The sequence below is a fragment of the Hyla sarda genome, chromosome 3 (assembly GCF_029499605.1).
Source record: "Hyla sarda isolate aHylSar1 chromosome 3, aHylSar1.hap1, whole genome shotgun sequence".
In the NCBI taxonomy this organism is placed as follows: Eukaryota; Metazoa; Chordata; class Amphibia; order Anura; family Hylidae; genus Hyla; species Hyla sarda.
This window is the reverse complement of record NC_079191.1, coordinates 415,283,389-415,347,959: the sequence shown is the minus strand read 5'-3', so window position 1 is coordinate 415,347,959 and position 64,571 is coordinate 415,283,389. Positions and strand designations below refer to the sequence as shown.

The 64,571-nt window shown below is 44.3% G+C and overlaps 2 protein-coding genes across 4 annotated transcripts in view; both read right to left on the bottom strand.

Moving 5' to 3' along the window:
• FLVCR1 (FLVCR heme transporter 1) overlaps nt 1–1,168 on the bottom strand; it is a 70,634-nt gene extending 69,466 nt beyond the window's left edge. Inside the window, exon 1 of the mRNA XM_056568268.1 lies at nt 172–1,168. Within this exon, the coding sequence (XP_056424243.1) occupies nt 172–792 (621 nt within the window). The 5' untranslated portion in view covers nt 793–1,168. The remainder of the gene's footprint in view (nt 1–171) is intronic.
• A 32,641-nt stretch (nt 1,169–33,809) lies between these two features.
• LOC130363013 (putative deoxyribonuclease tatdn3-A) lies at nt 33,810–59,281 on the bottom strand. Of its 3 annotated transcripts, XM_056568278.1 has the most exons (10): nt 59,142–59,278; nt 55,467–55,499; nt 49,689–49,762; nt 47,053–47,134; nt 42,920–42,982; nt 41,642–41,751; nt 40,765–40,820; nt 40,313–40,425; nt 34,691–34,771; nt 33,810–34,269 (listed from the first exon to the last, which is right to left on the bottom strand). In XM_056568278.1, the coding sequence occupies exons 1-10, from the start codon at nt 59,196–59,198 to the stop codon at nt 34,120–34,122; spliced, it is 819 nt and encodes a 272-aa protein (XP_056424253.1). In that variant the 5' UTR covers nt 59,199–59,278; the 3' UTR covers nt 33,810–34,119. The 3 variants fall into 3 exon arrangements, with proteins under 3 accessions (XP_056424253.1, XP_056424255.1, XP_056424254.1); XM_056568280.1 differs by lacking the exon at nt 42,920–42,982 and having other exon boundaries at nt 59,142–59,281; XM_056568279.1 differs by lacking the exon at nt 55,467–55,499 and having other exon boundaries at nt 59,142–59,265.
• Between the last annotated feature and the right edge of the window lie 5,290 nt (nt 59,282–64,571).

The window sequence follows — 64,571 nt, the reverse complement described above, 5'->3', positions numbered from 1 at the left end:
GTATTGGTGCCCTCATCCCCCTATATATACACATAGTATTGGTGCCCTCATCCCCCTATATATACACAGTATTGGTGCCCTCACCCCAATATATATAAATAGTATTGGTGCCCTCACCCCCCTATATATAAATAGTATTGGTTCCCTCCCCTACACACACGTGGTCAGTACCTGGTTGCCCAGCACGGCCGTGGCACAGGCAGTGGACACCTCCTTGGGTCCGAACCAGACGGATGCCACCCGGGAGGGCAGCCCGAGGATGAAGATCTGCGCCACGGAACACACGAGCTGTGCGAACACGGTGACCGGGAAGAGGTCGGAGCGGGCGCTGGCGCACTTCACCCAGGCTCCCAGGCAGTTGAGGCCGGAGCCCAGCAGGGCGGTGAGCCGCAGCCCCTTGGTGTCCAGCAGCCAGGTGGCCGGGAAGATGAGCGGGATGTAGACCAGCATGTAGACCATGGACAGCCAGTCTATGTCCTGGTAGGACACCCGGTAGAAGCCGGTGAAGATGCTGGCGAGGATGCTGTACTGGATCCACTGGAAGGCGTTCACCAGAGAGTACAGCGAGAAGACGGACAGAACCGCGAACCGCCGCGCAAACAGCCGGGTCTCCGGCACCGGAGCCACCGCCAGCCCGGGCAGGAAGGCTTGTCTCTCATCCTGCTCCGCGCCGGGGCTCACAAACACCGTCACCACCTCCCCGTTACTGCTCGGGCTGGCCAGGCCGTCCCCGCCGACCTCCTTCCCCAGGGTGAGTCCATTGTGGTGATGGCCGAGCTCCGTGGACACCATAGTACCGGGAATAATGCAGGACTAGCGGATACACTGCGCATCCCTCAGCCCGGCCGGCGTGCAGTGAGCGGGGGACACAGTGACAGCTCCTTGTCATTCCTAGTCTAATGAGCCGGCACCGAGCGACCAATCAGGAAGCATGGTGTCATCCGCTCAGCCAATCAGACGCTGTCTATATTATGGCCACGCCCCACCCACAGATAGGAGTGTGACTGCTGATAAAGGAATAATAAATAAAGGGGCGGGGATAAGGGGGGGGACATGTGGCACAGCAACCACCAATCACATCACTGTTTTCATTTTTAAAACTACTAAACAGAAATGTGATTGTTGCAACATACTCATTACATAATTTATGCAAAAGATGGAAATATTTAGAAAACAGGAGACTGCTGTCATGTTCATATATATATATATATAGGCCAGGTCCATATAATAGTTTGGTATCAACTAAAGTGCTGGCTGATTTATTCTTTGTCTGTATTGCACATACGGGGGAGTGGCTACCTCCATGTTGGCCTTGCACCCCACCCACCTCTATCAGGTGTATATAAGGTGTCTTGGATGTTCCAGATCCTGCCATGCTTACTGAACTGTTCACACAGAGGCATATTCACAGTGTAGGGTCCGTCCCAATGAGGACACCTTATCGCGGTGGGACGGTCCAAGCTATTTGACCGCCGGCGGAGACAAATTTGCGAGCTAAGTGCCTCACTATTTCATAGTTTCACATTTGCATCTATTACACCATAGCTGTATAGCTCTCCATGTTTTATCTGCATGTTCATGTTTCACCTATATCCTTGTGCTGGCAGTGTGCTGCTGCATTCTTCTGTTGCTATATATATATATATATATAAACAAACAACAAAAAACGTGGTTTCAAATGGCTGGAAGTGCTCAACCCCAAATGCGGTTGTGCATTTATACTGGGGGAGCAGATCCTGCCCTTGTAGTCCATTGCTAGGGGCGATCCCCAGCATAAAAATGCATACAATGGAGGATGCCTGCAGCGGACTACAAGTGCCACAATAGAATCCTACACCAGATAAACGGTGTGGATGTGTAACAATTAGATCTACCAGGCAGCATTAAGGAAGCACCTGTGAGGCCAGGCACCCATAATAGCCAACTCAGGTGGGGCTTGCAGCTTGCCTCCCCCTCCCATTGCATGTGTGCGTAGTAACACTGGAGGGTATCTGGAAGGAAGTTGTGAGCCAGCCGAATGCTGCCGTAATTGCCCACTGGCCCCTGTTCTGTTTATCAAGCACAGGTAGGACTAGCGTTAGGTCTCGCACCAAAATGAGAAACCTTGGCGTTGGTGTGCGGGCTCTGGTGTGTCCTTCATATAAGGATACACTGGCGAATGTCTCAATTTTAACATCAGTGTTGAGGGATAGCCAATGTCACTGTATACATCTACCACAGTAGTGCATCCATATTCTTGTATTGTATTATTCTAATTGTTACATATCCACACCGTTTATCTGGTGTAGGATTCTATTGTGGCACTTGTAGTCCCCTGCAGGCATCCTCCATTGTATGCATTTTTATGCTGGGGATCGCCCCTAGCAACGGACTACAAGGGCAGGATCTGCTCCCCCAGTATAAATGCACAACCGCATTTGGGGTTGAGCACTTCCAGCCATTTGAAACCACGTTTTTTGTTGTTTGTTTAAATTTTAAATTTGGAGGTGTGTAAACTCCAACATTAATGCGCCTTGAATATCTACCAGGCAGCATTAAGGAAGCACCTGTGAGGCCAGGCACCCATAATAGCCAACTCAGGTGGGGCTTGCAGCTTGCCTCCCTCCTCCCATTGCATGTGTGCGTAGTAACACTGGAGGGTATCTGGAAGGAAGTTGTGAGCCAGCCGAATGCTGCCGTAATTGCCCACTGGCCCCTGTTCTGTTTATCAAGCACAGGTAGGACTAGCGTTAGGTCTCGCACCAAAATGAGAAACCTTGGCGTTGGTGTGCGGGCTCTGGTGTGTCCTTCATATAAGGATACACTGGCGAATGTCTCAATTTTAACATCAGTGTTGAGGGATAGCCAATGTATTGTTTACATCTACCACAGTAGTGCATCCATATTCTTGTATTGTGTATATATATATATATATATATATATATATATCTCAGGAGACTGCTGTTATGTTCTATTCACATAGATATATATACAGTCAAGGCCATAAATGTTGGCACCACTGACATTTTTCTAGAAAATGAATTATTTCTCACAGAAAAGGATTGCAGTAACACATGTTTTGCTATTCACATGTTTATTCCCTTTGTGTGTATTGGACCTAATCCAAAAAAGGGAGGGAAAAAGGCGAATTGGACATAATGTCACCAAACTCCAAAAATGGTCTGGACAAAATTATTGGCACCCTTAACTTAATATTTGGTTGCACACCCTTTGGAAAAAATAACTGAAATCAGTCGCTTCCTATAACCATCAATAAGCTTCTTACACCTCTCAGCCGGAATGTTGGACCACTCTTCCTTTGCAAACTGCTCCTGGTCTCTCTTATTGGAAGGCGCCTTTTCCCAACAGCAATTTTAAGATCTCTCCACAGGTGATCAATGGGATTTAGATCTGGACTCATTGCTGCCACTTCAGAACTCTCCAGCGCTTTGTTGTCATCCATTTCTGGGGGCTTTTTGACATATGTTTGGGGTCATTGTCCTACTGGAAGACCCAAGATCTCTGATGCAAACCCAGCTTTCTGACACTGGGCTGTACAGTGCGACCCAAAATCCATTGGTAATCCTCAGATTTCATGATGCCTTGTACACATTCAAGGCACCCAGTGCCAGAGGCAGCAAAACAATCCCAAAACATCATTGACCTTCACCATATTTCACTGTATTTTCGGTAAACAGTAGAATGATGTACTTTACCAAAAAACTCTATCTTGGTCTCATCTGTCCACAAAACATTTCCCCAGAAGCATTTTGGCTTACTCAAGTTTATTTTGGCAAAATATAGTCTTGCTTTTTTATGTCTGTTTGTCAGCAGTGGGGTCCTCCTGGGTCTCCTGGCTTAGCGTTTAATTTCATTTAAATGTCGACGGATAGTTCGCACTGACACTAATGCTCCCTGAGCCTGCAGGACAGCTTGAATATCTTTGGAACTTGTTTGGGGCTGCTTATCCACCATCCGGACTATCCTGCATTGACACCTTTCATCAATTTTTCTCTTCCGCCCACGCCCAGGGAGATTAGCTACAGTGCCATGGGTTGCAAACTTCTTGATGTTCCGCACTATGGACAAAGACAAATCTAGATCTCTGGAGATGGGCTTATAACCTTGAGATTGTTGATATTTTTCCACAATTTTGGTTCTCAAGTCCTCAGACAGTTCTCTTCTCCTCTTTCCTTTTTATCGGCTTTCAGGTGTGATTTTTATATTGCCCACACCTGTTACTTTCCCCAGGTGAGTTTAAAGGAGCATCACATGCTTGAAACAATCTTATTTTTCCACAATTTTGAAAGAATGCCAATAATTTTGTCCGGCCCATTTTTGGAGTTTGGTGACATTATGTCCAATTTGCTTTTTTTCCTCCCTTTTTTGGTTTAGTTCCAATACACACAAAGGGAATAAACATGTGTATAGCAAAATGTGTTACTGCAATCCTTTTCTGTGAGAAATACTTCATTTTCTAGAAAAATTTCAGGGGTGCCAACATTTACGACCATGGCTGTATAAAACAAGAGGCTGCTGTTATGTTCTATTCACATTTTTATGGGATTATGCAGTATTAGAAAAGCAGCGCTGATTCCATACCTCACAACTTTTGCTGAGAACAAAGAGGGACAAGCCACGCCCATAACCTTGCCCATATTCACACGGCCTAACCACATCTGCACCTGCCGAATGGTGACTGACAGGGCACATCTTCTCTGATCGGACGCGTTCACTTTCCTTTTTCTTCTCCAGCTCAGACCGCCATGATTAGATCTTCTGGCTACAACTCATCTCTGGAGAACATGGCTAAAAAAAAAAAAAACATTTTGGGCTCCCCACTTTTCCAAGAACAATAATGGGGCAGATTTCCCCATAGTAGGCAGCAGTTTCCTCAAAGTAGGCAACAATTCCCTTATAGTAGGCAATAGTTCCCCCATAGTAGGCAGCAGTTGTCCCTTACATGTGTCCCTTACAACAGTTCCCCCTACTAGGCAGCATTAGTTTCCCCCATAGTAGGCAGCAGCACTTCCCCCATAGTAGGCAGCAGTAGTTTGCCCCATAGAAGGCAGCAGTAGTTTGCCTCATAGAAGGCAGCAGCAGTCCCCCCCTCCCTCCTTCCTCTGCCACATACTTACCTCCAGCGGCTCTTCTTTCCTGTCGGCTCCTGCGGCTCCCTCAGCTCGGTTTCTCCTGTTCTCTTCCTATCTGTTCTGGCGTCTGATGACGTCATTCATGTGTCAGAGCTGCCAGAGCACAGAGGAAGAGCTCGGCCTCTTATGTTTGCCACAAGCAAAAGAGTGATAGAGCCGATGGCTCTTCACCCTGTATAATTTCCCACCGAGCCCCACATTTAACTGTAAGCGTCTCTTAGGAGGCATTAACAGTTAAATGCGGGACATGTGGGGGCCGTACAGGGACAGCGGGACATATCCCCAAAAGCAGGAATGTCCCGCCGGATGATTTGGGTGGTATGCTGATTCCTTCAGCGCCACACATGTCCTCACGTTGCATTTGGTATTGCATATAAGTTCCATTGATGTGTATGGAGCCAATTTGTAATACCACACACAACCTGAGGACAGGGTTGGTGCTGTTTTTGGAAGGAATCAGCTCTGTTTTTCTAATACTGAATAACCCCTTTAACAATGTATGCGGAATGTGATTGTTTCCTAAAGTTATATTAATTACATCGTATGTTTTTATACAAAATCTAAAAATTCCAGTCGTGTTTCTATTATTGTTCCAGGAAACAGTGCCACACCTGCCCATAGTTTGTATCTGGTATTACAGCTGATCCCCACTGAAGTAAATGGGACCGAGTTGTGCTAACACTCATAACCTGTGGTGTGATGCTGTTTTATTAATCCAGTATAACCCCTTTAACAGCTTCGGTTTTGCTGTATACACTTTTTTCTCCTCGTCTTCCAAGATCCAGAGCTTTTTTCATATGTTTTTTTTCGTCAGAGCCATACGGGCGTTTGTTTGTTGTAATTGTATTTTTTGGGACCCGTCTTTTTACAATAAAATGCAATACAAAACAAAAAAATATTAATATTTATTGGGGACATTTGCACGAGTATTTGTGAAAATGTCCAGTATAGATACTTATACCAGTATCAGTATCGGGACATTCTTAATTATGATTATTGGCCCAGATTTATCAAACTGTGTGAGAGAAAAAGTGGAGGGATTTTCCCACAGCGACCAATCACAGCTCAGCTAACGATCTGAGGTAAAGTGAAACCTGAACTGTGATTGGTTGCTGTGGGGAAATCCCTCCACTTTTTCTCTCACACTGTTTGATAAATCTGGGCCATTGTTATTATTGTTATATAAATAAAACTAAACTTAAAAAAATTTATTAATTAAAAATCAACATAATTGGTATTGCCATAAATGCTATAGCAATTATGTTTTATTTTTTTTAAGTTTTTTTTTTAGCTTTATTTATCTTGAGAATGAAAAAAAGGTAGGTGAATAAAATTTTCATTGGATGATGAATGACCCTTGGGAGCCCGGTAGACTTGCTGTAACTTGTAGTATTTTACACCCACTTGGCTTTACTCGTTGCAGGCCTGGGACTTTAGACTTAAAGGGGTATTCCAGGCAAAACCTTTTTTTATATATATCAACTGGCTCCGGAAAGTTAAACAGATTTGTAAATTACTTCTATAAAAAAAATCTTAATCCTTCCAATACTTATTAGCTTCTGAAGTTTTCTGTCTAACTGCTCAATGATGATGTCACGTCCCGGGAGCTGTGCATGATGGGAGAATATCCCCATAGGAACTGCACAGCTCCCGGGACGTTAGTCATCAGAGAGCAGTTAGACAGAAAACAACAACTCAACTTCAGAAGCTAATAACTATTGGAAGGATTAAGATTTTTTAATAGAAGTAATTTACAAATCTAAAGAATAAAGAAAAAGTGTAAGTGCAGCTCACAATTAATAAATAACACTAACCGAGGTCAACAGGGCATGCAACTATACCACAGTTGCAAGAACTAGAAATTATGTATAGAAAAAATGTTGCCCGGACCTCCCAAGGTAGTGTAATCAATTGTATATAGAATATGGATTACTGGGTCGTACTCCAATGATAATTCAAAATAATTTGTATTTAAAATATATTCTAATGCAGTGCATTACTCCTCACAGGGCCCATATGAGAAGAACACATATCATAAATATACAAATGCAGACAATCTTAAAAAAATGAATACATTTTTAAATATTTTAAAATATATATATATATATCACTGGCATATGTGATGGCTATATATAGACATAATATAACTCGATCCTATATGTATCCTCACAGTATTGGGATAATGCGATATAATACTTGAGTGTCCTTTTATATATAACAGTTTTGTAAAATGCTGTGTTACCGGTCCTGTGGCGGGATAGATGATTTGGCTCGGACGGCTCTCGCTGAGGCAGTTAAGGTTGTTCCTGTGCCTGAATATGGGAACTGCAGTCGGCGGTCTCAGATGGTGCTGTGGCTTTGGCTTACAGAGTCCAGATGGAACGCGGTGGTGGTCGTCATAGGCTGGTGGCGCTGGCAGGCACCGATGGTGTAGTTGCCGGGAGACCGTTAGCGCTGGCAAGCGCTTGTGATGTCAATTTCCTCACCGCTGGACTTGGAAGAAGCCGGAGAACGCACGCTGAGTAGATGGAACTCGCCTCGTGTAGGTGGCGTGTGACGTCAGCTGAGCCCGGAGCTAGAGAGGTAAAATCAGGACCGGACAAAAGTCTGAATCGACTAGTACGTAGAGAGTCCACGGTAAGTGATCAACTTACTCCGTGGGTGATGGACACAGTTCATATAGGGCATATGCGCCAGTGAGAAAGACAAGACGCGTTTCAGGGTTCTCAAATGCGACCCTTTCCTCAGTAGTCAAGGATGACACATATGCACACACTGGCACATATGCCCTGTATGAACTGTGTCCATCACCCACGGAGTAAGTTGATCACTTACCGTGGACTCTCTACGTACTAGTCGATTCAGACTTTTGTCCGGTCCTGATTTTACCTCTCTAGCTCCGGGCTCAGCTGACGTCACACGCCACCTACACGAGGCGAGTTCCATCTACTCAGCGTGCGTTCTCCGGCTTCTTCCAAGTCCAGCGGTGAGGAAATTGACATCACAAGCGCTTGCCAACGCTAACGGTCTCCCGGCAACTACACCATCGGCGCCTGCCAGCGCCACCAGCCTATGACGACCACCACCGCGTTCCATCTGGACTCTGTAAGCCAAAGCCACAGCACCATCTGAGACCGCCGACTGCAGTTCCCATATTCAGGCACAGGAACAACCTTAACTGCCTCAGCGAGAGCCGTCCGAGCCAAATCATCTATTCCACCACAGGACCGGTAACACAGCATTTTACAAAACTGTTATATATAAAAGGACACTCAAGTATTATATCGCATCATCCCAATACTGTGAGGATACATATAGGATCGAGTTATATTATGTCTATATAGAGCCATCACATATGCCAGTGATATATATATTTTAAAATATTTAAAAATGTATTCATTTTTTTAAGATTGTCTGCATTTGTATATTTCTTATATGTGTTCTTCTCATATGGGCCCTGTGAGGAGTAATGCACTGCATTAGAATATATTTTAAATAAAAATTATTTTGAATTATCATTGGAGTACGACCCAGTAATCCATATTCTATATACAATTGATTACACTACCTTGGAAGGTCCGGGCAACATTTTTTCTATACATAATTAACAAATCTGTTTAACTTTCCGGAGCCAGTTGATATATAAAAAAAAGTTTTGGCCTGGAATACCTCTTTAATGCTGAGGCCTCCCATGCTGACTAAGGTTCTGACAGTGTCCAACTAATGCTACACCTCCAGGGTTTGAACTATCACTGTGTGGCCCGTGGACTCACTGGGTATTATGCTTACAGTTAGGAATTTCCGACTCCTCCTGGGCAGGCAACACTTGCAGAATGGCGCAGTCGCTTGCTTGAAGATTTTCTTTAGGGTTCATTTGAATCACCTCACACTCTGGCTGTCTCTTCTCCACACTGCAGCTCACACTGAGCTCTGCACTAGTCTGGATAACTCCTCCCCTCCTACTCTATATATGGCCTGGCTAGGCGGCCCTCCCATTGGGCAATCAGGGTCACATGGGTACTCTGCATCATACCTCAAAACAGATTTCCTGTACATTTCTTAAAGATACAGTGCAAAACATAATACATTAAAGGAGTAGTCTACTGCAGACTATTCCCACTTCGTTGTACCTGGGCTGTAAAAAAATAGAAAACAAACTTTCACTCACCTTCCTCCATTCCCCCGGAGCGCCGGTACAGCTGATTGGTCCTCTGGTCTTCATCCTTCTTCCTGTGCACGGATCGTTACACGGTGTTCAGCCTATCACCGGCCGAGGTAGGACATTGCTGCAGCCAGTGATAGGCTGAGCGCCGTGTGATGATCCGTGCACAGGAAGAAGGATGAAGACCGGACCGGTGGACAAATCAGCTGTAGCGGCGCTCCGGGGGAACGGAGGAAGGTGAGTGAAAGTTTGTTTTCTATTTTTTTACAGCCTGGGAACAACGAAGTGGGAATAGACTTCAGTAGACTACAGGCAAAGACCATAATGAATATTAAAGCATCCCCTGACTAGCAGGGCCTAGCGCAGGCACCTGAAGCAATGTTTACCTGACGGGACGCACTCCGGAACTGGGACACCACATATCTACAGGAGGAACCTACATTGGAAAACTACCTGGACTCACTTATGGGAGATACTGTATATGTGGTAGCCCAGTACAGGAGTTGCACCCGTGTACCATTGCTACCCTGTCAGATGAACTCTATTTCAGTGACCCCTGGGCCCTCCTTTCATCTATTTTCCCTAAATACTTCATAAGCACCTATGTTATCAAATGTCAGGTGTATATATTGTTATACGACTTTAAATACTGTTGTTATGTGTTGTAACCAAGGAAGGTACCAGTGACCATGTGACCTAGAGAGGGACCTATGGAACCCCTCCAGAGTCTCCCCCATATAAACCCTAGGAGGAGCTAGTTCAGTCTCTTCTTGCATGCTGAGGAACAGTCAAGACCTGAGAGAGTGGCTAATCCCAAGGAGGCCTAAAGCCTACCACGCAGCCAATCATCCACAAGTCCACTAACCCACAGTTGAACGTCAAAACCTGGTAAGCTACATATGGGGTGAAGCCTTTTAAGTCAGTCTAGCCAAGTCAGTCAAGATCAGTCTGTATACAGTCAGCATGGGCCTGCAGCAAATTGTCCAAATACACTATGTCCCAGCGAGCCCTAAAGTCTCTGAAGTCACTGGCCACCACCTTGGGCCTAACTGAGCTGTCAAGACTATTACATCTGTCTGCCTCAGTAAAGCTGCTGTTGTTCCATAACTTGGCGTCGGAGCCATTATTTGCCCCCGTGCCTAGCCCAGGATCCAGTGGCCATACCTTCGGGTGGTGCAGAGGTTAAACCACGCCCTGGCGTCACGAACACAAGGGGTTAATGCAACCTGTCCCAAGGGTAATAACATTTGCCCTCATCACACCCTCACCACATATATATAATGTGAGGGGTGGACTCACTTATGGGAGATACTGTATATATAATATGAGGGGTGGACTCACTTATGGGAGATACTGTATATATAATGTGAGGGGTGGACTCACTTATGGGAGATACTGTATATATAATGTGAGGGGTGGACTCACTTATGGGAGATACTGTATATATAATGTGAGGGGTGGAGTCACTTATGGGAGATACTGTATATATAATGTGAGGGGTGGAGTCACTTATGGGAGATACTGTATATATAATGTGAGGGGTGGAGTCACTTATGGGATATACTGTATATATAATGTGAGGGGTGGAGTCACTTATGGGATATACTGTATATATAATGTGAGGGGTGGACTCATTTATGGGAGATACTGTATATAATGTGAGGGGTGGACTCACTTATGGGAGATACTGTATATATAATGTGAGGGATGGACTCACTTATGGGAGATACTGTATATATAATGTGAGGGGTGGACTCACTTATGGGAGACACTGTATATAATGTGAGGGGTGGACTCATTTATGGGAGATGCTGTATATAATGTGAGGGGTGGACTCACTTATGGGAGATACTATATATATAATGTGAGGGGTGGACTCATTTATGGGATATACTGTATCTACAGGGCTGAAATACCTACTGGGGACACCTATAAAGTGGGGAAACTGCATACTGGTGATGGCACCTATCTAATAGGGAGAACTACATACTGGAAAGACCTGACTACTTGGTCGCTGGAGTAATTTACCAACCCCCTTAACTTACTTACATACCCATTTAACTGTGTAAGAAACCAATGGCGACAATATTACTGTTTGTGGCACTATTGATGGGGAAAATGGAAGAAATGTGCTGGAAAAGTGTGGTGTCTAGCTGAAGATATTTGTCGGGCAGGTTTTGCAGATTCTGCTGAGTTCCTCGAAGAAATCATCCTGGCGGTCTGGGCCTGATGGATGTACAAAAGGAAAAGTGACCATCTCCGATCAGACAAGACATCAGCTGTGAGTCACTGGATGTAACTGTGATCACTTGTACAGTCTTTGGAATCTGTGTAGAGCCGGTATCTATCACTGTATGGGGGGGATATTGGTCTTTGTATTGACTTTTTAATTAGTAACAGTATGGTGATAAGACATTGTCATGGTGTTGCGGAATTATTATTATTTATTTATTTATTTTTTAAACTCACATGGAGAAAATCCTGTGTACACCCCCGCACAACCGAGAATTTTATCTGCTCTATAGGAGTAAAAGAACAAGGTTTTCTCCTTACACAATCTTTGGCATCATTTTGCTTGTCCTTACAAGCGGTTAAATTCATTCATTAATATCTTTCCAAATAAATATGAGATGACTAAACAAGCAAAATCTGGATGGTTTCCATGCAACCAAATTTAAGAAGACCTTTAAAAGTTGGTATATGCTAAAATATTGACAATTGGGGTTAGAGAAGGTCCAGAGCCTGAGGCTGCACTACTGAGATATTCTGATTTTTCCTTACTTCTGTCAGATGTTTTGTCAGTGTTGTTAGAAATACAACGAAACACAAGAACATGGAGACCCAATCTCTATATCAGAGAGAACATATCAGGGTGCAAAGCAGTCTATCCTATAAAAACTATTTTTACAATAGTTTGGAATTAATAGTGCTGGCCAACTTATTCTTTGGTTGTATTACACATACAGGGGAGTGGCTACCTCCATGTTGGCTCTTGCACCCCACCCACCTCTATTAGGTGTATATAAGGTGCCTTGGATGTTTCATACCTTGCATGTCTGCTGTACTGTTCACACAGAGGCATATTCACAGTGTAGGGTCCGTCCCAGAATGAGGTCACCTTACCGTGGTGGGACGGTCCACGCTATTTGGCGCCAAATTTGCAAGCTAAGTACCTCATAATTTCATAGTTTCATATCTTCATTGATTGCACTACAGCTGTATAGCTTTTCATGTTCTATCTATATACTCATGTTTTATCTATATACTCATGTTTCATCTATATCTTTGTGCTAGCAGTGTGCTGCTGTATTCTGCTGTTCCTATATATATATATATATATATATATATATATATATATATATATATATATATATACACAGTGGTCCCTCAACATACGATGGCAATCCGTTCCAAATGGACCATCGTTTGTTGAAACCATCGCATATGTTGAGGGATCCGTGCAATGTAAAGTATAGGACAGTGGTCCACTGGTATTGGAGGTTATACTCACGTGTCCCCGCTGCTCCGGACCGTCATCGCTCGTCACCGCTGCCCTGGATGTCGCCTTCCATCGCTGTCGCCGTGGTTTCCCCGCCCCTCCGGCAAGGCCTCTGCTTCCACGGCATCCTCACTCTCCGTCGCCACCATCACGTCGCTACGCACGCCGCTCCTATTGGATGATGGGACGGCGTGCGCAGCGACGTGATGATGACAATGGAGAGTGCCGATGATGCAGGGGATCCCGAAGAGGACGTGCCGTAGCCCCGAGGACAGGTAAGTGATCGTCAACGGACCACACGGGGCACCGTAAACGGCTATCCGGTGGCAGCTGAAGCAGTCTGCGCTGCCGGATAGCAGTTTATGCGATGGCCCCGAGATACAAAAGCATCGTATGTTGATGCTGCCTTAAACATGCGATGGCCTCTGAGAGGTCATCGTATGTTGTAATGATCGTATGTCGGGGCCATCGTAGGTCGGGGGGGGGGCACTGTATATTTATTGAAATTTATATTTTCCTAAATTGCATTGTATATCCTTGCTGCGCTGAACTGCTCCCTCCTCCTCCACCTGTTTGCTCCTTTTCCCTCCCTCCATTGAGCATCGAAGATGGCGTCCTGGATTGGAATGTGGTAGAGATAAGAAATACGTAGAAGGAGTTTTAACCAATTAGCAGTTGTTAACACCCAATTTCAGGTAACCTCCTGCACACAGAATTGCATTACCATATAAATCCCCCCATAGTCTCTTCCTGGTGTAATAAAAGAAAGTATAATCTCAGCTAACAGGTGTCTGGGTGGTCTTTCATAGCGTGTGCACTGCTTCTGATAGAACTAATCAGGTAGGGGGCTCTTCACTGGGTACAACCAGCATCTTTTTCTGGTGGCACCCCAGATGGGACTAGCGGGTTGTGTGTTAAGGAACAGCTGCAAGAAAAAGTCGCTGAGGTAGATTAATGGTGGACGAAGACAGAAGCCTGATCAACTCCAAGTACGGTGAGAAAATTAAGTTACCTTGCCTGTACATCTGCCTCCCACGTTGGTCTGTGACTTAGACGGCTGTTCTGCAGCGACCAAAAGACAGGTAATATAGTCCTTGTCCGGAGTCCGTTTATATCGAATCTGTCATAATGATTTTCTGCTGCCCTGTTCTTGTTATGTGTATGTTGTTACAGCGGGGCAAAAAAGTATTTAGTCAGCCACCAATTGTGCTAGTTCTCCCACTTAAAAAGATGAGAGGCTGTAATTGTCATCATAGGTATACCTCAACTATGAGAGACAGAATGAGAAAAATATCCATAAAATCACATTGTCTGATTTTTAAAGAATTTATTTGCAAATGATGGTGGAAAATAAGTATTTGGTCAATAACAAAAGTTCAGCTCAATACTTTGTTATATACTCTTTGTTGGCAATGACAGAGGTCAAACGTTTTCTGTAAGTCTTCACAAGGTTTTCACACACTGTTGCTGGTGTTTTGGCCCATTCCTCCATGCAAATCTTCTCTAGAGCATTGATGTTTTGGGGCTGTCGCTGTCAGAACCTATAGGGTTAAAAGGTTCTGACAGGTTCCATATAAGTCTTCTCCCATTCTTTGCATGCTAAAGTAACAATTGTCTCTATAAGATAAAAAAAAGGCAGAGCTTCCCATGGGACAGTATATCTAATAACGCAGGAGATGCACAGACAGGTTTTGAGTGTAAGTGCTCACCTGGGTTAGTTGTGAAGAATTCACAACTACTTGAAGCGTATAGGTGGATAGTGGTGCTGTTATTCCGGTGTCAGCGTGGATCGGACTCCAGCCGATGGATATGGTAGAAGGGAAAACAGGAAAAAGCCGGGTATAAAGCGCAAACCACTCCAGACGTCTCTTCAAAGGTAATATAACTTTATTACAGCCACATACAACGCGTTTCGAGGCACATGCCTTTTCTTCAGGTAACAGGCTACCTTGTTACCTGAAGAAGAGGCATGTGCCTCGAAACGCGTTGTATGTGGCTGTAATAAAGTTATATTACCTTTGAAGAGACGTCTGGAGTGGTTTGCGCTTTATACCCGGCTTTTTCCTGTTTTTCCTTCTACCTTTGCATGCTAAAGAGCTCAGTTTGTACTTGTGGTGTCCCGGTACCGGATTGCATCCGTAACCTTGTGGTGAGGTGCCCAAAGTCAGAGTCCCTAGGTACCAGTGGGATCCTCATCTATAGTTAGCCCCTAGTCACCCCTTTAATAGTTAAAATTATTCAAATTCTAAGTGTATATATGTATATAAAGTGTACTTACTTTGTTGTAGTGTCGCAGGACCTGCGGGTCACGTGATGCGTTCCAAAACTCTATGGTTTATGGTTCAAGGACCTTTGGATCAAGTCAGGTGATCGCCCACCATGCATTGTAATGGTGAGTGACAGCTAACATGGACCAATCCAAAATGGCCCTGCCCCTGCACATATAAGGGAGCGACGGCCATTAATCGCGCTCTTTTCGCTCTTGTTCCTGCGCTGTCAAGCAAGCAGCATCTGCGCAGCTGTCATCAGCAGTGACTAGGCCCAAGCCTTGCGGCAACAGCCATCTTACAAAACTGTGAGTTACCTCAATCCCTCTTAAGTCTGCAAGATCACCGGACCTAAACAGACCCCTAAATGCGTATGGACCTCTACATCAATCCTAATTCTACTAGTCCTTTGGATAAGTTAATGGTCCACGGCATCTGTCAATCACTGCCGTACTACATAGAGACTGTATTGCTAAGACTGTTGCTGTTAATTGGATGTACCGCAAGTACCTCAGTAAAGTTTATACAAGTTCAAGTTCATCTCTATTGTGGACCTTCATTCATTTAAACACGTACCTATCGTTTCTGGGAAGGGTGGCGATAGGCCGAAGATTTACCTCAGCGTATTAACCCTCACCCTGGCGTCACGAGTGACGGATTAAATTAACCCCTCATATACCGAAGCAACACCCCAGCTACACTACACCCCCAAGGCCCTACCACAAAGCCTTTTTGGCATCGCACGAACAGGATTCAGGTGTGTGCCTACTACTGTTGCCACTAGTGAAAGTGTACTCCCCCCCAAGTAACGAACTTTATTCATGTGCTGTGAACCGTGTTGTTGTGTATGGGAGCGGTGTTTGTGGTGCACCATACAAGGGGGCCACGAGAAAAGTAAGGGGGAGGCGAAAATTTATCTGCAACTAAGATGTGTAAACTGCGCAATGAGTTCATGCTGCGATCCTCTGGTCCGGTCAGCACAGGCGGAGCTGAACTGCTGCCGGAAAAGGGCCCGAAGAAGGCCAGCATTGCGCCACGCCCCGCCCCTGGGCGTGGTTGCCAAGTCACTGTATCACAGCCGAAAGGGAACTTGGAGATACAGGAGTCGTCTCTGGAGGGACCGGAAGTCGGGGCTGCACCGATGACGTCCTTCCTGCCGGCTGCCATTTTGGGGAAGCCCACTATAAAAGACACCACGCACAGCGACCTCTTCAGTCTGCACAGGGAGCCGGAGAGTACAGACATGGCGGAGAGCAACATTCCAAGTGGTGAAGATGGCAAAATGGCGCCGGAACAGCGGCCCCGATCAAGCTTGCCAAGTGCACGACCGTGCTCACCAAAATTGCCGCAATGGGTGATTGCAGATGAGCCGGAGCTGATCGAATACATGCACAAGGTACTTCAGCCAATACCTGGGAAGCCACTCCCACAAATCCCAACTGCACAAAGGGAAAGGGCCCGTCAAGAAGCCGAGCTGGCCGAATTGATGGAAAAGTTAAAGGCCCGACACAGAGAATTGTATGCCCCTAAACATGTGCATTTGCCTCATGAAGTGCGGCATCAAGAAAATACCAAAGAAATGGAGGCATTGTACATACGCAGATGGGATCACCCCCGAGAAGGGGAGGAGCCATTGGAAAGAAGAAGAGCAACTGTGGCCAAGTACGACAAGGTCAGAGGTTATGGGACACTTCTTGACTGCCACACTAGGTAGACCATCCTCGTAAACCGGCGAGCAGTACAAAAGCCATATCTACACAAGAAGTTCTACTCTCTGGAGGTGGGTGAAATTGTGGAGTACACCCCCGTCCAGAGCCTTCGAGGGGAATGGGCTGCTGCGGTCACAAGACACACTGCCCCAACACAGCTTCCTTTCAAGTATTTCCCGTCAACTGATTGGGAGTCCGTCTCCTTCAACTTGAGGCTGAAATGGTCCGCTCCTAAAGCCTCCATCAACGTACCCAAGGAGGAGGAGCCTCAACAGCAAAGATCATCTTCTGTGTCCCGCCAAGAGCCAGTCCTGCACAGGATCAGGAAAGTAGGCCAAAGTTGCGGCCACCAAAATCAGTACCTAGACCCTCTCGGAGCAGTGAGAGTTTGTCTGTCCCCAAGGTACCAACGTATGTACCTAGGCCCTCTCGGAGCCATGAGAGTTCGCCTGTTCCTGAGGTACCGACGAAAGGGTCATGTGTCCATCCTAGTTTGGAGATGGTGCTCAAGCCCTGTTGTTTCTCTTGCTAACCACTTTTGTTTTACAGCAACCAAGTTCAAGAGACTCCTAGCCAGTAGGAGATTCATAAGGACTGTACCCGGCTGATTTGTGGTATGGCCGTGTTTCCTTTCCCTTCCCATGAACTCTTAGTGTAGGTGGACTGCTGATCCTTACATGCCAATTTGTATATTTTCTATGGACTCTTAGTGTAGGTGGACTGCTGATCCTTACACGTCTGTTTTATGTATACACCAGCAGCTTCATAAGAACTCTTATGCTAAATGTTGCACTTGTGATCCCTGGTGGGACTCTGGGGGGAGTGAGTGAACTGGATGATTGGGTGCAGTCATTCCTCTGACGGCATGCGGTGGGCGCATTGCTCAGGAAGAGCGCCGGGAATTGCACGTCACAGTGACGTTGTGGGAAATTGGCGCAGGATGCCGGGAACATTGACGTGGTGACTCCGGTACAACAGTAAGCAGACACAGTATTGAGAAGTGTCTGAGTGACCAGGATAAACCAGAAGGTTGTGAGAAAGCTGAACAGGAGAGAGTCTGAGGACTAGGGTTCGGTTCCAACTAGGAAAGATGGGTGCACAGCCGTTCAAACCTCAGAAGGCACCCTAGCATGCGACCTGGTGACGGAAAGGGAGGGGGGTGAATGTAGAGAGCAGAGTAAGTTAATGAAGGTATGCGGGTTACCGTATACTGTGGGAGGGAGATGACAGGCTGAGGGATGGCGGAAAGCCTTACGGGACAAAAATGGAGTCCTTGAAGATAATAATTTGCTGAAAGCAGCAGAGGCTTGGTATAGTGTTGCCAGAGCCATACACAAAGAGAAGTGGATAGAACAAGAAGTGTAGGTAGGGAATCAAATTGTATATGTGTATCATGAGAATTGTCATGATATGCCCCCATTAACCCCCGGGCTGCCACCGCCCTATAATGGTGGATCGCCGTACTGGGTGTGTCCTGTCTGTGGCATCCAGAATCCCCAGTGGCGTGATACCTGTTATAATTGTAACACTCATCATAAACCCCACCAATCTGAGTCCACCGAGTACTCCCTACTCCACCCCGTCCTCCCTGCCACGCCTGTATCAAACCCCTCACCTTCTTCCCCGAGATGTCAGTTCTCGTACAGCCTCTTTCCGGTGGCGGCTACTCCTGAGCCTCCACCTTTAGCCCTTTCCAGTCCCGCCGCTTCCGGTGGCAGCCATATTGGTACACCTGGAACTAGTCCTGGGCCTACACCTTTGGCCCTTCCTGGTCCTGCCTCTTCCGGCTCATCCCATGTTGGCCATCTTGGTACACCTACTGCACCCAACCCGAAAGGCCCTGAAGCCCCCACTCCTCTGTACCCGGTTCTTGGGACCGATTGCACATTTTATGTACGACCCACCGGAGGTGCCCCCTCCATGCCTGCCCCTCTTATGCTTGTCCAAGTCGGTAATGCCACTTTCACCACGGCTCTGCCGGTGGGAGGGGTCCAGGTCCTGCCCTCCAACACTTCAGGCTTAACAGCAGCTGCCCAAGCCCCTAGCAGTCATGCTAACACTGGGGCCCCTAGTGAACACTCCTACCAAGAACCACCTGCCACAGTGGAGGGAAGTAGCCAGGGTACGGAAGACCTAATGGTCACCTGGAACACAACACCTCCAGCCCAGACCACCGAAGCCCCAACTCACCTGGGCCCTCCCCCTCTTGTCCCAATACCACCGGCCATTCCAAATACTTGGTCCCCATCCAACCCCTTTAATTCCACAATTAAACCTGGACAACCACCACAGCCACTAGTGCACCACCCAGGCCAACTAGACCCCAACAGAGGAAGGGACCCAAAACTTTTCCGGACCCCAGCCTTTTGCATCCCCTGCCTACGGACACAACTTTTTTGGGCCTCCACCTGATGCCCCCATCGATCTAACCTTCAGCCCCACTCAGGCCTCCACCCTGATGGCCAGCCTGCCGGATTGCCAGAAGCAACCGATGCAGTTCTACTGCCGGATGGTGCAAATCCAGAAGATGTTTTCAGCCACATGGAGAGACCTGAAGGGACTCACAGAATTGAAGGCCATAGATACATATTGGCCCATAATGGAGAAACATCTACAGTGACCATTCATGGGAATCTGGTGTGGAATTCTGCGAACAACCTCAAGCATGGGCCCAGGACCAGCTAGCCAATCAGGCCACCACCATTCAGGACATAACACAAGACAAAGTAGAATCTGTGGAGAAGTATCACCTGCGCTTGATCAAAGCCTTCCAGGATCTTGGATTCTTAATCTTGATCAAGTCACACATGCAGATGCTATCCTTAGCATTTCTAATGGGACTAAGGGAACCCATGAAGAAGGGGCTAATACAGACATTGCCTATGGAAACCCTCCTCCTAGTGGCGAAGGGAATTAAATCCCAGCCTCAAGGGACCCCAAAGAACACTCCTCCCCCCATGATGACTGTGCCTCCAACCTATTGACAAATAGGCGACACCTGGACCTGCTTCAATTGTGACCAGCTGGGCCACTTCAAAAGAGAATGCAGAGCACCCAGGTGAGTTGGCCCACAGTGGAACCAACAACGGCCCTGGATGAATCAACCAATGGGGCAACAATATTCCAATCAGCAATGGAGACAGCCTGATAAACCTCCTCCCATTGACCCCTACTATGGCAGAGACTCAATGATGGCAGCACCTCCAAGGCCTATCCAGGAACACCTAGACCTCCTACGCTAGGAAATTGGCAAGCCTGTGTCACCTTTGCCCTCCCTGCTGCGGCTGGGTAGCTCTGTGTGTCCGCTCATAGCGGTGGATTTCCCACTCCCCATTAGTGATGAGTGGCAGGTGCCATATTCGAATTCGCGATATTTGGAGAATATATTGAGGATTATTCATCCTATGTTCGCAAAATTTGCATATTCGCTATGTTCAATCAGAACGCTCATATTGTAATTAGCTACAAGGACAGTGAGTGCAAGCTACTATTCCTATCTACATTATATATATCTATACATATAGTTACTCGTATCCTTTATTTTAAGTTTTCCAAATGTCTGTGAAAATTGTGCAAAGTTGAAAACCAAAGAGAATAGTACAAAATGAAATGTATATATTATTATAAATTAATTAATAAATTAATAAATGAACACAAAAATAGAATTTGTTTTTACTCAGAAACGTGTGTATTGGATTACTGAGGTGTCTGCCCTGACAAAGTGTGGACATGCTAAAAAATGGTGAGAATCCAGTTCTAGGTTTCCATGGAGAGGCTTATGTTTCATTTCCATGGTGACAAGACTCATTGTCCGCGGCCTGGGTAACACTAGACAGATCATCTACAGATCATCTCGGAGACAAGATCACCAGCACAAATGGCTGACAAAGCAGAAAATCTGCAGGAAATCTATGAGAAGAGAGAGAGCTGGTGTATGGTGGAGAGGCACCCCACCCAGTACTGGTGCAGGCGGGAAATGAGGCACTTCTCCCAACACTTGAAAAGTGTCCTCAATGAGAGACCGCAACCAACCATGGAGTCTAGAAGCACATGGACCCAAATAACGCCAAAACATAGGGAGAAAAGGCACTTCCCCGATGCAGGTAAGTCGTAGTGTCAGGGGTGTATATATCAAAGTGTCAGACCATGCAGCTGCTATAAGGGCATTGGAGAAAGTGGGCCCCATCTTGGTTGCCCCCCCCAAAATGCTCTTACCTGGGAGAATGGTTTAGGTGTTGCACCTCTGGTCCTCACATGCTGTATCTTCCTTCCTGTGACAGGTAGAAAAATGTCCATCAGTCCTCTCTCTCATCTATCTATCTCATATCTATCTATCTCTCTCATCTCTCTATCTCATTATCTATCTATCTATCTCATATCTATCTATCTATCTCATATCTATCTATCTCATATCTATCTATCTATCTATCTATCTATCTCATATCTATCTATCTATCTCATATCTATTTATCTATTTATCTATCTATCTATCTCATATCTATCTATCTATCTCATATCTATCAATCTATCTCATATCTATCTATCTCTTATCTATCTATCTATCTATCTATCTATCTATCTATCTCATATCTATCTATCTAGCTCATATCTATCTCATATCTATCTATCTCATATCTATCTATCTATCTTTCTATCTCATATCTAGCTCATATCTATCTATCTAGCTCATATCTATTTAGCTCATATCTATCTCATATCTATCTATCTATTTATCTATCTATCTCATATCTATCTATCTAATACCTATCTATCTCATATCTATCTATTTCATATCTATCTATCTATTTATCTATCTCATATCTATCTATCTATCTCATATCTATCTATCTCATATCTATCTATCTATCTCATATCTATCTATCTATCTATCTCATATCTATCAATCTATCTAATATCTATCCATCTCTTATCTATCTATCTATCATATCTATCTATCTCATATCTATCTAGCTCATATCTATCTATCTATCTTTCTATCTCATATCTATCTCATATCTATCTATCTAGCTCATATCTATCTCATATCTATCTATTTATCTATCTCATATCTATCTATTTCATATCTATCTCATATCTATCTATCTATTTATCTATCTCATATCTATCTATCTCATATCTATCTATCTCATATCTATCTATCTATCTCATATCTATCTATCTATCTATCTCATATCTATCTATCTCATATCTATCTCATATCTATCTATCTATCTATCTATCTATCTATCTATCTATCTATCTATCTATCTATCTATCTCATATCTATCTATCTCATATCTATCTATCTATCTCATATCTATCTATCTATCTCATATCTATCTATCTATCTCATATCTATCTATCTATCTCATATCTATCTATCTCATATCTATCTCTCTATCTCATAATTCATATCTATCTATCTCATATCTATCTATCTAGTTCAGAAGAGGAGCAGCACATTCAGGGTAAAGCAAGATGCACGGTGCAGGCTCATCCAAGGATCAGCGTCAGTCTGTGTGGCTTTTATTCACCAAAATGTTTACAGACCAACAATGGTCATGTGATAGCGCCGAAACATCACTGTAAACATTTTGAAGGATAAAAGCCACGCACTTGAATACTATCCGTGACTGCTGCGGCATTTTCTGCTGTGGATATCTATCTATACCAGTGTTTCCCAACCAGGGTGCCTCCAGCTGTTGCAAAACTACAACTCTCAGCATGCCCGGACAGCCGAAGGCTGTCCGGGCATGTTGGGAGTTGTAGTTTTGCAACAGCTGGAGGCACCCTAGTTGGGAAACACTGATCTATACATTAATGGAGCGCCAGACATACCCCAGTACACCGCTCGTGTATCTCTGGCTCTCACCTAGACAATACACGAAAAGACGAGGCCCCATTCTGGAGATTGTGGGGGGTCCCAGAAGTCATACATCCGCGATCACACACTTATTGCCTATTCAGTGGATAGGTAAGTACTGAAGTACCCATTTCAAATCCTCCCCCACCTGGAAATTTTTCTGCTGTCACCCATAAACAAAACAGTACTGCACTATACTGTAGGGGGCGCTACTAGACAGCAAATCAGTGCATGATCTTCAATAATACAGGGAATTTACCAATAAAATGCCCTCTCTGATTGGTCGGATATTTCAGCCATTCACACGATCTATGGATCTGGACTCTTCCTGACGATGATTGTTAAGTATGGTTGGAAAAGAAAAGACCATTGTATGTTGTAAATAATGGAACCTGAAGCCATTAAAGGGGTACTCCACTGGGAAAAAAAACAAAAAACATTTTAATCAACAGGTGCCAGAAAGTTAAACATATTTGTAAATCACTTCAATTAAAAAAATCTTAATCCTTCCAGTACTTCTCAGCTGCTGTATACTACAGAGGAAGTTCTTTTCTTTTTGAATTTCTTTTCAGTCTGACCACAGCGCTCTCTGCTGACCCCTCTGTCCATTTCCGGAACTGTCCAGAGCAGGAGAAAATCCCCCATAGCAAACCTATCCTGCTCCGGACAGTTCCTGAAATGGACAGAGGTGTCAGCAGAGAGCACTTGTGGTCAGGCAGAAAGGAAATTCAAAAATAAAAGTATACAATGGCTGATAAGTACTGGAAGGATTAAGATTTTTTTTAATAGAAGTGATTTACATCTCTGTTTAACTTTCTGGCACCAGTTGATTTAAAAAAAATGATAATAATAATAATGTTTTCCAGTGGAGTACCCCTTTAATAGTTGAGTGAGCACTGTATATGTATGTGAATTAGAGATGAGAGAACTTACAGTAAATTCGATTCGTCACGAACTTCTCGGCTCGGCAGTTGATGACTTATCCTGCATAAATTAGTTCAGCTTTCCGGTGCTCCGGTGGGCTGGAAAAGGTGGATACAGTCCTAGGAAAGAGTCTCCTAGGACTGTATCCACCTTTTCCAGCCCATGGGAGCACCGGAAAGCTGAACTAATTTATGCAGGAAAAGTCATCAACTGCCGAGCCGAGAAGTACGTGACGAATCGAATTTACTGTAAGTTCGCTCATCTCTAATGTGAATACTTATGCAAGGCACTGTACATTACATACGATGCACAATAATTGATATATATGTATTTTTCAGGGACTGGACATTTGGTGTAAGACATATAAGCTTCTTACCGAACTATAAGCAATGACTACGGCCAACAGCGACTTCCAGAATGTATAGAATTACGTACAGATATTATTACTTGATCTTCCACCTTCTGCGCATCAGTGACTCCCAAAATAAATGTCATCTAATACCTACGTTTGCTTTTCGTCATTCCTTCACATGACATATTATGATCTGTACAATCTTTATTCAGTTCAGATTTTCCATAGCTTCATCTGTGCGGCTGCAGCAGGGGGATGTTGAAGCGATTATACAGGGAAAAGCTTTTTTTTTAAATTTATTTATTTATTTATTTTTTTAAATATATCAATTGGCTTCAGAAAGTTTAACAGATTTGTAAATTACTTCTATTAAAAAAATCTTAATCCTTTCAGTACTTATGAGCTGCTGAAGTTGAGTCGTTCTTTTCAGTCTTAAGCGCTCTCTGATGACACCTGTCTCCGGAACTGTCCAGAGTAGAAGCAAATCCCCATAGCAAACCTCTTCTACTCTGTGCAGTTCCCGAGACAAGCAGAGATGTCAGCAGAGAGCACTGTTGCCAGACAGAAAACAACAACTCAACTTCAGCAGCTGATAATTATTGGAAGGATTAAGATTTTTTTAATAGAAGTAATTTACAAATCTGTTTAACTTTCTGGCACCAGTTGATTTAAAAAAAATAAGTTTTCCACCGGAGTACCGCTTTAAAGGGAATGTGTCATCTGGAAATTAACTATTGTTCAAATCAAGAGGACTAGCACTCCTCTGTGCTCACTCCTGTCCTATCAGACTGCAGCAGTGAGGAGGGGGTTACAGAGCAGCCTGCAGTGATTGGATGATGAGACCCAGCACTCAGGGAGGAAGATGAGTCATGCAGAGTGAGGACACGCCTCCTCCAAAGCACAGGGTGACAAAGCAAGTGAGCAACAGATAGAAGGTATTTGTAAGAGAAATATAGGAGCTACATGATCACAATTAGGTTCTGAGTGATATATATAACTCTTTATTATGTAGGATATGACAGGCACTCCTTAACTCCCACTCTTTAACCCAGACTGCAACTGTTAACCATATTTTTAAAGAAGTTTTGGTGATTTCTTCAATTTGTTATTTTACTATAACATGATACTGAAATCTTGCAGTTGCTATTCTTTTCAATTGACTTTTATTGAAAGTTTAACATATTTACTCAGTACAAACATTTCAAGAACAAATTGCCAAGGATAACAGCAATTCTTTAGGAAACAACAAAGGATATACATAGTTAAGTATACTGATTACTAGGCCCAAAACTAAGCGGAGACTTCCTGTTCTGTACGGATTACTTTCCAACAGTCTCCTCCTTATCATTACTGACAGGAGTACAGTGACACCAGTGTATAGATAATTGAGGTACACACAACAGCTGTTGCTCACAGATCAGCCTCTCCTTCCTTTAAAGGTCACAAAGCATGCCTAGACACCTTTATTTATGTCAATGAAACAGCTCCTGTCTGTTGTTGCCAATGTCCATGGGGCTTGCTGTAAAGTATATCTCTAAATGCTGTGAAAAACAGAGAATGCAAGATGGCTGTGCCCATAATGATGTCTAAGAAATTAAAATCGGTAACAAAAACAAAAAAATCTTGGTGATAGATTCCCTGTAGTGAATCTGCCATCAATTTCATGCTGCCTGAACCATAAGTCACTGGAGCTGTGGCAAGTAGCTTCTCCCTGTCCCACTAGCCTTGATCCAGAGGCGGCTCTTCCATTAGGCCATATAGGCAGCCGCCTAATGCCTCACGCTGGTGGGGGCCTTGCTCTGGCCCCCACCACCGTAAGGACACCACAATGTCCCCTATGTCGAGCAGGGCCAGACTGGCCATCGGGCATTTGCCTGGTGGGCCGGGCCGTCCGCATGGCCGCCCATCTGCCCGGAGCCTCTACAATAGCAGTCCCGACAGAGAACAAAAGCAGCCCCAAAACCCAGTTACCATCCCCTGCCCCGCGCAAGGCCCTCTTTTCAGATTATGCTGAAGGGGGACTCACTCCTTCTGGCCGGCCTCCGAACCCTGAGTGATGCACTTAAATAAGCCCTGGGCATGGACTGAGGGGTCTGGGGTGATAGGGGACTGAGGGGTCCAGGGGTGGGGTGATAGGGGACTGAGGGGTCCAGGGGTGGGGTGATAGGGGACTGAGGGGTCCGGGGGTGGGGTGATAGGGGACTGAGGGGTCTGGGGGTGGGGTGATAGTGGACTGAGGGGTTCGGGGGTGGGGTGATAGGGGACTGAGGGGTCCAGGGGTGGGGTGATAGGGGACTGAGGGGTCTGGGGTGGGGTGATAGGGGACTGAGGGGTCCAGGGGTGGGGTGATAGGGGACTGAGGGGTCTGGGGTGGGGTGATAGGGGACTGAGGGGTCCAGGGGTGGGGTGATAGGGGACTGAGGTGTCCGGGGATGGGGTGATAGGGGACTGAGGGGTCCGGGGGTGGGGTGATAGGGGAATGAGGGGTCTGGGGGGGTTATAGGGGACTGAGGGGTCTGGGGGGTGATAGGGAACTGAGGGGTCTGGGGTGGGGTGATAGGGGACTGAGGGGTCTGGGGTGGGGTGATAGGGGACTGAGGGGTCCAGGGGTGGGGTGATAGGGGACTGAGGGGTCTGGGGTGGGGTGATAGGGGACTGAGGGGTCCAGGGGTGGGGTGATAGGGGACTGAGGTGTCCGGGGATGGGGTGATAGGGGACTGAGGGGTCCGGGGGTGGGGTGATAGGGGAATGAGGGGTCTGGGGGGGTTATAGGGGACTGAGGGGTCTGGGGGGTGATAGGGAACTGAGGGGTCTGGGGGGGTAGGGGACTGAGGGGTCTGGGGGGGTAGGGGACTGAGGGGTCAGGAAGTGTAGGTGACTGAGATGTTTGGGAGGGCACACAAGTTGCAGGGGTGTGGAAAAAAAATTGTCCAGGGACTTAAACGGGAGCCCAATCCACTTGTCCTGGAACACAAAATAAGGGAAGGTTTCGTTTTTTTCCTCCTCCCCTTCTAATATCCATAATGCTGTCCGTTTTCCACCTATATTTTGCACCACCAACTGTACTTTGTAATCATGTTATTCATTTTACCACCAAATATACAGCAAAATTTAAAAATTAATACATGTAGGGAAGAAGTTGAAAAAAAAAAATGTGCAACTTTTGGAAGCTTCCATTTCTACGCAGTGGACTTTTCGGTACAAATGACACCTTATCTTTATTCTGTAGGTCCATACGATTACGATTCCCAACTTATATAGGTTTTATTTTATTTTACTACTTATAAAACCTACTTATATAAAAATGATAACTTTTTTGTACAATAATTAGTACGCCGAAAATTGTCCTCTTCTGACCCTCATAACTTATTTCTGTATACAGGGATGTATGAGGCTCATTTTTTTGCACAATGGACTTTAGTTTTCATTGATATAATTTTTGTTTTGTTTTGATTTTTGATGGCATTTTATTAAGTTTTTTTCTGGTATATGAAGCGACCAAAAATACGCAATTCTTGACTGCCAGCTGAATGTCCGCAGTGTGGAGGAGCCCTTTTTATTATTAGTATTATTTTTAGGGAGGAATGATGTCTGGCAGCATTATAATGATTATTGTCACACAGAGGATGAGGATCTACTGACAAAGTGAGGAGCCAATGATGTCCAAGCGTCAGACAAGTCAGGTGCTTCGGCGTCCAGCGCAGACTCTTCGGTTAATTCCTGCCTGTGCCTTCATGCAGTTTACATTAAAGGGGTGTTCCAGGAAAAAAAAATTTTTTTATACATCAACTGGCTCCAGAAAGTTAAACAGATTTGTAAATTACTTCTATTAAAAAATCTTAATCCTTTCAGTACTTATGACCTTCTGAAGTTAAGGTTGTTCTTTTCTGTCTAAGTCCTCTCTGATGACACCTGTTTCGGGAACCACCCAGTTTAGAAGAGGTTTGCTATGGGGATTTGCTACTAAACTGAGACAGGTGTCATCAGAGAGCACTTAGACAGAAAAGAACAACCTTAACTTCAGAAGCTCATAAGTACTGAAAAGGATTAAGAATTTTTAATAGAAGTAATTTACAAATCTGTTTAACTTTCTGGAGCCAGTTGATATATATATATATATATATTTATATATATAAAAAAAGTTTTTCCCTGAAATACCCCTTAAAGGGCCCAACCAGCTGAAAGGTAAATATCTTGCCCACTGCCCTGCTGCATATATATGTAGCAGGGCATTGGGCAAGATATTTACCTTTCAGCTGAAAAACGTATCCCCTATACCTAGTATCCCCTATACTTTGCATATTCGCATATAGTAAAAAAAAACAAAAAAAAAAAAAAATGAATATTCGTCATTACAAATATATATCACTATATTCTAAATATTCGCAAAATCGCGAAGTGCCGATATTCTCGGTAAAAATTTGCATTCCAAATATTCACGCTCAACACTATTGTTTGGGAATAGGGAGAAATCTGTCAATCAAGCTAGTAAGGTAGGAAGAAGCCACCAGGTATGATGACTCAAGGTTTAGGCAGAATTAAAGGGGTAGTCCAGGAAAAAAAATTCTTTTTTTTTTTTTTTTATATCAACTGGCTCCAGAAAGTTAACCAGATTTGTAAATTACTTCGATTAAAAAATCTTAATCCTTCCAATAATTATCAGCTGCTAAAGTTGAGTTGTTCTTTTCTGGCTGGCAACAGTGCTCTCTGCTGACATCTCTGCTTGTCTCGGGAATTGCAGTAGAAGAGGTTTGCTATGGGGATTTGCTTCTACTCTGGACAGTTCCCGAGACAGGTGTCATCAGAGAGCACTTAGACAGAAAAGGACAACTCAACTTCAGCAGCTGATAATTATTGGAAGGATTAAGATTTTTTAATAGAAGTAATTTACAAATCTGGTTAACTTTCTGGAGCCAGTTGATATATATATATATATATATATATATATATATATATATATATATATATAAAAAAAAAGTTTTTTTCCTGGATAACCCCTTTAAAGTGATGACAGGTTTCCTTTAAGAAACAGTGATGGGATCTGGTATCCAAGAAAGATGTCTGTGGATAGAGAGAGAATGTTCTATGGTGAGATTCATCCTACTGTAATCTCTGCTGCTGGTGGTAGTGTATTTCTAGTGCATTGTTTCCCAACCAGGGTGCCTCCAGCTGTTGCAAAACTGCAACTCCCAGCATGCCCGGACAGCCAAAGGCTGTCCGGGCATGCCGGGAGTTGTAGTTTTGCAACAGCTGGAGGCACCCTGGTTGGGAAACGCCATTCTAGTGAGTAAAGTAGACACAAGCATCATTATTTTAATAAAACACAAGTAAACTTATATTCATACAACCCATTGCAAAAGTATTCAACCCCCTAAAAAGTCAGAGATCAGAACCTGGTTCAGACTGTGTAAAAGCGACAGCTATACTAGATTGCCGCGCCATATATTTACAATATGCAGTAATAATATGTATAGTAAAAATAAATATATGTTTTATGTAGATATATATATCCTATAGTAACATAATTTTACATCTTTGGCTCTCTATGTTGTTCCGCAGTCCCATGACTCGACTTCAGGAGGAATTTCCCCTTTAACCCCTTAAAGACGCAGGGTTTTTCCGTTTTTGCACTTTTGTTTTTTCCTCCTTACTTTACAAAAATCATAACTCTTTCAATTTTCCACCTAAAAATCCATATGATGGCTTATTTTTTGCGACACCAATTCTACTTTGTAATGACGTCAGTCATTTTACCCAAAAATTTACGCGAAATGGGAAAAAAAATGAATTGTGCAACAAAACTGTGCAACAAAAACGCCATTTTGTAAATTTTGGGGGCTTCTGTTAAATTTTTTGGTACATGACACCTTTTTATTCTGTAGGTCCATACGATTAAAATGATCCCCTACTTATATAAGTTTGATTTTGTCGCACTTCTTGGAAAAATCTTAACTACATGCAGGAAAATGTATATGTTTAAAATTGTCTTCTGACCCCTATGACTTTTTAAATTTTTTGCGTACGGGGCGGTATGAGGGCTCATTTTTTTGCGCCGTGATCTGAAGTTTTTATCGGTACCCTTTTTGTATTGATTGGACTTTTTGATCGCTTTTTATGAATCTTTTTCATTATATAAAAAGAGACCAAAAATACGCTATTTTGAACCTTGGAATTTTTTCGCGTGTACGCCATTGACCGTGCGGTTTAATTATCGATATATTTTTATAATTCTGACATTTCCGCACGCCACGATACCACATATGTATATGTTATAGAAAGGTAGCGGACTCAGGGAGTACAGGTACGCCCTGGGTCCTTAAAGGGGTATTCCAGGAAAAAACTTTTTTATATATATCAACTGGCTCCAGAAAGTTAAACAGATTTGTAAATGACTTCTATTAAAAAATATTAATCCTTTCAGTACTTATGAGCTTCTGAAGTTAAGGTTGTTCTTTTCTGTCTAAGTAATCTCTGATGACACGTGTCTCGGGAACCGCCCAGTTTAGAAGCAAATTCCCATAGCAAACCTCTTCTAAACTGGGCGGTTCCCGAGACACGTGTCATCAGAGATTACTTAGACAGAAAAGAACAACCTAAACTTCAGAAGCTCATAAGTACTGAAAGGATTAAGATTTTTTAATAGAAGTAATTTACAAATCTGTTTAACTTACTGGAGCCAGTTGAGATATATATATATATATATATATATATATATATATATATATATATATAAATAAGTTTTTTCCTGGTTAATCCCTTTAAGTGGTTAAAGATCACAACAGCAGGAAGCGGTGGAAAGTTTGCAAGTTGTATTCAGACTAAAATAACATCTCCATAAAAAAGGTTCAGCCATCGCTTCGCTCACTACAGATGTATTTCCATCTGTTTTACTTGGTAAGAATTTGTGCGGCTCCCGCTGTTCATGGTTCGTCCGGAGAGAATGTAATGGTCGTATTAAGAATGAAACGCTGCGGATATTCTCTCCAGGTAAAGGTCATCACAACAAGGACGACAGATGGGAACAATGAGAAGTTTGTTATTACAGGAGACAAAGATACAATCGTTACAAATAAGAGGAAACCAGTACTAGGCCTCATACTAACTTTTTATGAAGGTTTTCCTTCTGGCTTTATAATTATGGAATGTTCCATACAGTCATGGCCGTAAACGCTGGCACCCCTGAAGTTTTTAAAGAAAATGAAGTATTTCTCACAGAAAAGGATTGCAGTAACACAGGTTTTGCTATATACATGTTTATTCCCTTTGTGTGTATTGGAACTAAACCAAAAAAAGGAGGAAAAAAAGCAAATTGGACATAATGTCACCAAACTCCAAAAATGGGCTGGAGAAAATTGTTGGCACTCTTAACTTAATATTTGGTTGCACACCCTTTGGAAAAAATAACTGAAATCAGTCGCTTCCTATAACCATCAATAAGCTTCTTACACCTCTCAGCCGGAATGTTGGACCACTCTTCCTTTACAAAACTTCTCCAGTCTCTCTTATTGGAAGGCGCCTTTTCCCAACAGCAATTTTAAGATGTCTCCACAGGTGTTCAATGGGATTTAGATCTGGACTCATTGCTGCCACTTCAGAATTCTCCAGCACTTTGTTGCCATCCATTTCTGGGGACTTTTTGATGTATGTTTGGGGTCATTATCCTGCTGGAAGACCCAAGATCTCGGACGCAAACCCAGCTTTCTGACACTGGGCTGTACAGTGCCACCGAAAATCCATTGGTAATCCTCAGATTTCATGATGCCTTGTACACATTCAAGGCCCCCAGTGCCAGAGGCAGCAAAACAACCACAAAACATCATTGACCTCCACCATATTTCACTGTAGGTACTGTGTTCTTTTCTTTGTAGGCCTCAGTAGAATGATGTGCTTTACCAAAAAGCTCTATCTTGGTCTCATCTGTCCACAAGACATTTTCCCAGAAGGATTTTGGTTACTCAAGTTCATTTTGGCAAAATGTAGTCTTGCATTTTATGTCTCTGTGTCAGCAGTGGGGTCCTCCTGGGTCTCCTCCATAGCATTTCATTTCATTTAAATGTAGACGGATAGTTCGTGCTGACATTGATGCTCCCTGAGCCTGCAGGACAGCTTGAAAATCTTTGGAACTTGTTTGGGGCTGCTTATCCACCATCCGGACTATCCTGCGTTGACACCTTTCATCAATTTTTCTCTTCCGTCCACGCCCAGGGAGATTAGCTACAGTGCTATGGGTTGCAAACTTCTTGATAATGTTGCGCACTGTGGACAAAGGCAAATCTAGATCTCTGGAGATGGACTTGTAACCTTGAGATTGTTGAAATTTTCCCCAATTTTGGTTCTCAAGTCCTCAGACAGTTCTCTTCTCCTCTTTCTGTTGTCCATGCTTAGTGTGGCACACACAGACACACAATGCAAAGACTAAGTGAACTTCTCTCCTTTTTATCTGCTTTGAGGTGTGATTTTTATGTTGCCCACACCTGTTACTTGCCCCAGGTGAGTATAAAGGAGCATCACATGCTTGAAACAATCTTATTTTTCCAAAATTTTGAAAGGATGCCAATAATTTTGTCCAGCCCATTTTTGGAGTTTGGTGACATTATGTCCAATTAGCTTTTTTTTCCTCCTTTTTTGGTTTAGTTCCAATACACAAAGGGAATACACATGTGTTACTGCAATAACTTCATTTTCTTGAAAAATTTCAGGGGTGCCAACATTTACGGCCATGACTGTATAATACTATGTCCCCTAGAAGCAATTCTTTCAGTGAAGAATAAGTCTCAAGGAACCATATGGGGTCGTAAAGGGGTACGTTAATCCTTCCTGTACTTATCAGCTGCTATATACTATAGGGGAAGTTCTTTTCTTTTTGAATTTTTTTTCTGTCTGACCACAGTGCTCTCTGCTGACACTTCTGTCCATGTCAGGAACTGTCCAGTGCGGGGTAGGTTTGCTATGGAGATTTGCTCCCACTCTGGACAGTTCCTGACATGGACAGAGGTGTCAGCAGAGAGCACTGTGGTCAGACAGAAAAGTAATTCAAAAAGAAAAGAACTTCCTGTGGCGCATACAGCAGCTGATAAGTACTGGAAGGATTAAGATTTTTTAATAGAAGTAATTTACAAATCTGTTTAACTTTCTGGCACCAGTTGATTTAAAAAAAAAAGTTTTCCAGTTGAGTACCCCTTTAAGTACCAGAGTTTTTTTTAATGGGCTGCAATATCAGCCACAACCACTACAAAATGTATAGCACTCAGGGACATGCATAGACATTTTGGGGGGCAGGGGCACTTCTTGTAATTATTTATATAAATGCCCACATAATGATGCCAGACTGCCTAGGGCACTTATAGGAAGAACATGAAAAGGGCAGGGGCTTAAAGGGGTACTCCGCCCCTGGCATCTTATCCCCTATCCAAAGGATAGGGGATAAGATGTCAGATCGCCGGGGTCTCGCTGCTGGGGACCCCGGGGATCGCTGCTGCAGCACCCCGCTATCATTACTGCGCAGAGCGAGATCGCTCTGCACGTAATGACGGGCAATACAGGGGCCGGAGCATCGTTACGTCATGGCTCCGCCCCTCGTGACGTCATGGCCCGCCCCCGTCAATACAAGTCTATGGGAAGGGGGCGTGGTGGTCGTCACACCCCCTGCCATAGACTTGCATTAAGGGGAGGAGCCGTGATGTCATGAGGGGCGGAGCCATGACGTCACGCTGCTCCGGCCCCTGTATCGCCCGTCATTACGCACAGAGCGAACTCGCTCTGCGCAGTAATGATAGCGGGGTGCCTCAGCGGCGATCCCCGGGGTCCCCAGCAGCGGGACCGCGGCGATCTAACATCTTATCCCCTATCCTTTGGATAGGGGATAAGATGTCTAGGGGCGGAGTACCCCTTTAAGCCCCCTTTTAAGTCAACCTGTGCATGTCCCTGATGGCACTACTTAGTAAAAAATAAAGAGGATATGGCCCCTTCAATCAACTGATCAGATGGGGTGCTGGAAGTCAGACCTCCACCCGCATTGTAGTTCCAGAAAACCCCTTTCAAGGGATTGTCCATAATAAGAAAAAACCCTGATCCTTTTTATTTTTTTAAAAACAGTGCCACTCATGTCTACAGGTCATATGTAGTACTGCAGCTCAGTCCCATTCATTTTAAAGGTGCTGAGCTAAAAAAAAATGTAAAAATAAATGCTTTTCCTATACAAGACAACCCCTTTAATATCTATTATTCATCTTGTGACGGATCTTTGGAAATAGCCGGAAGGCATTATGGGCGGTCGCCTCGCAGACTTTCTCCGGTGACAGACCCTTCACGCGGGCAATGTATTCACAGGAGATGAAGATATTGGATGGTATATTCCTTTCCTGAAATAAAGACAAAAACTATGGTAATTAAGGTAATTAATAATGTCCTACTATTCATAATAAACTAGACGGCAACTGCTTATAAATTTTTTTTTGAATATAATGTTATCATTTTACAGGTACAATACAAGATACATAAAGAGCTGCCAGGAAAGACTGAGAGTCCTCCCATTGCCTGGCACAGTAGGTGACAGGAGTCTATATACCTTCTATATAAACCCCCATTATCTACACCAGTCTGTCCCAACCAGGATGCATCCGGTTGTTGCAAAACTACAACTCCCAGCATGCCCGGACAGCCTACGGCTGTCCGGGCATGCTGGGAGTTGTAGTTTTGCAACAGCCGGAGGCACCCAGGTTGGGAAACACCGGTGTCCAGTCCCTTGGTAATGCTCTATGTACATAGTAGTGTTGTCCGTACCTGTCGGTCTGGTCCCAGGGCTGGTGAATCAGTCTCTAAGCAGATGTTCTCCAATGGGATCCGTCTTATCAGCTTTTCTCTCTGGAGTTTGTGCAAAGTGATTTACAATAAAAACCAATTAGTTCTAATAATGTAATAACTGGAAGCAGCAGCAGAGAACATGGCACAAAGAGTAGGCAGGGAGTCTGAGGACGTATTCACCCGCCATGTATGGGATCTGCATTTCATCTGTAGATTTGGTGCCAGGATAGATGGTAAAGATCCTAGCAGGGGAAATAGGAAAACTTTCTGGATCTATGAGAGTTTTTCCAAGTGAGATACAGATCAGAAACATCTATGTATGTCTGTGTGTCGTTCTATCTATCTATCTATCTATCTCATATCTATCTATCTATCTATCTCACATCTATCTATCTATCTATCTATCTATCTATCTATCTAACGTAGAAAGCAGCAGCACTCAATTCCGTGAAAAAATGTGTGGCTTTATTCAACCAATCATACAGGAGGCGACGTTTCAGCTGTCTCACGCGGCCTTTGTCAAGCAGTGACTGGTACATAGTGTGAGGTTTATATAGTCAGCAGGTGACAATCAATTAGTGTCATAATTGTTTACAAAACAAAGTGCAGCAGTACAGTGGTTATTATGATCATAGATAGTAGGGTACAATTAAACACCTTACATGTATCAGGCGCCTACCATACATGAAAGAAACTCGGTGCAAAACAATAAGTAAACTCAAAACTGTTCACAACTTTTGTAAAGTGCATAATTATTGTGCAAGTATTCACCGTGATGAATGAATCTTCCGGGAGGGAGGAGTTCCGCCGCGCGTCCTCCATTCACCGGCACACACGAGGACGCCAACCAGTCCAGCCCAGGTCCGTCTTCTACGTCTTTCCGGTTTGCGCCGGAAGTGATCTCATGGTAAACAAAAGCACGTGTATGGCTCGCGCTTGCGCACTAGAGTGAACGCGGGCTGTACGCCATCTTGGGTCCTGGCTACCCTTACTGTCAGTCCATATATGTGATAGTGGTACCTATGATACCGGTTATACCGGCGCATCGTGGGGGTGGGATTGTCAACTGTTATGGGGTGATGCCATAGAACGGGAAACCCGTTCTGTTTGGCATACCGGCTCTGTGTCTCCCTGTCTGGTAATCCAGTCGGGTGGCACAATCCGGGTATACCACCCCAAAAGTGACAACCTGGCATCCACTCACCCATCTTTGCCTTCGTAGGTGTATTTCATGCAGCTCATTTTCGGGGTGCTCAGGTACCCGGCGTCAGGTGCTTAGGAGTATCCGTAGAGTAAGGAAAGGGTGTCGTGATGGCGTCCTCAGTGACCGGTCATGGCTGGAGGCGCAGCGTCTCTCATTCACTCTTCTGGAAGAAAAATAAAATAGCATAAGTATATAGAAAAATTTAGAAAAAAAGTACCAAACATACACCATATTCCGCGCGTACTTGTCCTGTGGCGTGTCTCCGTGCCAGAGGAGAAATTATGGATTAAATATTTTATGGCTGATTTTATATTCAGTATTCAAACCATGAGGTTTGAGAGTATTCAACTCGTAGATCCACCTCCACCTTTTTTAAGGGGGGGAATGTGGTCTACCAACATAAAACGTAATTCACGTAATTCACGGCTAAACATTTTGAGGAGTTGGGCCACATTCCCCCCCCTTAAAAAAGGTGGAGATAGGGAATGTAAGTTAAAAAGGAGAGAGCTGAGGTGGATCTACGAGTTGAATAATCTCAAACCTCATGGTTTGAATACTGAATATAAAATCAGCCATAAAATATGTAATCCATAATTTCTCCTCTGGCACGGAGACACGCCACAGGACAAGTACGCGGAATATGGTGTATGTTTGGTACTTTTTTTCAAAATTTTTCTATATACTTATGCTATTTTATTTTTCTTCCAGAAGAGTGAATGAGAGACGCTGCGCCTCCAGCCATGACCGGTCACTGAGGACGCCATCACAACACCCTTTCCTTACTCTACGGATACTCCTAAGCACCTGACGCCGGGTACCTGAGCACCCCGAAAATGAGCTGCATGAAATACACCTACGAAGGCAAAGATGGGTGAGTGGATGCCAGGTTGTCACTTTTGGGGTGGTATACCCGGATTGTGCCACCCGACTGGATTACCAGACAGGGAGACACAGAGCCGGTATGCCAAACAGAACGGGTTTCCCGTTCTATGGCATCACCCCATAACAGTTGACAGTCCCACCCCCACGATGCGCCGGTATAACCGGTATCATAGGTACCACTATCACATATATGGACTGACAGTAAGGGTAGCCAGGACCCAAGATGGCGTACAGCCCGCGTTCACTCTAGTGCGCAAGCGCGAGCCATACACGTGCTTTTGTTTACCATGAGATCACTTCCGGCGCAAACCGGAAAGACGTAGAAGACGGACCTGGGCTGGACTGGTTGGCGTCCTCGTGTGTGCCGGTGAATGGAGGACGCGCGGCGGAACTCCTCCCTCCCGGAAGATCCACTCATCACGGTGAATACTTGCACAAAAATTATGCACTTTATAAAAGTTGTGAACAGTTTTGAGTTTACTTATTGTTTTGAACTGAGTTTATTTCATGTATGGTAGGCGCCTGATGCATGTAAGGTGTTTAACCCCTTAAGGACCGGAGGTTTTTCCGTTTTTGCGTTTCCGTTTTTTGCTCCTTGCCTTTAAAAAATCATAACTCTTTCAAATTTACACCTAAAAATCCATATGATGGCTTATTTTTTGCGCCACCAATTCTACTTTGTAATGACGTCAGTCATTTTGCCCAAAAATCTATGGTGAAGCGGGAAAAAAAATCATTGTGCGACAAAATTGAAGAAAAAACGCTGTTTTGTAACTTTTGGGGGCTTCCGTTTCTACGTAGTACATTTTTCGGTAAAAATGACACCTGATATGTATTCTGTAGGTCCATACGATTAAAATGATACCCTACTTATATAGGTTTGATTTTGTCGGACTTCTGGAAAAAATCATAACTACATGCAGGAAAATTAATACGTTTAAAATTGTCATCTTCTGACCCCTATAACTTTTTTATTTTTCCGTGTATGGGGCGGTATGAGGGCTCATTTTTTGCGCCGTGATCTGAAGTTTTTAACGGTACCATTTTTGCATTGATAGGACTTATTGATCACTTTTTATTCATTTTTAAATTATATAAAAAGTGACCAAAAATGCACTATTTTGGACTTTGGAATTTTTTTGCGCGCACGCCATTGACCGATTATAAAAATTAATGATATATTTTTATAATTCGGACATTTCCGCACGCGGTGATACCACATATGTTTATTTTTATTTACACTGTGTTTTTTTTTTATTGGAAAAGGGGGGTGATTCAAACTTTTAATAGGGGAGGAGTTAAATGATCTTTATTCACTTTTTTTTTTCACTTTTTTTTTTGCAGTGTTATAGGTCCCATAGGGACCTATAACACTGCACACACTGATCTTCTATGTTGATCACTGGTTTCTCATAAGAAACCAGTGATCAACGATTCTGCCGGATGACTGCTCATGCCTGGATCTCAGGCACTGAGCAGTCATTCGGCGATCGGACAGTGAGGAGGCAGGTAGGGGCCCTCCCGCTGTCCTGTCAGCTGTTCGGGATGCCGCGATTAGCCGCGGCTATCCCGAACAGCCCGACTGAGCTAGCCGGGAACTTTCACTTTCACTTTTAGCCGCGCGGCTCAGCTTTGAGCGCGCGGCTAAAGGGTTAATAGCGCGCGGCGCCGCGATCGGCGCTGCGCGCTATTAGAGGCGGGTCCCGGCTTCACTATGACGCCGGGACCGCCGTGATATGACGCGGGGTTACTGTGTAACCCCGCGTTATATCAGAAGAGCAGGACCAAGGACGTACCGGTACGTCCTTGGTCCTTAAGGGGTTAATTGTACCCTACTATCTATGATCATAATAACCACTGTATTGCTGCACTTTGTTTTGTAAACAATTATGACACTAATTTATTGTCACCTGTTGACTATATAAACCTCACACTATGTACCAGTCACTGCTTGACAAAGGCCGCGTGAGACAGCTGAAACGTCGCCTCCTGTATGTTTGGTTGAATAAAGCCACACATTTTTTCACGGAATTGAGTGCTGCTGCTTTCTACGTTAGATTTACTGGACCTGTGACCGGGTTTACCTGCAGCACCAGCATACATCTAACAGTGCTGCCCGCATTTCTATAATATCTATCTATCTATCTCATATCTATCTCTCTCATATCTATCTCTCTCATATCTATCTATCTAATATCTATCTATCTATCTCATATCTATCCATCTCATATCTATCCATCTCATATCTATCCATCTCATATCTATCCATCTCATATCTATCCATCTCATATCTATCCATCTCATATCTATTATTCTCAATCTCATATCTATCCATCTATCTCATATCTATCCATCTATCTATCTCATATCCATCTATCTCATATCTATCTATCTATCTATCTATCTCATATCTATCTATCTCATATCTCTCTATCTATCTAATATCTATTAATCTCATATCCATCTATCAAAATAGAAACATGGCAGCACTCCAAAAAGTACGGCGAATGGTGGCTTTATTATCACCAAAGTGTACAGCGAAGTTTCGGCCACCTCACGTGACCATCATCAAGTTGGTTGATGGTCACGTGAGGTGGCCGAAACTTCGCTGTACACTTTGGTGATAATAAAGCCACCATTCGCCGTACTTCTTGGAGTGCTGCCATGTTTCTATTTTGCTGTATCCAGAGGGACCGAGGACCAGGGTCCAACCACAGCTTGCGCCCACTCACCAGTGTTTGTGTGCTGCTCCGTCTATCAAGTGTCTATCTGTCTATCTATCTATCTCTCTCTATCTCTCTCATATCTATCTATCTATCAGAGATGAGCGAACTTACAGTAAATTCGATTCGTCACAAACTTCTCGGCTCGGCAGTTGATGACTTTTCCTGCATAAATTAGTTCAGCTTTCAGGTGCTCCGGTGGGCTGGAAAAGGTGGATACAGTCCTAGGAGACTCTTTCCTAGGAATGTATCCACCTTTTCCAGCCCACTGGAGCACCTGAAAGCTGAACTAATTTATGCAGGATAAGTCATCAACTGCCGAGCCGAGAAGTTCGTGACTAATCAAATTTACTGTAAGTTCGCTCATCTCTACTATCTATCTATCTCATATGTATCTATCTATCTCATATCTATCTATCTCTCTATCTATCAAAAAGATAAATTCAGCTGCACTCTTTCAGGGGTGGAGTGCCTCCAATGAGACTAAAGAGAATGGGTGCAAGCAAAAACAAGGGTAAGGTTCACAAACAGTCCTTGTAGGATGTAAAAAAAAAATTAAAATAAAAAATTGCTGCACTCCAATATTAGTGAAAAAACAGTGAAACAAGTTTTATTCCATCATGATGTGAACAGCAACATTTCAACTCTCTCCAGAGTCTATTTTAAGGCTTGAAAAAGACTCCGGAGAAAGTCGAAACTGTAACCTAAAAAACAATCTGGAAACACATACATTTATTCCTGTATAATGTTCTGCTTTAATATGGTTAATAAATCTGTTATCATTTTACTTACCTGATCATTATTTGCGACTCTTGGGGGGAAGGAGAAGAAGTATCCGGCCTGCACCCCCTCCAAGGCAACTGAGGCGCGACCAGCAAAATTGTGCAGTAAGACTTTCTCAGCACCTGAAAGTCACAATCAACACCAAACACATAAACATTTATGTATATATATATATATATATATATATATATATATATATACACACACACACATACATATGAAATCCTATGGATTCATTTTGAACAAGCAGGTATCAAGTAACTGGTCCTCTTAAGGGCCCACATTCACACTACGGAAAAGCTGCACGGATTCTGCATGCAGCAGACTCCCATTGATCTCAATGGGAGTCAGCTGCTCAGTGCACACTACAGAAGTTCCATAGTGTGAGCCTAAGAAAGGGGATGCATGAAGATCGCCATTGATTTGCTATGGTGGTTACCTTTCAGAAGCAATGTTCTTACCTTGTTCCTTAAGAAAAGCTATAGTTTGTCTCCCAGCTGAACGAGAATGGACATTTCTGTAAAAAGAAGAAAAAAATTAAACTTTTTGAATTTTAAGGCAACTCCTTCCAGTATGACTGTAATTGGGGTCAGGTGATTGAGGGGTCAGGTGATTGAGGGGTCAGGTGATTGAGGGGTCAGGTGATTGAGGGGTCAGGTGATTGAGGGGTCCTGTTCCTGGGATCTCCCGAATAATCAACTTTCATTGCTGGGTGAAAATGGAGAAGAGATGACGCCATCTATCAGAAGGATGTTCCTTTTGCTTTGGTATAAATGTCATTCAAGTGATCTGCTGTATTTTCTTACTTTACATAAAGAACAACAACAATATGAATGTGTATCTTAAAGGGGTACTCAGATGCTAGGTATCTTATCCCCTATCCAAAGGCTAGGGAATAAGATGTCTGATCACAGAGTTCCCGCTACTGGGACCCCCATGATCTCCGCACAGCACCCAGCGTTCTGAACATATGCCGCTGGGTTTGGGTGGCAGTGGTCGAGGCGTCATGCCACACCCCCTTGTGATGTTACACCACGCCCCTAGTCATGTCTATGAATAGTACGGTACTGTATATATTGTAGAAATAACATACATGTCTAAGGTAGAACGGAGGGGTCATGGCTACAAGATCCCCATCTTAAAATACAGCCGATCATTGAAGGTTCCAGTGGAGAGGGGGGGGGGGGTACTTTGTGAAAAGCTTAGTGTAAAGGGACCCTTCAAACAGATAGAGGGTCCTAGAGATCAGAGATCTCCAAAGTGAAGAGGCCAAAGCTACTATTGGGTCAGGAAGAAGCGTTGGCTCATATATTTGCATTGGTTTCGCTATACACTGACACTGGTAAGTCCATTTGTTTTGCAATGTCCAGTTGTTTCTGGAAAACTCTCAGCTGCTCTTCTCTCTCCTTGGAGGTGGGAGTGAGCCAGGGGGTGAAGTCTAACCCGATCTATACAGGGAAAAGGAGAACAAGGTGGGTAAATAAGTTAGTGCCATCCCAGTTCTAATGTTAATTTGGGCATTTTCCTATTAATCGAGCCCCCTACTTACTACTGCAATGCAGGGGCTATTGAGTGGTCTCTGTTTTTATGATTTGATATACAGTAGCATACTGGCTGAAAGCAGCCACCACTAGGGGGAGCTAACGGCATATGTACTTATACAGCTACTGATGCACAAAGGCCTCGTTCACACTGCTGTCGGGCTTCTTCGGCAGTTCCGTCAAGTTTAGCAGAGAAAAATACAGTGCAAGCTTTATTCTTTTTCTCTGCTAAATTCCTGGATCACCGATGGGCCCCATGCAAGTAAATGGGGGCCGTCGGAACCTAACAGTAGCTGTTCGCATCTGACCAGTTTCAGGGTCCGATCAGCTAAAGAATAAAAAAAAATTAAAGAGCCGATTGGACCCTTAACAGGTCGGATGCAGATGGCAGTGCCTAGCCTTAAACTATTTTTTAAGGCTGGAGTAAGCTCCCCTATAGGCAGGCGCAGGTAGCCGCACCCCTGTGTGTACATCCTTCAGATAAACCTTCATATTAAAGGGGTACTCCGGTGAAAAACTTTTTTTTTTTTTTTTAAATAAGCTGGTGCCAGAAAGTTAAACAGATTTGTAAATAACTTCTATTAAAAAAATCTTACTCCTTCCTGTACTCATTAGCTGCTGAATACTACAGTGGAAATTCTTTTACGTTTGAAACACAGAGCTCTCTGCTGACATCATGACCACAGTGCTCTCTGCTGACATCTCTGTCCATTTTAGGAACTGTCCAGAGCAGCATATGTTTGCTATGGGGATTTCCTTTTACTCTGGACAGTTCCTAAAATGGACAGAGATGTCAGCAGAGAGCACTGTGCTCATGATGTCAGCAGAGAGCTCTGTGTTTCAAACGTAAAAGAATTTCCACTGTAGTATTCAGCAGCTAATGAGTACAGGAAGGATTAAGATTTTTTTTTTTATAGAGGTAATTTACAAATCTGTTTCACTTTCTGGCACCAGTTGATTTAAAAAATAAAATAAAAAAAGGTTTTCACCGGAGTACCCCTTTAACTCATTATTGGTCTGTTTGGTTTCACTAGGAGCCAAATCTGATCATTTCCCAGAATGATTTAACCCTTACCTCTCCTATGCCAACAAGACGGTCTTTGTACTGTTCAAACTTGTCAAGTGCAGGTTTCAGGTCCTCCAATCAAAGACGTTTAATTGCCCACAAAAGCAAAAAGAAAAGACATATAATAGACACAGCTGCAACAAACAGGTAAGTAATCCAACTCACCTTCCCTTGTGTACGGTGCACTGACCGGTGCCCGGCAAGGCATCCAATGTCAAAGGAAAAATGTATGGAGGGTCCAGCACTTCTTTGCAAGCAGTTTTATTGAAGATACATCACACCATAAAAACGACAAATCAGACAGACATGTTTCGAGCGCGTGCGCTCGAAACATGTCTGACTGATTGTCGTTTTTATGGTGTGATGTATCTTCAATAAAGCTGTTTGCAACGAAGTGCTGGACCCTCCATACATTCTTCCAATTAGAGATGAGCGAACTTACAGTAAATTCGATTCGTCACGAACTTCTCGGCTCGGCAGTTGATGACTTATCCTGCATAAATTAGTTCAGCCTTCAGGTGCTCCCGTGGGCTGGAAAAGGTGGATACAGTCCTAGGAGACTCTTTCCTAGGAATGTATCCACCTTTTCCAGCCCACCGGAACACCTGAAAGCTGAACTAATTTACGCAGGAAAAGTCATCAACTGCAGAGCCGAGAAGTTCGTGACGAATCGAATTTACTGTAAGTTCGCTCATCTCTACTTCCAATAGACACAGCTGCAGTAAAAAATAAAATAAAACCTATGATAAACTGTAAGGGCCCCTCCGAGCAGAACCCAACTTGCAGAAGAATCCGACTGATTACAGTGATCCCTCAACTTACAATGGCCTCAACATACAATAGTCTTTTCTGGACCATTGTAACTTGAAACCAGACTCAACATACAATGCTATGGAATCTGCGAAACGTGTCAATGGCTGGAAGAACCGACCAATCAGAATGGATATTTCACTGGTAAAATCCGTGTATTCCTAAAGTGCATGCACTGACTGGTGTCTGGTAGCGCCCCCTACAGCACAGGGAGGTATTACATGTTCTGTACTCTTTACCTGTATTACTGAAGTACATGCACTGACTGGTGTCTGGTAGCGCCCTCTACAGTACAGGGAGGTATTACATGTTCTGTACTCTTTACCCGTATTACTGAAGTGTATGCACTGACTGGTGTCTGGTAGTGCCCCCTACAGTACAGGGAGGTATTACATGTTCTGTACTCTTTACCTGTATTACTGAAGTACATGCACTGACTGGTGTCTGGTAGCGCCCTCTACAGTACAGGGAGGTATTACATGTTCTGTACTCTTTACCTGTATTACTGAAGTGTATGCACTGACTGGTGTCTGGTAGCGCCCCCTATAGTACAGGGAGGTATTACATGTTCTGTACTCTTTACCTGTATTACTGAAGTGTATGCACTGACTGGTGTCTGGTAGCGCCCCCTATAGTACAGGGAGGTATTACATGTTCTGTACTCTTTACCTGTGCAAGGGTTAGCTGCTCCTTAGGACATCAGGTGGGGGCGGCTCCATTTTCCTTTTTTTTTAGGATATGGCGTGTTCTGTACAGGACCCTGAAGAAGCTCCTGTCCTATACATAGACCAGTGTTTCCCAAAGAGGGTGCCTCCAGCTGTTGCAAAACTACAACTCCCAGCATGCTGGGAGTTGTAGTTTTGCAACATCTGGAGGCACCCTCTTTGGGAAAGACTGAAATAGACAGTGATTACAGCTCCCAGCAGATCTTTCTTACTTTTATATGTAAGGATTTGCTTTATCTATATTAGTTATCTACTTATTTATCTTTAATCCTCACATTTCCTATTTTTGGATGACATTTTGGTGGCTTCAGAACCAATTACCAGGTTTCCATAGAGTTATGGTCTCAACATACAATGGTTTCACCATACAATGGTCGTCCTGGAACCAATTAATATTGTAATTTGAGGGAGCACTGTAATGGGATTCTGCCGCATTGTTCAGATTGCATCATATTTGACACTGTAAGTCAATGGATCCAAGTCATGCACCTATTGTTATGAATGGTATCCAGATGTGAACAAAACCTTATTCATTCATCATGTAAGTTTTATTTAAACCCAAATATTGCAGGTATCCTATTGGGTGCTCTTTGGTGTGAAACTGTAGGGTCACATCCATAGACATTGGTGAAGTCTGTGACCTCAGGCTGCTGGATTTCTGGGACAAAGGGGATCTGTCATGGATTCCTTTGACAGTGCGCACAGATTTCTATAAAGGGGTACTCCGGTGGAAAACATTTTTTTTTTTAATCAACTGGTGCCAGAAAGTTAAACAGATTTGAAAATGACTTCTATTTAAAAAAAAAATTACCCTTCCAGTACTTATTAGCTGCTGTATACTACAGAGGAAATTCTTTTCTTTTTGAATTTCTTTTTTGTCTTGTCCACAGTGCTCTCTGCTGACACCTCTGTCTGTGTCAGGAACTGTCCAGAGCAGCATAGGTTTGCTATGAGGATTTTCTGCTGCTCTGGACAGTTCCTGATACGGGCATCAGGTGTCAGCAGAGAGCACAGTGGACAAGACAAAAAAAAGAAATTCGAAAAGCAAAGAATTTCCTCTGTAGCATACAGCTGCTAATAAGTACTGGAAGGATAAAGATTTTTTTAATAGACGTCATTTACAAATCTGTTTAACTTTCTGGCACCAGTTCATTTAAAAAAAATAAGTTTTCCACCAGAGAACCCCTTTAATAAAAATCCAATACAAACATTTTATGCCAGTGTTTCCCAACCAGAGTGCCTCCAGCTGTTGCAAAACTACAACTCCCAGCATGCCCCGGACAGCCAAAGGCTGTCCGGGGCATGCTGGAAGTTGAAGTTTTTCAACAGCTGGAGGCACACTGGTTGGGAAACACTGTTGTGACCAAAGGACCACATCAAGGCATATGAAGTCTTCCAAATTTGGTTACTTAGGAAGACTGAGCCTTGCATGGCAGCGCCCCCACTACAACAGTTGCCACCACAGAGGTGACCACAATAGATCTTCATGCTCTTAAAGGGGTACTCCACTGGAAAACATTTTCTTTTAAATCAATTTGGTGCCAGAAAGTTAAACAGATTTACTTCAATTAAAAAAATCTCAATCCTTCCAGTACTTATCAGCAGCTTTATACTACAGAGGAAATTCTTTTCTTTTTCAATTTCCTTTCTGTCTGCTGACACCTCTGTCCATGTCAGGAACTGTCCAGAGTAGTACCAAATCCCCATAGAAAACCTATCCTGCTCTGGACAGTTCCTGACATGGACAGAAGTGTCAGCAGAGAGCACTTGTGGTCAGGCAGAAAGGAAATTCAAAAAAGAAAAGAACTTCCTGTGGATTATACAGCCGCTGATAAGTACTGGAAGGATTGGAAATTTTTTTTTTTTTTATAGAAGTTATTTACAAATCTGTTTAACTTTCTGGCACCAGTTGATTTAAAAGAAAATATTTTCCAGAGGAGTACCCCTTTAAAGAGACCAACTTGGTCACTTTCTGAGTTACTGAAGAGCAAAACTTGGTACCAATACTTCCATTACTTACATTTTGCAGGAAAAGATGACCCTTGGGACTAAATGCTGTGTATTAAAGGGGTATTTAAGGGGTATTAAAGGGGTACTCTGGCACTCACTCCAGCTTAAAGGGGTACTCCGGTGCTTAGACATCTAATCCTCTATCCAAAGGATAGGGGATATGATGCCTGATCGTGGGAGTCCCGCCGCTGGGGACCCCCATGATCTTGCACGCAGCACCCCAGTTAAAATCAGTCCCCGGAGCATGTTCTCTCCGGGTCTGATTACCGGCGACCACGGGGCAGGTGGCGCGTGACGTCACGCCTCCGCCCCCGTGTGACGTCACGCTCCGCCCCTCAATGCAAGCCTATGGGAGGGGGCGTGACAGCTGTCGCCGGTAATCAGACCCGGAGTGAACATGCTCCGGGGACTGATTTTAACTGGGGTACTTTGTGCAAAATCACGGGGGTCCCCAGCGGCGGGACCCCCGCAATCAGGCATCTTATCCCCTATCCTTTGGATAAGGGATAAGATGTCTAAGCACCGGAGTACCCCTTTAAGCTGGAGTGAGTGTAATTCTAACATGCAGAGATACATGATATTGATCTAAACACCTACCTGCATTGTCACACTGTGGGAACCGTCTGCCGTACTCTGTATAGGATGTACCCCAAAACATGGCATAACATAACTGGGGTACCTAGAAAACACCCAAAATATCAAATAGGTAAAACCAGCGTACCACACAACATATACTGAATGGATATCTTACTGGTGGGGGTCTCCTGACCCCCTATTTGCATGCAAAGGTGACTGAATGCAGGATCCGCAACTGCAGATTTTACAAGGCAGTTCTTGTGTACTTTTGAGCGCCTTCTAAAATCTACAATTGCGGACTTAAAGGAGTACCGTAGTGTTAGATACGTATTCGCAGGATAGGGGACAAGTGTCTGATCAGCAGTCGGACCCCTGCGATCTCTTGTGCGGGGAGCCAGCATTGGCGCGGCTAATGCGTGTGTCGTTGACCTCACTGAGGCCGACAACACATACACTCCATACAGCTCTATGGCAGAAGCATGAACGCTGCATCTCCGCCTCTCCCATAGAGATACATGGAGGAGGCTTGTGACGCTGCGGCCAACACGCCTCCTGCACGGGAGAGCCGGGTCCCCGTACAGGAGATCGCAGGGGGTCCCAGCGTTAAGACCCCCGCGCTCAGACAATTATCCCCTAGGGCAGTGGTCTCCAATAGAGATGAGCAAACTTACAGTAAATTCGATTCGTCACGAACTTCTCGGCTCGGCAGTTGATGACTTTTCCTGCATAAATTAGTTCAGCTTTCAGGTGCTCCCGTGGGCTGGAAAAGGTGGATACAGTCCTAGGAGACTCTTTCCTAGGAATGTATCCACCTTTTCCAGCCCACCGGAGCACCTGAAGGCTGAACTAATTTACGCAGGATAAGTCATCAACTGCCGAGCCGAGAAGTTCGTGACAAATCGAATTTACTGTAAGTTCGCTCATCTCTAGTCTCCAACCTTTGGACCACCAGATGTTGCAAAACTACAACTCCCAGCATGCCCGGACAGCCGTTGGCTGTCCGGGCATGCTGGGAGTTGTAGTTTTGCAACATCTGGAGGTCTGCAGGTTGAAGACCACTGCCCTAGGGGATAAATGTCTAACACTGCAGATCTACTTTAAAGGGGTACTCTGGTGGAAAACTTTTTTTTTTTTTTTTGAATGAACTGGTGCCAGAAAGTTAAAACAGATTTGTAAATTACTTCTGTTGAAAAATCTTTACCCTTTCAGCACTTTTTAGCAGCTGTATGCTACAGGAAAAAAAAATATTTTCTTTTTGAATTTCTTTTTTGTCTTGTCCACAGCGCTCTCTGCTGACACCTGATGCCTGTATCAGGAACTGACCAGAGCAGGAGAAAATCCCCATAGCAAACCTATGCTGCTCTGGACAGTTCCTGACAGGGACAAAGGTGTAAGCAGAGAGCACTGTGGACAAGACAAAAAAGAAATTAAAAAAGGAAATAATTTCCTCTGTAGCATACAGCTGCTAAAAAGTACTGAAAGGGTAAAGATTTATTAATGGAAGTAATTTACAAATCTTTTTAACTTTCTGGCACCAGTTGATTTAAAAAAAAAAAAAAAAAATGTTTTCCACCGGAGTACCCCTTTAACAACTGTAGATCAGCAATTTCAAATCCGCAACAGATCCAGTGTGTGTGTGTGAATATACCCTAAGGGTGGGGTCACACGGAGCACATCCAGCAGTGCACCAACGGCAGTCACAAGAGCGATCTCCCTGCTGCGGCCGGGTAGCTCTGTGTGTCTGTTCATAGTGGTAGATTACCAGGTGTATTCACATACTCCGCATCCGGAATTGTAGATCTGCAATTGGAGTCAAAAACACATAAGAACTGCCTTGTAGAAACCGGAGCTGCGGATCCACAATTGTAGATTTTACAACTTCAAATCCACTGCGGATCCCCTAAGGGTACATTTACACGTATGGTATGCTGCACATATTTGATGCGCAGGATTTGAAGCTGCAGATTTTAAATCAAACTAAATGGCTGAACACAGTTTCAAATCTGCAGCATCAAATATGCGAATACTGTACATGTATCGGTAGGGTGACATGGGGCGCATTGTATTTTACGCTGCAGATGCACCGATGGCAGTCACAAGAGTGAGCCTCCTGCTGCTGGGTAGCTCTGTGTGTCTGCTCATAGCGGCGGATTCTGGCGAACACACAGAGCTACTCAGCCACAGCAGGTAGCTCGCTCTTGTGACTGCACTTGTGAACTACGCTGCGGGTGCGCGCTGTGTGACCCTACCTTAAAGGGGCACTGGGAGTCACGCCCCCTGAATGCAAGTCTATGGGAGGGGGTGTGACGCCCCCTCCCATAGACTTGCATTGAGGGGGGCAGACGTGACGTCATGGTGGGGGCGGGGCTAGGACGTCACAAGCTCCTGGCTCCAGCGTTCGGAACAGTTTTTTCCAATCGCTGAGCAGCGGAGTACCCCTTTAAAGGTATATTTGATGCACAGGATTTGAAGCTGCAGATTTGAATGTGAACTAATTGACTTGGTCAAATCTGCAGCTTCAAATCCAGCACATCAAATACGTACTGCACGTGTGAATACACCCTAAGGGAGAATTTACAAGCTGCAGATTTTGTTGCCGAAATTTCTGTGACGGTCTCATTTATCCAAATGGAATTTGCAATATTCAAGAAACAAACCTGTCTGAGAGGTGTAGAAGAGTCTCCAGCTCTCCTGCGTGCTCCGTTACTGACACAAGAGCCTGGACTCCTCCCTGGAGAACACAACAGAACGTTTACTATGCAACATATAAACAACATACATCTGAGTTCATATATCTCCAGTATTAATCAACACGTTATTCTTTGTATTATAAACAGTATTACAATTCTCCAGTGTAATTCCTGACAGTTTTTAAGCTTGCTGTCAGTCATTAGGAACTATAGATGAGTTAAAGGGGTATTCCGGCATTTATTTTATTTGACTATGCTACAGAGGCATAGTCAAATGAGTGTCATTCATAATATAGTGTACCTGTACCTGTGTTTGATGACTGGTCTCACAATTCTTCTGTGATTTTTGCCCTAATGTATATTTTTAACAGCATAAAAAATTAGCAACATCTCAGGTTTTCCCAGGTTGCAGTGCGGCCCGAGACATTACATCACTAGCCAGGTGTTAAAAGGGTGCCTGTCTGCTTTAATGGGTGGAGAGACCATTGGGTGGGAGGGAGATCATTCTGCATCTAATTGTTTTTTTTGCATAATTTTTCCATTCTTTTGAATGGAATGCAGCTCATTTGTGTTTCAATGGGTGGGGTGGCTGATGTGTGGGAGGGAGGAAAGTGACCTCACACTTACAAACAAGGAATTATGGGACATGTAGTTTGAGAGAAGGCACTCCATCAGGAAATACCCAGTTCAAGGATCCTTCCTAAGCATGTCCATTACTATCTGGCAGGTGCTTACTAAAATCACCTTCTGGTGGATAACCCTCTTAATTTCCAAAAAAATGTTTCAGGTACAATTTGCACGACTTAGCTGTTGGATCCGGATTCAAATTTGAAACTTCCCTTATTGTCCTACATAGCATGCTACACTAGCCTTTCTGCTGCCCGAGGTGAATTAAACAAAGGGGTCTCCCCCCATATGTATAATATATGCATATTATACACACACTTGCAGCATGAGCTGTATTCCAGCAATTCATGAGATCTTTGCCCCACTGTTAATTTTTAACAGCATACAAAATGAGAGTAGTCTCCCTGGTTTTCCCAGGTTGCAGTGCGGCCCAAGACATTACATCACTAGTCAGGTGTGCAAAAAGGACACAGCAAAGCATGGTGGGGAGCTCAGGTGGGCTTCAATGGGTGCAGTGGTTTATGTGTGGGAGGGAGAAAAGTGACCTCACACTTACAAGCAAGGGATCATGGGACTTGTAGTTGAAGGGAGGGAACTCCAACAGGAAATAATCTTTTGACAAAATGATAGCAGCGTTATGGTAGACTCACAATACAGCCATTTAGCCCCAAGACTGGCAGGTGAGGTAAGTACTAAAATCACCTTATGGTTGCTAACCCCTTTAAAGGGGTGCTCCGATGAAGTTAAGAAAAACAAATGCCCAAAAAGCCACCACAATACCTGTTCTGTGTCCCCTGTAGTTATCCATGTGGTTTTGGCAGCTCCTTTGGCCCTTCTTGTCGCCTTAATATTATTTTTCCTTGATTGCAGCCCAGACTACAACTCCAAGAAGTCATTTCAGCTCGGTGTAATGGCTGCCAGCCAATTGCTTTCACTATCTGTGTGCATACTGTGTTGTAAACAGTCAGCCTCACACACTACATGTCTTTTCTTTTAAACTATCCTTCCCCCCCCAGCAATAAATCATGCTATGCTCTGAAAGGTTGCAATCAGTGATAAGATCCGCAGCAAGAAAAGAGCAGAGTTATGTGTTGAGGAGACTGAGAATCTTCACTGGGCTTCTCTCAACAGCAAGCTCCTCACTCATTCTGTGGCTGTAAAGCCAGAAATCATGTGGTATTTGTCTTTGTGTTAACCCATCATTGAGACGTAGCCCCACCCTCCTTCAAGACAAGCAAGATCTGAATATGAAGTCTTTCTCTCACTCCATGCATGTAAGTGACAGCTGAAAGAGGGACACTGCGCACTCTCTATATTATATATATATATATATATATATATATATATATAGCTAATGAATGATATTTAGACAAATAAATAGGTTGGTAAGAGGGAACCGATGAGCTATGGGTTTAGTTTCCCGGAGTACCCCTTTAAGAACTGTGTTTGAAAAGAAATTTGATATTTTAATAGTTCTGAGAATTCTGCGCATAGCTATACCAAATATGTTTGCTTTTTGTTTAATATTATATACAGATAGATTTAAAAAAAAAAATTATTTGGAAAATGGGGGGATTTGGGTGATTTGAATTTTTATTAGCTGGAAGTGGAAGGGCAAATTTTAACTTTTTTTAACACTTTTTTTTATTTTTTATAAGCAATTACTGTAATGTCCGTTTTTGTATTTTTCTGTTTTGGTGTCTGTTCAGACACTAGGTTTGGGTCTATACAGTTTTCTGTGCTATTACCCCTGGATAGGGAATATTTAATGCTATCAGCCTAATCCAGCTTGGGTGTGGTATTAAAACCCGAGCTCTGCTGGTACTCTGGGCTGTTTATTAGTTCTTACTCTGACTGTTTTATTATTTAACTTTGCTATATCTGTTTGTCTGAGTTTTAACCATGGTTGATTGCTGTTTACGATATAGGTTTTAAGTACATCTGTTGTTTTTTAGGATTATGTATGTCCATTCTGCTTTAACCTTGTTATCTTAGTCTGTGTTCGCACTGTGAATCTTGTGCTTGTACCCGTGCTCCGTATTTAGTATTCCTGTTTAGAGTCCTGATCCGTATTCCTCCATGGTATTGAGTTTGGTTTTGTAATATTCCTGTTTTCTTGATCCGTATTCCTCCATGTTTTGGAGTTTGGCTTTTGAAGTTATCTCTAGAGTCTCACACCAAGCAGAAGGGAAGTGCGGCATTCTCAGACAATGGACCATTTCACACGCTGAGCGTGTGAAACGGCACATCATCTGAGAATGCCCCCAACCCCATTGCCATCTGTCTGTCTTACCCTCACCACGAGCCATGGTGTTTTTGTTTTGGATAAACAATAAAGCATGAACATTCTACTTCTTTATCATGTTGGCTTGTACTTACAGTTTGGAACTGTGTAAATTGGCGCCCCTTTTTGTGGACTATAATTGCTAATGTGAACAGGATTCTTCTCATTGTACTGGGTGAAAAGTGTGTGGTGAAGGTTAGGAATGGCGCCGTTTCTTCAAATTATCTATTGAAACTGTACACGTTTATAAGCAATAATTTGGTTGCTTATGCAGATCCATGTATAGAGATTACACATATATGGATTACATAGTCAGAACTCTGTTAAGTCAGCATTATTACAGCTTGCTATAGGCGGGCTGTATCAATAGCTGAGTCACGGCAGGCCTTAGGCTGGCCTAACAACCTGAGATTACATTGCAGGTGAGCCAAATAGACCATCTAGACACTAAAGATGTGCACTAAAAGTTTTAATGTCCAGATTGCTATTGATCGTGGCATTCTTGTGTCCATCCTATGAACAGGAGAGATTTTTGCAAGTGAACACTACGTATTTTGCGAGCAGAATTCCGCTTGAAAAAAATAAAGTGCAGCAGCCTCCTATTATTCTCAAATGGGATTCTGCTGCACCATTCACATATAAGGAAATTCCGGACCCCAGACAGAATGAACATGTTCATCCTTTTGGCTGAATACTCTCCGAAAAACATTGTCACCTATTCAGACTGCGCATTTCTGAGTGGTCCTAGCAAGCTTGTTTTGCCTATGCCGCTCCAGACGGGCGGAGATTCCGTAGTGTAAACGAGCCCTTACGGTTCCCAATGATTATAATCTTGAAAACTGTCAGGAACAGACACTTAGGGTGCGTTCACACTGAGGAATAGGAGAGGAATCCTCATGTAAAAATTCCGCCGTGGAATTTTTTTTTTTTTTGCGAGAATGTTGCGTTAAATTTGTGCGGAATCTAGGAGGAAACTGTTTTTTTTTTTTTTTTTTGCTGGACTACAACCACCAATTGGAATTTACCTTTTTATTTATTAATTTTTTTTGTGCGGAATTTCAAGTGGAAACATTTTTTACCATTGACTTCAATGGACTTCTGCTCGCATATGCCGCAAGAAGAATGAACGTGTTTTTTCTTCTAGCGGAACGGAATTCCGCCAGCGGAATTTACGCAGTGTGAACAGTGCAGAGCAAAATAAATTGAAGTCAATGGCAAAGCAGGTGTTAATTATTAAGAAGCGGAGAATTCAAGAGGAATTACTCGAGTAAATTCCTCTTGAATTACTCAGCGTGAATGCACCCTAAGGGTACGTTCAGACGAGCGGATTTTCCACGCGTATTTCGCTATGGATCCGCCGCTGAAGGACCTCTATATGTGCTTGCTCAAAGCGGCAATACGCTGCTACGAGCAGACGCACTGCGATGTGCGAGTCGCCACGCGCATGCGCAGTATACTCGCACATCGCGGGAGCTCTTGGCCTGGGTCATTGAGCAGGCGCGATGTGTGCGAGTACACCGCGCATGCGCGACCTCTTGTGCATCGCTTCAGTGTGTCTGCACGTAGCGGCGTATTGCCTCTACGAGCAGGCACATGTAAAAGGCACCATACAGAGGTACTTAAAGGGGTACTCCGGTGGAAACATTATTTTATGTCGGCACCATACAACTTTACCATAGGATGGAAAATTTACAATATAACAAAGTGTTGGCCTAATTCTGAACATATGGCTTTAGAGGGGTACTCCGATGGAAAACTTTTTTTAAAATTTTTTATCAACTGGTGCCAGAAAGTTAATCTGATTTGTAAATTACTTCTATTAAAAAATATTATTCCTTCCAGTACTTATTAGCTGCTGAATACTACAAAGGAAATTATTTTCTTTTTGGGACACAGTGCTCTCTGCTGACATCACGAGGACAGTGCTCTCTGCTAGCATCACGAGCACAGTGCTCTCTGCTGACATCTCTGTTTATCTTAAGAACTGACCAGAGCAGGAGAAAATCCCCATAGAAAACATATGCTGCTCTGGACAGTTCCTAAAATGGACAGAGATGTCAGCAGAGAGCACTGTGCTCATGATGTCAGCAGAGAGCTCTGTGTTCCAAAAAGAAAAGAATTTCCTCTGAAGTATTCAGCAGCTAATAAGTCTTGGAAGGATTAAGATTTTTTAATAGAAGTAATTTGCAAATCTGTTTAACTTTCTGGCACCAGTTGATAAAAAAAAAAAAGGTTTTCCACCGGAGAACCCCTTTAAGCGGCGGATCTGCAGCGTAAAATACGCAGCAAATCCGCTCGTCTGAACGTACCCTAAAAGTAGATTAGAATTTTTTTTTTTTACAATTTCTCATTTTACAACAAATAACACATTTCAAGAAACCGCAATACCCCTTAAAGGGGTATTCCAGGAAAAAAAAGTTTTTTTAATATCAACTGGCTCCAGAAAGTTAAACAGATTTGTAAATTACTTCTATTAAAAAAATCTTAATCCTTTCTATAATTATCAGCTGCTGAAGTTGAGTCGTTGTTTTCTGTCTGGAAACAGTGCTCTCTGCTGACATCTCTGCTTGTCTCGGGAACTGCACAGAAGTAGAAGAGGTTTGCTCTGGCGATTTGCTTTTAAACTGGGCGGTTCCCGAGACAGGTGTCATCAGAGAGCACTTAGACAGAAAAGAGCAACTCAACTTCAGCAGCTCATAAGTACTGAAAGGATTAAGATTTTTTAATAGAAGTAATTTACAAATCTGTTTAACTTTCTGGAGCCAGTTGATTATATATAAAAAAGTTTTTTTCCTGGATAACCCCTTTAAAATGTTTTTTCCTGCTTTACTTACTTTTCTAGCTCTTTCCAGAATATCCGCTCTATCCTGCAAATGCAAATATTTGTGTTAGCTTTGCTGAGATAAGAAGAACCTGCGCTGCAGGCCTCCGGTCCGGGACTATTCCTAAGTGTAAATGTTTTTATTTGATCATTTTGTGGCTTCAAAGAAAAATAGATGTGAGTAGTGAATGGATCCAGGACAAAAAAAGAATAGGAGAGTGCAGCCCTGCAGACAATGGGGCAGAGTTATAGATATTTGTTCCTTTTATTTCCTGGCGGAAATACATTTGTATATATATATATATATATATATATATATATATATATATATTTGCATTACTCCAGTGCACCGAATGGCGGCATACCTGACCCTAGTTGACCTCCATTTAGGTTACGCTCTAACGCTGTGGTTGCTCATAAAACCTCGTCCATATACCAGTGTTTCCCAACTAGGGTGCCTCTAGCTGTTGCAAAACTACAACTCCCAGCATGCCCGGACAGCCGTTGGCTGTCCGGGCATGCTGGGAGTTGTAGTTTTGCAACAGCTGGAGGCACTCTGGTTGGGAAACACTGCCATGTACAATGGCCGTGTGTTGTAGCCAGTAAGGAATTTAGGTATCAACCTAATGTCAGCTTTAATGAACACACCTAGGAATGGATTGGTGTCCAGGCGTCTAGAGACGATCGGGGTGTGGGGACTCCAGGGCCGGCTCTGCCTTTAGGCAAAATAGGCAGCCGCCTAGAGCGCACTCTTGATGGGGGGCGCCGCTCTGCCCGCAGCAATAAAGTTAGCCAGCATCCGAAGCACCCGCCCATCCATCAACACCACCAGTAGTCACCCCAGTAGTAAGGTGATTACATGAGGAGGAGGTTTGTTACAGTGTGTCACCCCAGTAGTAAGGAGATTACATGAGAAAGGGGTTTGTTACAGTGTGTCACCCCAGTAGTAAGGAGATTATATGAGGAGGAGGTTTGTTACAGTGTGTCACCCCAGTAGTAAGGAGATTACATGAGGAGGAGGTTTGTTACAGTGTGTCACCCCAGTAGTAAGGAGATAACATGAGGAGGTTTGTTACAGTGTGTCACCCCAGTAGTAAGGTGATTACATGAGGAGGAGGTTTGTTACAGTGTGTCACCCTAGTAGTAAGGAGATTATATGAGGAGGAGGTTTGTTACAGTGTGTCTCCCCAGTAGTAAGGAGATTACATGAGGAGGAGGTTTGTTACAGTGTGTCACCCCAGTAGTAAGGAGATTATATGAGGAGGAGGTTTGTTACAGTGTGTCACCCCAGTAGTAAGGAGATTATATGAGGAGGGGGTTTGTTACAGTGTGTCACCACCATAGTTAGGAGATTACATGTGGAGGGGGTTTGTTACAGTGTGTCACCCCAGTAGTAAGGAGATTACATGAGGAGGAGGTTTGTTACAGTGTGTCACCCCAGTAGTAAGGAGATTACATGAGGAGGAGGTTTGTTACAGTGTGTCACCCCAGTAGTAAGGAGATTACATGGGGAGGAGGCTTGTTACAGTGTGTTACCCCAGTAGTAAGGAGATTACATGAGGAAGAGGTTTGTTACAGTGTGTCACCCCACTGTAGTAAGGAGATTACATAAGGAAGAGATTTGTTACAGTGTGTCACCCTAGTAGTAAGGAGATTACACGAGGAGGGGGTTTGTTACAATGTGTCTCCCGAGTACTGAGGTGGAGCGTGTTAAAAGGCAGAGCCAATGGGTGGCAAAATAAGTTTTCGCCTAGGGTGGCAATAATCCTTGCACCAAGCCTGGGGGCACCATTACATTATTGCCATAATATGCCCCACTAGGGTATATAACAAAGAATTAATGGAAGTCCCTGTAATGGTAGGATTCGCTATAAGTCCAACGTCTGAAGGGTCTGTAGGACCCACTATAAAATTTGGGGTGCCATATGTGCTTATTAACCGCACGCTGACCCAAATATATATGTAGATAGGGTGGAAGCCTGTGCACAACAATGGGGTTACTGGTATTAAATGGGGTTGTCTCAAGTAAAAGAGAAGGTGGAGGGGCAATACCAGGATTGCCTGGGGAATGGCTTCCCCCTGTGTTATCACTAGCCTGCCCCCGAAGGATACATGTAGCATTGCATGCCGGTCATTCAGTCAAATAACCATTCTTCTACAGCAGTGGTCTCCAAACTGTGGCCCTCCAGAGGTTGCAAAACTACAACTCCCATTGGCTGTCCGGGCATGCTGGGAGTTGTAGTTTTACAACCTCTGGAGGGATTCAGTTTGGAGACAATTGTTCTAGTGCATAGACACGATGGGTCCTCCAGAGAGAGAGCTGCTCCTACACAGTCTTAGTGCCCCCATAATCAAGTGTCCATTTAACCAGAGTCAGAATATCTTTGTCGCCAAAGTAAGAGAGTGTCCCCAAAATCGCTGTGTCTGCATAATCTATGCCAGCTCTAGTATTGGGGTGTCCCAGTAAAGAAACCAGATAGCCCCAAAATCTGTACGCTCTCACACTGATAGTTTTGCTCCCATTCACTTTAATGGGTCCCCGAATCGGTGACAGTGGCAGATTTACAGATTGACTGCAGACCCATTGAATAGTAGTGAAACTGGTAGCGGATCTCCTGCATCGTGTGAACGCGCCCTTACGGACAAAACTTTACCTGTGCCAGAGGCTACTGCAAAAGTTTACATAACAAGTCTACATAATCACAGCGTCCCCATAAACAGAGTGTCTCCATAACCATAGCCAGAGTGCTCCATAACCAGAGTGTCCCCATAACCATAGCCAGAGTGCCCCATAACCAGAGTGCCCCATAACCAGAGTGCCCCCATAAACAGAGCCAGATTGTCCCATAACCAGAGTGCCCCCATAAACAGAGTGCCCCCATAAACAGAGTGTCCCCATAACCAGAGTGTCCCCATAACCATAGCCAGATTGCTCCATAACCAGAGTGCCCCATAACCATAGCCAGAGTGCCCCATAACCATAGCCAGAGTGCCCCATAACCAGAGTGTCCCCATAACCATAGCCAGATTGCTCCATAACCAGTGTCCCCATAGCCAGAGTGCCCCATAGCCAGAGTGCCCCATAACCATAGCCAGAGTGCCCCATAGCCAGAGTGCACCATAGCCAGAGTGCCCCATAACCAGAGTGCCCCCATAACCATAGCATCCCCATAACCATAGCCAGAGTGCCCCATAGCCAGAGCCAGTGTCTCCATTTTAGAACCTGAGCACTCCATAACCAGAAACAGAGGTGCCCATAACAAGAGTGTCCAATATCCAACGCCAGAGTGTCTCCATAACAGAATCAAACTGCCCCATAACCAGTGTCTTCAAAGTTCCAACCAGTGTCCTAGAGCCAGTGTCTCCATAACCAGAGTGAGAGTGTCTTCACATCAGTCACAGTGCGCCATAACCAGAGCAAGATGGTCCCACAAGCAGGGCCAGAGTGTCTCCACAACAGAGCCCCATAACCAGGGACACAGTGTATTCAAACTATGTGACAGTCTAGGAGGGTCCCCGCAGATTTCACTATAGTAATTACATCAGTCCACGTACAGACACAGGACCTACACAGGACTGAATGTCTCCAGCCCTGGTCTCCAAGAAAATGGCCGCCGCCGCCGCCGCCAGCCTGTAATGTGTTCTCCTCTATAGAACAGGGTATGGAGTCACATTACTCAGAGATTACCTGGGAGAACTCCTCGGCTGTCATGTGGCAGTGACAGTCTACATAGCCGCCCGCCATTACTGTAGCCTTCCTCTCAGCCGTCCCCTAGTGACCCCACAGTGGGCGGGAACAAATAGGTCCAGTGGGCGGGGCTTAGAACTTCATAGCTGAACACGTGTATATAAGTCAGGATGAGCTGCTGTGGCTGGTGACAGTTACTGCACAAATTCACCTACCTATGGCAGGTGCTGCAGAACTACAACTCCCAGCATGCCCAGACAGCCAGTGTCCCCATGACAAGAGCCAAAGGGGCCCCATAACCAGTGCCAGAGTGTCCCCATAACCAGTGCCAGAGTGTCCCCATAACCAGTGCCAGAATGTCCCCATAACCAGTGCCAGAATGTCCCCATAACCAGTGCCAGAGTGTCCCCATAACCAGTGCCAGAGTGTCCCCATAACCAGTGCCAGAGTGTCCCCATAACCAGTGCCAGAGTGTCCCCATAACCAGTGCCAGAATGTCCCCATAACCAGTGCCAGAATGTCCCCATAACCAGTGCCAGAATGTCCCCATAACCAGTGCCAGAGTGTCCCCATAACCAGTGCCAGAGTGTCCCTATAACCAGTGCCAGAGTGTCCCCATAACCAGTGCCAGAGTGTCCCCATAACCAGTGCCAGAGTGTCCCTATAACCAGTGCCAGAGTGTCCCCATAACCAGTGCCAGAATGTCCCCATAACCAGTGCCAGAATGTCCCCATAACCAGTGCCAGAGTGTCCCCATAACCAGTGCCAGAGTGTCCCTATAACCAGTGCCAGAGTGTCCCCATAACCAGTGCCAGAGTGTCCCCATAACCAGTGCCAGAATGTCCCCATAACCAGTGCCAGAGTGTCCCCATAACCAGTGCCAGAGTGTCCCCATAACCAGTGCCAGTGTGTCCCTATAACCAGTGCCAGTGTGTCCCTATAACCAGTGCCAGAGTGTCCCAACGACCAGATACAGTGGGGGATATTTATCAAAGGATTTAGACTGTTTTTTCCTGTCTAAATTTGTCGCACAGAAATTCGCAGTCTAAATCTGAGCCACTTTTCTGCGACTTTTGCTCTAGAGGATTTTTAGAACATGATGCATTCTTGTCTATTTTAGATGGAAAATGCATTGGTGCTGAATTTATCAAAAGCGACTTTTCAGCGACAAGTCACATTGGCTGAAAGTACGCCGAAATGTCCGACCATGCTGGAGCAGGTTTAAAGGGGTATTCTGGTGCTTAGACATCTTATCCCCCATCCCAGGGGTCAGCAACCCGCGGCTCCGGAGCTGCATGCGGCTCTTTTACTCCTTTGCCGCGGCTCCGCGAGTCTGTCCCGGGTCCCGGTCACCCTCATTCCGGGACAATGCAGTGTCCCGGAATGATCTGAGCCCGTGAGCCGCCGTCGGTTTACTTACCTGCCCTGGTGCCATCGGAACGGAGTCTCTTTTTCCAGGGCCGCGCAGATCCTCACTGTCATGTGACAATGTAACATCACATGACAATGACGTCGCCGGCCTGCGCCTCAGACGAAGAGCGCCGCCGAGAGAGGAAGAAAAGCCCACCCCAGGCCTGGGCCCCAAAAAAAGCCCACCCCAGGCCTGGGCCCCAAAGGTAAGAAACAATATATGCAGTGTTATATTTGCTTTAAATGTCGCAATGGTTTTGCGGCTCCCAGTTTTTTTTTTTCTGGCTCTTTTTGTCTTAAAAGTTGCAGACCCCTGCCCTATCCAAAGGATAGGGGATAAGATGCCTGATTGCGGGAGTCCTGCCGTTGTTGACCCCCGTGATCTTGCACGCGGCACCCCGTTTGTACTCAGTCCTCGGAGCGTGTTCACTCCGGGTCTGATTACGGGCGATCACAGGGCGGGCGGCGTGTGACGTCACTCCTCCGCCCCCGTGTGATGTCACGCTCCGCCCCTCTATGCAAGCCTATGGGAGGGGGCATGAAAGCTGTAACGCCCCCTCCCGTAGGCTTGCATTGAGGGGCGGAGCGTGACATCACACGCCGCCCGCCCTGTGATCGCCCGTAATCAGACCCGTAGCAAACACGCTCCAGGGACTGATTACAAATGGGGTGCCGCGTACAAGATCACGGGGGTCACCAGCGGCGGGACTCCTGCGATCAGGCATCTTATCCCCTTTCCTTTGGATAGGGGATAAGATGTCTAAGCACCGGAGTACCCCTTTAAATACAGTCTAAAGCATAGATCTCGAATTTATCAAGAGCCGTGCGCCTTTTGATAAATTAGGTGCACAATAGACCGGCCTAACGCTCTGTAGTTTGGTCTATATTGATGCGGGACATAGACAACTTTGATAAATATCCCCCAATGTCTCCACAATAAAAGCCGCAGTGTCCCCATAACCAGAGACAAATTGTCCCCAGAATAAGACAGAGTCCTCATAACTAAAGCTACAGTGTCCCCATAACCAGACAGGTTATTACCATAACTAGATACACAGTGGGGGAGATTTATCATTGCCTTAGTGAAATTTGGCGCAAACTTTTTGCACAGTTAGTGTTTGCACAAAAATATGCACTTAAATAGAAAAAAAGGGGAGGGGGGGGCTCAGCCACGCAATATACTATGTGAGGGGGGATAACTACATTGAACAAACAAGCAACAAAACACCAAGACCAGAGTCAATGTACCACATGAAAGCACGCCAATCCAATAATACGTATCAAATTTGAAAAATCTTTATTGAAGGCTCATACAAGTGAAAGATGAAAAAATGACAGACACATACATTTAAAAACACTAAAAAGGTCCACACTGGACCGCACTACACAAGTGAGACATGGTGAGTGTCCCACTAGGGACTGGGACAAAAAATATATATATATATATATATATATGTATTAACTGTGTAATATCCTAAAGTACAATATATGCAGGTATAGTAAAGTCCTCCTAACACTAGATGCTGCGGTATAAAATATGCAGTGAATAGACAATCACAATAGTATAACCTGCCAGCAAAATCACAGTAAAGTGATCAAATTAAAGCAATACGTGGTGTGAAGCTGAATGATGATGTTACACCGCCTAATAAATATGTATATAAACAAATAAAGAGCAAGGAAATAATCAACCAGCCGCCACACACAGACACAAGGATAAGAGGAGGCAAATCCTCAGGAGGAAGTCACTCAGTGACGGAACGCGTGGAGTTTTTGGCACTGGGACGGATGGGTGACATTTTTAGTTCTAATTGTTGGTTTGCAGGTTTTGCCTCCTCTTATCCTTGTGTCTGTGTGTGGCGGCTGGTTGATTATTTCCTTGCTCTTTATTTGTTTATATACCGTATTTTTCGCCGTATAAGCCGCACTTTTTCTTCCCCAAAACTGGGGGGAAAAGTTTGTGCGTCTTATACGGCGAATACAAACACCTATCGCGGTGGTCCCTGCGGCCATCAACGGCCGGGACCCGCGGCTAATACAGGACATCACCGATCGCGGTGATGCCCTGTATTAACCCTTCAGACGCGGCGATCAAAGCTGACCGCCGCGTCTGAAGGGAAAGTGACACTAACCCGGCTGCTCAGTCGGGCTGTTAGGGACCGCCGCGGTGAAATCACGGCGTCCCGAACAGCTTACAGGACCTTACCTGCCTCCTCGGTGTCTGCTCCGGGATCCCCTGCTTGGCGGGCGCTCTCCTTTGACGTCATCACGTCGTCACGCACGCCGTCCCGTCCAAATAGAAAATAATTTCTTCTGTAATATTCAGCAGCTAATAAGTACTGGAAGGATTAAGACTTTTTAATAGAAGTACCCCTTTATGGACTCAGGATTTTTCCGTTTTTGCATTTTTTTTATTGTTTCCTCATCACTAGAGATGAGCAAACTTACAGTAAATTCGATTCGTCACGAACCTCTCGGCTCGGCAGTTGATGGCTTATCCTGCATAAATTAGTTCAGCTTTCCGGTGCTCCGGTGGGCTTCTAGGACTGTATCCACCTTTTCCAGCCCACCGGAGCACCTGAAGGCTGAACTAATTTATGCAGGATAAGTCATCAACTGCCGAGACGAGAAGTTTGTGACGAATCGAATTTACTGTAAGTTCGCTCATCTCTACTCATCACCTTCTAAAAATCATAACGCTTTCAGTTTTGCACCTAAATTCGATATTATGGCTTATTTTTTGCGCCACCAATTCAACTTTGCAGTGACATTAGTCATTTTACCAAAATATCCACCGCGAAACAGAAAAAAAATTAATTGTGCGACAAAATTGAAGAAAAAATTTCATTTAGTAACTTTTGGGGGCTTCCATTTCTACGAAGTGCATTTTTCTGTTAAAATGACACCTTCTCTTTATTCTGTAGGTCCATACGGTTAAAATGATCCCCTACTTATATAGGTTTGATTTTGTATTATAAAATAAATCATAACTACATGCAGGAAAATGTATCCATTTAAAATTGTCATCTTCTGACCTCCTATAACTTTTTTAGGGCTCATTTTTTGCATTGTGATCTGAAGTTTTTAGCGGTACCATTTTTATATTGATTGGACTTTTTGATCGCTTTTTAAAAATTTTTTCATTACATAAAAAGTGACCAAAAATACGCTATTTTGGATATTTTTATAGTTCGGACATTTCCGCACGCAGCGATACTACATACCGTGTATACTCGAGTATAAGCTGAGTTTTTCAGCACGATTGACGATGTCAATCCCTTCATCAGTGGTCTTCAACCTGCGGACCTCCAGATGTTGCAAAACTAAAACTCCCAGCATGCTTGGACAGTTTTGAAACATCTGGAGGTCCGCAGGTTGAAGACTACTGCGCGGGCCTTCGTCATCATACAGACCCCCCCCCCCTTAGTTTTGTACTCACCTCCCCTCGGTGGGAAGGAAGGGTGAGCTGGTCTGGGCCGTCCGGTGGGGAGGGATAGTCGTTCCGGGCTGTACATTTTCACCAGGAGGCCCTCTTCTCCGCTCGCTCCGGACTAGTGACGTTGCCTTGACGACGACGCACAGGGACGTTCATACACAGATCATTGACGTGCATAGACACGGCAAAGATCAGTGTAATCGGGGGTTCATTGCTCAAGCCTGGATTTCAGGCTTGGAGCAATCAATCGCCGATCGGACGTGACGGAAGCAGGTGAGGGGACCTCCGCTCGCGTTCTAGCTGATCGGGACTCGCAATTTCACTGCGATGGCCCTGATCAGCCCGACTGAGCTGCCAGGAAGCTTTTTCTTACATTTTAGACGCGGCGATCAACTTTGAACGCCGCGTCTAAATGTTTAATAGCGCGCTATTAGCCCAGGGTCCTGGCTGTCATTAGCCGCCAGGACCGACCCGGTATGACGCGGGGTCTGCGTTTTATACCGGGATCGGGTGCAGGGCGTACAGGTATGCCCTGCATCCTTAAAAGGTTAAAGGGGTACTCCAGTGGAAAACATGTATATATA

What these genes read in the sequence shown, in the direction of transcription:
- LOC130363013 (XM_056568278.1), bottom strand. Translation starts at nt 59,198, where the DNA reads ATGGCGGGCGGCTATGTAGACTGTCACTGCCACATGACAGCCGAGGAG. An exon ending in TTCTGGAAAGAGCTAGAAAA is followed by an intron (nt 49,763 to 55,466) that starts GTAAGTAAAGCA and finishes TGTGTTCTCCAG; the next exon opens with GGAGGAGTCCAGGCTCTTGT. An exon ending in GTCTTGTTGGCATAGGAGAG is followed by an intron (nt 41,752 to 42,919) that starts GTAAGGGTTAAA and finishes TTCCCTGTATAG; the next exon opens with ATCGGGTTAGACTTCACCCC.